At 30.4% G+C, this 51,964-nt stretch overlaps 2 protein-coding genes across 2 annotated transcripts; both read right to left on the reverse strand.

Annotated features, from left to right (window-relative positions):
* Nucleotides 1-18,959: 18,959 nt before the first annotated feature.
* LOC136088901 (uncharacterized) lies at nucleotides 18,960-22,234 on the reverse strand. Its single transcript, XM_065814018.1, has 3 exons — nucleotides 21,877-22,234; nucleotides 20,117-21,747; nucleotides 18,960-19,884 (listed from the first exon to the last, which is right to left on the reverse strand). The coding sequence occupies exons 1-2, from the start codon at nucleotides 22,115-22,117 to the stop codon at nucleotides 21,107-21,109; spliced, it is 882 nt and encodes a 293-aa protein (XP_065670090.1). The 5' UTR covers nucleotides 22,118-22,234; the 3' UTR covers nucleotides 18,960-19,884; nucleotides 20,117-21,106.
* A 10,316-nt stretch (nucleotides 22,235-32,550) lies between these two features.
* LOC101235901 (oligosaccharyltransferase complex subunit ostc) lies at nucleotides 32,551-41,109 on the reverse strand. The gene is made up of 4 exons (XM_065814019.1): nucleotides 40,876-41,109; nucleotides 40,623-40,696; nucleotides 32,723-32,940; nucleotides 32,551-32,640 (listed from the first exon to the last, which is right to left on the reverse strand). The coding sequence occupies exons 1-4, from the start codon at nucleotides 41,012-41,014 to the stop codon at nucleotides 32,616-32,618; spliced, it is 456 nt and encodes a 151-aa protein (XP_065670091.1). The 5' UTR covers nucleotides 41,015-41,109; the 3' UTR covers nucleotides 32,551-32,615.
* Between the last annotated feature and the right edge of the window lie 10,855 nt (nucleotides 41,110-51,964).

Genomic DNA, 51,964 nt, shown 5'->3' on the forward strand with positions numbered 1-51,964 from the left:
ATCCCGCAACATTTTGACAGAAGCAGTTTACCGGGGACAGCTGGTTGACACGATTTTTACCGACTTTGCCAAATCCATCTAAACAGTGCCACACAGCGACTTCTTCACAAGATTCATGTCTGTGGCATTTGAGGCCAGTTATTAAACTGGATCACTGATGGGCTAGCTAATAGACAAAAATGAGCATTAATTGAAGAATAAACGTAAGAGTGAAAATGAGTAACAGGTAGCGTCCCTCAAAGATTAGTCTTTGCACTACTGCTAATGTGTTCATCGTCAGATTTACCAGGCTGCATTTGTAACCATATCAAACGATGTATATACGCCGATGATGACAAGATCATAGGAGTAAAATATGTCAGTCCTCTGATTATGAAAAACTGCAAGCGGACATCAACAGTTCTGTAAATTGGTCACACAACTGGCTTGTGAACTTTAACGTTGAGAAATGCAAAGTAATGCGAGTCGTTTGTCGCAAAAATTAATTATCAATACCAAAGCAACATTGGAGTACTAACATCCTAAAATCTCATAGTAAAAGTACAAGTAGAAACAACAGCAAGGGTTGGCAATTATTAGATTGGTTTGTCTTGGTTGTCTCAAAAATCATTTCGGTGTAGGAGATCTCCAGCTATGGCAAAAGCTGTATTAGCTGTACATTAATCTGCATCTTTATATTCTGTGGTCATCTCAAATCAGAATTTGGTCTATTATTCAAACGGGTTTAACTACGCACAACATCTTTAACTAAACATTTTAGTTACAATCCAAGGCTAAAAATACTCGGTAGGCGTCGTATTGTATACTGTCTTAATACGCATCTAATGTGTATGTCTAATGCGTATTCGACACGATAAAATGGCTAACATACATACCACAACGATACGTAATTAACGAGTTTCTAATGCGCATTTACAACTAAATTTGCCGACTGGAGAGAAAGGGTGTAGTTGTAGAATATAAAATTCAAACTATTGTAAATAATGAGCATTTTTGTATTGCAGCATAAGGTCACTACAAACTCTGCGTTCTTTGAGTAAAGTTAAGCTGAGTATCAAAGTTGCATTTGAAACTCTTGTAAACACGTATAAAACAAGATACCCAGAAAATATTCAATACGATATTTTCCTGGTATTTCATGCGCATTTAAAACTTTCCAGAATACGCGTTATTTACGAATATATCTTTTTATCGTGTCGAACGCGCATTAACAATAGAATCAGATGCGTATAAAGACATGTATACAATACGACGCCTACTGTGTATCAAACTCGCATTTGAAACTCTTGTAAACACGTATAAAACACGATAACCAGAGAATATTCAATACAATTTTATTAACTAATATAAATTCATAACATAATGATAATGACTAGCAGTAAGCAACCCGTAATACGGGTTATGAGTTATTAAATCATTAATAACAATAAAAACACATTAATAACTTGATATATTATCTAAAAAATTAAATACAAATTTATCTATAAATATTTTAACTTTAATTCCCTATCAGCAACGTCATTGCTTATAGTTAACGACATAAAGATCGCATTAACATCAGTTGAGTTCTTTTTTTAAATCTGTCACAATACAGGTACCAGAAAAGGAAAGTCAAGTAAAGCCTGCAAATACCTAAAAAAAAGAAATAAAAAAAATTACTACTTTTAATAACAAAAGTACTATTTGCATTTTATTGTTAGTAGAATTAGGATAATAATAACAGAAATAATATATATTCTGTGTCTACAGAATAATTAAAAAAGATTATAAAAAGGCTAGACAACACAATGTAGTAACACTGGCAAATAACACCACAACTTAATAAGATATTTTATTAACTTAAATACTTGGACTAAAAAGATTTTATTTATTACAATATTTGAACAATCAAGGGATAATTATAGTTAAACAATTTGAGTAACTATATCATAAAATAGTAAGCAACTCGTTAAATTTCTTATAAATGATCATTATCATTTGTGGAATTAAGAAATATGTAAGAGCTCAGTAATTACATAAGTTTTATTAAATCTCCCTCTCATCTAAGAGAGAGAGGGAGAGGAAGAAAGTGTTTCCAAAGCAGCATGTTAACAAAAGTAAAAAAGCACGGAATAAATAGTAGTAACTGGTTTTATTATGTTACCAGTAAACAAAATTATTTTTACCTTGATTAAAAGCTAATTTCCAGCATTTCTTAATTAAGCTCCAGCTTCTCTCTAACTGTTGACTAATGATTAATAGAGTAAATTTCACATCATACTAAATTTACAAAATTAAAACCATGTTTCAACAGTAAGCTAACTAATTAAGAGATGACAAAGGGAAGACAAACTAAAAATAAAATAAAAAATGAAAAAAAGAACATAATTATGATAAAAATTATTTAAAAAATAAAATTATTTAAATTTAAGAGTGTTAATTGTTACTATAAAGTTATAGTTAAACTCATACTTTGGTTTGTTCTAAAGCGTTTAAAGTAAAATCAAATTAACAGACATTAACACTGCTTGACACTGAATTCTGTCAAGTAAGTTTTCATTTCTTACATTTTAACAATGATTAATTTCCTCCAGCCTAGATCTATTTTTTTCATTTGACAACTATTTTCAAGTTGCCTATTAGCATTTACATTAATAACTTCATTGAGCCTAATACTATCTATTTCAATTTCACTATTATCAGTAAATATATTGCCAGTAATTTTACTACAACTGAATAAATGAACATAAAAGAATCTTCTAATTGTGATCTTTTCTAATCAAAGACTTTATTTAATCTTAAGGTTTATTGAAATCCATATCTTTTTATATGTTTATATACATAAGTTGCTTATCAAAAATATTAAACAATGTTTATTTATATCAATTGTTTTTAATTTAACAAAGAATCTAGACTACAATGCACAAAATTATTTTTACCTTAATGCACAAAAATAATAAATGCACAATCTTGTATAAAAAATTGAAGCAATCTCAGTCAGTATATTTTACTCTAAAGTAATTATATATATGTATATGTATATATAAATATATATACATATATATATATATATATATACATATATATATATATATATATACATATATATATATATATATATACATATATATATATATATATATATATATATATATATATATATATATATATATATATATATATATATATATATATATGTATATATGTATATATAAATATATATATATATATATAATTGTTGCATTTGGGAGTAAAATTGATTATTATGCCAACAAATACGTCACTTTTAATTACTTTTGACTTTCGTCCTCCCAACGGAGTGCTGCTACATCAACTGACAAATAGCCTGACTCGCAACAATGTGTTGCTACATCAACTATCTTATAGCTGGATTCGCAAGGGAGTGCTGCTACATGAGGGCTTGGTTGGGGCAGGCAGTCAACCAAGTAATAAAAAAAAATTCCAGTCTTGCATTTTAATTTTTACTTTTAGTCAATAAAATATGCAAAAACTTTCTGACAACCAGTTAGGGGTTATATATATATATATATATATATATATATATATATATATATATATATATATATATATATATATATATATATATATATATATATATATATATATATATTCACATACCTATAAAAAGTGGTATAACACTTTACACAATGAAATATGGAAAAACACCATCATTTTTTTTCAACTACTTTTAAAATGAATTTATTTTTTTATATTCTGTTATTTTTTTCTAAGAAAGAATATTTATATAGATACAGAGAAATATAAAATATACTGAAATATAGGCAGACTTATGTTTATAAACTTTCGTGTCAACAAATTACAGTTAGTTTTCCAAGTTAAATACATAAAATATATATCTAATATAATATATATCAAATATAAAACAAATCCAATATAAAATAAAACAAAATAGTAAACTTACTCAAATCAGTATCAGTTATACCATGTGAAATAACTAAAAGTTATTTCACATGGTATAACTGATACTGATTTAAATAACTAGTTCTTTTCAATTGCTCTAAAAAATAACTTTCAGCTCTTTCCGATTGCACTTAAAAATAAAACAAAACTTGTTAGTTGCCTAGTTTATAAGAATCTGAAAACAGATAAGTAAAAAACTAAGAACAAACAAACATTTATTTATTAGAACTACTATATTTAAAAAAAATAAAATAAACCAAGAACAATGCCAACTCTCCTTAAAGGCTTAAAAAAAAATTTTTCAGCTCAAAGTCACTTGCAAAACTTGCTTGTAAAACCATATGAATAAGAACCACATTTAGAAAACAATTCATTCTAGATATAAACAAAATGTATATGCGGCAAAATGATTTTTCTTGAGTGGCTATTAGTGAATGATTAAAAGCAGTGAGTTTCAATAATAAAACCACTTATAATTTTTAACAATAGACACCAACATAAAGATAAGCCAAATGTAACAACATTAGTAACATAAATAACAACTTTACTCAAAACCTTGCTCAACACGTTTGCCAAGTCACACACTTTGAAAACAACATAATATAAACATATATACTAACTATAAAACACAATATATTTATTTAACTTTATATAACATATATAAACACCTCATATAACATTTATATACACAATAGATACATTTTATACTATTTTAAAAACACATTTATAAAACAATTATATAACACATATTACGACATACATATATTTATCAAAAACTTTTTAACTTTAACATAATATAAACATAAATGCAAACTATAAACATATATAACTTGAATTGCACGAACAAAAAATTTAAAAATAACATGAAAAAATCTAAAAAGATTCATATATATATATTCATATATAAAGACATATATCGTAATATAATATTTTTTTTTTTTTTTTTTTTTAAACATCTTCGCTTCCAACAAGGCTGCAAGCAGCCACTAATTAAAGTTGGAAGTTACTGTAAGAGAAAAGATGAAGATTGTAGAGCAAGATAACGATTGACGGACGATTTAAAAGATTGCAAATTATACGAATCAGGAAAGCAAGATGAAGGAAGCGAATTCCAAAGAACTGATGTTCGAGGAAAAAAACTAGAAGAATAAGCGTTTTTGGAGCACTTAGGAACAGTCACAGAAAAAGGATGACACTTAATTGAATGACGAGTAACACGAGAATGAATTTTAGTAGATGGCACAAGAGACGCTAGCTCTTTAGAGCAGTGCCCATTATAGTATTTGTAGAAAAGAGAAAGAGAAGCAACATTACGACGATGTGATAATGGTTGAAGGTTGGCTGCAAGAGCAGGTCCAACTATGTTTACAATGCGTTTTTGCACCTTGTCTAAAAGAGAAAGGGCATCATTAGAAGATCCGCCCCAGATATGGCAACAGTATTCCATACAAGGCCGGATTTGAGATTTATAGAGATAGAGAATAGAATCCAGAGTAAGAAAGTGGCGAGCTCGATAAAGAGATGCAACCTTAGCAGATGCTAATTTTGCAACTGATTTGATATATGGTTTCCAAGAAAGATTGGAAGTAAGAGTTAATCCTAGAAGATGAAGAGTAGGTGACTCATCGAGTACATCACCGTTCATAAATATAGGAAGATCTAAATTATTGCGATAACGATTGGCTGAAAAAAATTGAGTTTTATCTGAATTAAAGTTCACCAGCCACTGTGAGCCCCATGCTGTAGCAGAAGTGAGATCCTTTTCAAGTTCAAATGCCCCCTCCAAGCAATCAGAGGGTGTTGGTTTCTTATCACGACAAGAATAAATGGTAGTATCATCAGCAAACAATGCCACCTTAGATGTGAGAATATCTGGAAGATCGTTAATGTAAATTAAAAAGAGTATAGGGCCAAGGATAGAACCTTGAGGAACCCCTGAAGATACAGAATAAGAAGAAGAGTGTTGTCCATCGAGGACAACTTTTATGCTACGGTTGAAAAGGAAGGATTCAATGATCTTAAAGATGTTGCCGGATACACCATAAGAAGAAAGCTTATGGAGAAGACCAGCATGCCAAACTTTATCAAACGCTTTTGAAATGTCAAGAGCAATGGCCTTAACCTCTCCACCTTCATCTAATGCACGATAAAACCTGTCAGTTATTACTGTTAGCAAATCAGCTGTAGAACGAGAAGATCGAAACCCATATTGATGGTCAGAAAGTAAGTTATTAGATTCAAGATGAGAAATTAAGTGTTTGTTAATTAAAGATTCAAAAACCTTGCTTATGATAGGAAGAAGACTTATGGGACGGTAGTTAGACGAATCAGATCGCTCTCCAGAATTTTTGAAGATAGGGATAACAGATGCGGCTTTCCAGCAGGCTGGAAAACAAGACTCTGATAAGCACTTGTTGAATAGTTTTGAGAGTATAGACGACAGCTCCGGAGAACACTTCTGCAAGACAATAACAGGTATGTTGTCTGGGCCACAAGCTGTAGAAGTGTCTAGGCAGGAAATCACTTTAGATACAGATGCTGGAGTGATATGAATGTCAAACAATGGATCAACCTGTTTGTTGGCAATATCAGGTAGAACGCAATTAGTGGAATCAAGAGATGATATTGATGAAAAGTTTTTAGCAAACAGTTCGGCTTTGTCTTTAGGTGAGGTGACAAAGTCTGAACCATACAAGAGAGGTGGAATTATAGATTTGCCCTTATTATTGATATTATTAAAGATTCTCCAGAAGTCACGAGATCCTAATTTTTGAGATGAGATACGAGATTTCATGACCTGAGAATAGCGGGTTTTGGCGTTAGACAAAACCTTTTTACAGTTGTTTCTAGCAGTAATAAACAGACGTCTGTTTTCTGGAGAATTGTTTTGCTGATAAATATGGAAGTAACGGTTTCGATTGGCAATCGCAGCAGCACAGTGTGAAGAAAACCATGGAGGAGAGTGAGGCTTGACCTGGAATCCTCGAGAGGGAATAAAAGATTCCATTCCAGCCTGAATCCACGAAGTTATGTAAGAAGCACATTTGTCGACAGGAAGTTGAAAGATTTCTACCCAAGGGCCATCACGAAGAAAGTCACGGAAAGAATCCCAGTCAGCTTTACTGTAGTTGAAAGAGGTTCGGTAATAGGGGGATTCAGGTGATGAAGAAGAATGAGATATTAGTTTTAGAGAGATCAAACTGTGATCAGAAGAACCTAAGGGTGAATGCGGAGAAACTGAGCACTGACTAGGATCAGAAACAAGACATAAGTCGAGTAGAGAAGGTAAATGATTAGGGTTGTCAGGAAAGCGAGTTGGAAAGTTGACTATTTGAGTTAGGGATTGAGAAAGGCAAAAGTTGTGGGCTTTAATGCCTGCAGAGTCACTGACACTAGAGCCAAGCCATTCAGAGTGGTGAGCATTAAAGTCACCGACAACAACTATATTAGCTGATGGATAAAGAGAGAGGGCTTGGTCAATATGATCAGAAATAACATCAAAAAGAGTGCAGTCTTGAGATGAAGGAGAGCGATATAGAACAAAGAGAAAGGCAATAGAGTGAAGTGGTGCTAAACGAAAGCACATGAAAGAATAGTCTGTGGATTCAAACCTAGTTTCACGACAAACAGGTGAATTCTTACGAATGTAAATGCCCAGGCCAAGCATGTGACTATTGGAGTCTTTACGAATCAGAGGAAGATAACCATCAACACTAAGATCACAAGATGAGACAGCTGAACTTAAATTAGTCTCACAAAGAGCAAGTAGGTCTGGTGAACTTTGCAAGAGATAAGACTCAACAGAAGAAAAGTTACTTCGAAGACCACGAATATTAGTGAATGATAGGTTTTGAGAACTTGGTGATGACGATTGTTTTTTGTATTTTATAGTTTTTGGTACTTTATTCATTTTTAAATTTGTTAAATAATTTGACTCATAGACAGTATTCAGAACACCGTTTAATAGCCCAAGCAATTGCCTCATTACTACTAATAAACCCTAAGCCGTAACAAAGGGCTCCAAATGTGGCCTCCGCAATGCACACCTAAAGTACAAACAGGGACACCATCCATGCGCAACATGGCACTGTTAGTACTTTGATATTTTTCAGCTGTTGATGGAATCAGCCTCTCTGAGAGCTACCACAGAGTTCGGGAAACCTGACTACCAGCCGGCCTCAGAACCATAAAACTGAGTTTTAGAGCTGTACCCTCATAAGGAGATAATAGAATGAGTTGCTTAGTCATAAAAACAGTAACACAAGCAAACCCATGCATTGAGTCAAGAAGATCCAGCATTCAACATCCTAAACTGGAAACAATGTATTAAAAATACATCTGCGCCAGCCTAATAGATGAAGAAGGGGTGCGAGGCTGGTCAACAGATAGAATCTGTTTACCCCTTAAGTCAAATTATAAATATCAAATTATAATCATACTTAATTTAAATCAAATACTTATTGAATAAAGAACAAAAATCAGGTAGAAGAACTGCAATACTTATAACAAAATTTAACGCTTAGCAACAATAAAATGCCAGCGTTGGCTCGAAATTCTAATTTATTTTTCTAAATTTTCTAAAACAGAACAAAAAAAAAGCAATAGCATAACAGAAATGTCAATAAAATAATAATCAACATAATAAAATAAGCAAGGTATGAAATGATAGGATTTAACGTATATTTAAATTATATTAATTTAGGACTTCATAAAACTAAATAAATAAATTTAAAAGTAATAATAAATATTTTTGTGATAAAGTTTTAGTCTTTTAGTACAAAAAAGTGCATATGAAATAGTTAGGCCTTATCCATACCGTTAATTTTTTCTAAAATATAAAATATAAGCTCAATAAAAACAAAACTGCTAAAATAAAACCAAGAATAAAAGAAGCTAAAAGAAACAAAATATAAAAGATTTAAAAAATAAGTAGGGGTGATCCTTTTTATCTAATAAAAATGTAATATATAATTTTCTACAGTTTTCTATACTTACCTCTTTTATAATATGATCTTAATATTTCTATAATGATTTATCTAATATTTCTAAACTTCTAAATAATAGTTAAATTCCAAAAATTCTTCTTTCATAACAGTCTGCCACAGAAGTGCACCTTTCACACCCATTTTTTGATGTGTGACCTGAGCAACATCTAACAAATGCACGTGCTGGAGCATCACAAATAAAACTACATAAATTAAATTTATAATGCTTTTCATTAATAACTAATCAATTAAATGTTAGGGTATTAACTTCAGTTACAAAATCTTGTAATAAATCATGAACACTTGACGGTTTTGCATTTCCACTATAAATAGCCACCAGAAAAGGACAAGATATTATATTTACTATTGAACAAAGTATTGACCACAACTACAAATTATTTGAGCGCTGAATAGGAAGTCCATCGATATTGACATCAATAGTTATGAAGTTAGTATCTACTTCAACATTATTAATAGCAAATATATCATCTATTCCTTTCTTCAATCCCTATGTAAATGTAACTACCATCACACTTGCTCAATACATCAATGGAACTTGGAGTTTTAATCAATATGCAGGCATCTTTTAATATGTCACATTCAAATTTTCCTGACTGTTTTAGAATTAGTACTATATCATTTATAGCATCTCTTGTTTAATTGTGCTTAACTGCAACTTGTGCAAGTTCTTCACAAATGATATATACTAGTTTGGGTTCAAAATCAATATCAGTCTCACTGAATTCAAAATCACTAGAAAAATCACAAACATTTGATTCATCATCTTGACTGCCATTCTCGCCTTCTTATAAGTACTCACTGATACAGACAGATAGTTCTTTAAAATCATCTCGACTTTCGTTTTCCGGTAACGAAATAGCTACAGATGATTCATTCAATGAACTTGACAGCAAATCAGTCTGATAATCTATAAATAATGAAAAAAAAAATTCTATATACAATCTATATCTGACAAAAATAAGTAAATAATACACTGATAATCAGTAAAAACTGTACTAGAGATATGTGATACTGCTTTAGCAGAACGATATCTATATAACTTTTCATGTATTCCTGACGATTCCTTTTCATTCCAGACGAGCTTTTTACTAAATTTCACAAGAGCAATCTTTTTAATTTAAATTTTGCTTTCGCGATTTCAGTTTAACCATGCGCTTTTAAGCAAAGATTTTCGTTTTTCCATTATATCTTTGATCAAAATCGGGTACGATATCTTATCCGATTTTTATATTATATCTCATAAGTATTTTTGCATTCATTGCAATCATTAAACGCAGCATATAATTTAGGAAAAATTATCTTGTTTAAAGCCTCAACTAATCAAAGGTTATTCAGCAAACTGTTGGAATAAATTAGCGTATGATGTAATTGATGCACCTAGAGTAAACTCTTTCAAAAAGTATGTTTATGATGCTATATGTTTGTATTTATTTCAGCTGCAGCATAGAATAGCCCAAGGACGTGGTGGCCCAGTACGAGGGTACGAGGACTTGTACTGGGCCCTGATTCTGGCTCAGGAAACTGGGCCCCCAAAAAGAAATTGGGCCCCCAAAGAGAAAAAATTTATTTTGGTTCTATAAGTTTCTATAAGGGCATTTTTTTACAACTTTTTATTTAATTTAACTTGCTTTAACGTCGGTTTGTTTGTTTGTTTGGTGACCGCGCAAAACTAACACTAGGTCAGCGGTAATAATAAAAGAAATACGCTAAACTTTAGTTTAGCGTAAATAAAAAGTTCGTTAAGAAAAGTAATTGAAACAAACAAAAAACAAACTTTGTTTAGCGTAAATAAATAAAATCGCTGTGAAATAATAATAATAATAAAAAACGTTGTTGACCTGAAATTGATAGATTTTATACTGTAAAAAGGTAAGTAATGCTATAATCTTTACTTATAAATAGTAATTAAAAATAACAAAGTTTTTAAAGTAAATATCTTATAAACGTAGAAATATAAAGAAGATAGCTAAATATAAAAAAGAAAGCTGGAAACTGAAATTAATCGATTAGCTTGTCTTGCTCGAGAAAGAGAACGGAAATTTCGAGCTAGAGCAAATGAATCAGCTGAACAACGAGCATCTCGGCTAAAAAAACGAAGAGAACGATATGTTGACGCAAGGATGGCTGAAACAGAAGAAGGTTAGACAGTATTGCTAAACGAAAAGGATACCGAAAACAAGCATTGCAGTGACGAGCGATTAGATGATGTTCTCCTCTTTATCTGATGAAATTAACCATCCCATGAACAGAAAAAAGAGAAAATTGTTATTGAAAAGTTCAAAACAATAAATATATAAAATGCATGAATTCATTTGCTTTGCATTGACAAATATGGTTAATATATGTTTGATAAATAAAATTGTGTGCCTAATGAATTTTTGCTATTATTTTTATTCACTACTACTGAATATGCTCCAGTCCACTCCCTATCAGTCCATGGAATTTATAAATAGTGCTACTATTTATAAATTCCATGGACCGATAACACAGGTCAACAAAAAAAAAAAATTTTTCTGGTGCCGAGCAAACAATTTGTTTTTTGTATAGCATTTCTCATTTTCATTTCAAATATGTAACTCTTTTTTTACCATCAGGTCAAGTTGTAAAGATATTTAGGTTCAAATCTTAAGTATTTAGGGTAAAGTCCCTAATATTGTCGAAAAAAAAGTTATTCAAAAGTATGTCAACCTGGGTCTCAAAAGAAGCGTATTTTCATAGAGATTTTAGAAAACATAAATATTTTTCCTTAAAATTTATTGACAAAAAAATTATGTGAAAAAATGCTAAAGACTCTTAATAAAAAAGTCAACAGAATGTTATTCACCAAAAATACACAAAATACTTATTTTTATTACAAATGAATAACATTTTTAAAATCTCTATGAAAATACGCTTCTTTTGAGACCCAGGTTGACATACTTTTGAATAACTTTTTTTTCGACAATATTAGGGACTTTACCCTAAATACTTAAGATTTGAACCTAAATATCTTTACAACTTGACCTGATGGTAAAAAAAGAGTTGTATATTTGAAATCAAAATGAGAAATGCTATACAAAAAACAAATTGTTTGCTCGGCACCAGAACAAAAAAAATTTTTTTGTTGACCTGTGTAATAGTTATAACTCAAAGAAACCAATGCCCTGGTTTCTATCATAGGACATTTTTTTAACTTTATATTTATTTATGTTTCAGCTGAAATAAAGGGAAAAAAAAAAAAGAGGCAACATGAAAATACAAATCTGGTAAATTGAAAGCAGCTGGTAATGATCCAAAACAATTAAAGTTAACGGCAGGTCTCGCGTCAATGCAAGTGCAACAAATACAGAGAAAAATCTGGGACATCTTTTACAGCAACAGAGAATGTAGAATTAACATCAACATCCATTGTGAATATCGCAAGTAAGCCTATTATTGAAACAGAGCCAATCACAGAGATTAGTGACCAATCATCTGTACAAGAAACAGACAATAATCAAGATGTCATAATTGCAGCAGATAAAGGAGTAGAACTACAATATTCAGAAACATTCAGAAACTGAAACATTACTAAAATTAAGTAAGTGACTGTAGAAATAGGTAATTATGAAGTGCCTGTAACTGCAGCGATGGACCTAACTCTAGCAGAAAAGATTATCAGAAGCAACCAGACAACGTTGTAAATGTCAATGAAAATGATCCAGCTAAATTTCTAGAACTAAAAATTGCAAAGATGATTGATAAAATGCAATTTATTGTGTTAGGGCCAAATCAGCCAACAAAACATTCAAGGTTATCTAAGTATTACACTGAATCAGTTAAAGTTAATGACATTAAAGTTGTGCAAAAAAGGTCATGGCTAACCTACTCTATATCACTAGACAAAGTTTTTTGCATTGTTTGCAAAGCAGTCCAAATAATGCAAAAAACTTCTAATTTTTTATGTTTCTTTCTAATTATACACAAAACAAGCTAATTCATACTATGACACAGATGGTCAAAAAGGATATTTCAGAAGAGGTAAATAATTCAGTACTCTTTTCACTATCAGCTGATGGCACCACTGATATTACACTCTGAGCAAACTTTTATTGTATTACGTTATTTTACGCTTGCTGCAGAAGAAGCCGTTGTAAAGGAGCATCTGATTTCAATGGTTGAAACTGAGACAACTGGTGAAGGAATAAGTGAAAAAATCAAAGATGAACTCAAATTAAAGATATTTAAAAGTGTGTGGGTATGTCTTTTGATGGTGCAAGCAATATACAAGAAATAAACAAATGAGTTGCAACACACTTGATGCAGTGTTCTCCCACGGCAATAAATATTTAATGTGGATCTCATGGAACAAATCTGGTTATGAAAGCTTGTGCAAAATCTTCTGTTGTTTCTGTTAACCTTTTTGGAACAGAAAACAAGCCTGGTGATGTACAGAAATGAAAGACTTTTCTATACAGAAACTCAAGGAAACGAAATAATATATTTAAAAAGTGCGAATCTCTTCTTGAGGATGTGGATCAGTCTCTTGAACTGGCTGATACCCACAGTGTTCGTTTCAGTTCCTTACAAAATGCTACAGACCGACTGCTGACACTATACCCTGCAGTAATCGATTGCCTTAAAAAAATTTCAAATGACATATTCGAAGTGAAGCACAAGGTCTTTTATCCCGATTTCAGTCATATAAGCAATTGTGACTTATATCTCTTCAAAGAAATTTTTACTATCTTGGGTCCCCTAAATAAAATTCTTCAAGGAGAAACACTTGATTTTTCCATTGCTATAATGTCTGTCGATGTATCACTGAAAAAGCTTCAAGTACTAAGGGACAGTACTAGCCAAATTGTTATTTTATCTACTGTTAAAATTTCAACTGAAGCTCAGCTTGAACAGCAAGCATTTGTTGAGAAAAGGACTCGCAAAAAGAAACGATTGAACTTCGATGAAACAGAAGATGAACGGCTTACACAGGCTAAAGATCAGTGGCTAGCAGAAGTGTTTTATAACGAAATGGATTCAGCAACTGCAATTTTTGTTGACAAATTTTCTTCACAGCGGAAATTTTTAGAAAGCATAGACATTTTTTATTTAAGAATATGATTGAAGATATTATTCATAATTTTCATAACTCTAATTCACAAGAAAAAATTCAATCAGTGCTTAAAAAGTTCAAAATGGTATCAGTTTAAATAAATTCGCTACTGAAATGGTTGATTTTGTGGAGATAACAAGAAAGGCTGCTGAGAAGGATAACAAAAATTTGCCTTCTTTCTAAAATTTTATGCTGAAGATTATGTTAGATGCTGTATTTGCAGTTGTTAGATGCTCAGTTGCAGTTCTATACCAGATATTCAGTACAATTCCAACAAATTCAGCAGAGTGTGAGAGAGTTTTCAGCTAACTGAAACTTGTCAAAACTCGTCAAGCATATCGGTTGACATTAGAGCATGTTGGGGATTGTATTCTCTTGTCAATGGAACATGAGAAAATGTGGAATTTGACGCATTCAGACATAATAAAAAATTATGCTGATACAAATGAGTTACGCAATATTTTGTATCCATTAAAAACTATTTTTAGTATAATTATAATTTTCCTTGATCGCGTATTTGTCTCTCGTTAAAAGTACTTCACCGGGCCCTTCTTCTGGAAATTCGTACCTGCTTTTCAGGTGCCACCACGCCCCTGGAATAGCCTGGTGCTGCTTTCCTTCATCAATACTAAACGTTTTTTGTATAAGTTTTAGTGAATATCTTTAATGTTGCGATTTGATATTTCATTCAACAATTTAAAATTGACACTGTGAAAATTATTTTCTTCAGGTTCTAATTTATCTGGTTGAGAGATCAGGAACTGGAAAAATTAAAAGCTTGTATAATAAAAGACAACTTTATGGAAGTTTAATTACTATTAAGATGTTTTGCATCTTAATAGTTAGAAGGAGTCTTAATTTTTCACTGGAAAAACTTTAGGTTTTCTGAACCAAATATAATCAAAGGCCTATTTTTTTTTTTTTCTAAACCAAATATAATTTTTTTTTCTGAACCAAATATAATCAAAAGCCTATTTTTTTTATTTATTTTTTTTCAGTTTATATTTTTATTTATTTATTTTTTATTTATTTTTATTTAAGTTTACAATGTTAGTCGTGTTACATAATTCATAAGCCGTAATACATAAACATAAGTCGTAATACAATTACGCAAATAATACAATTCAGCGTACTAACAATATAAATCGTTTTTCCATATAAAAGTAAAACATTAGACATTAAATACGTTCAGTTTATAAACATCTAGAACCTTCATATAATCAAAAAAATATTTTGAATGTGAAAAGCGATCCGCATAATTAACTACGCGGATTGCATGTTTCTGACGGCGATAAAGATGTTGTAATTTACTTTTATCCGTACTTCCCCAGGCGATGATTGCATAATTTATATAATTGTGTATAAATGAATAATAGAGTTGGGTTAGGTTTTTTTTGTTTAGATAATTTCGGGCTTTGTATAAAATGCCAATGTTTTTAGAAATTTTTGTGCTTATGTGATCAATATGTTTTCTCCAAGTAATATTCTCATCAAGATAAACACCTTTCCATTTTGTTTTGTTAATATTTAAAGTTAATTTATTAGCTTTGAACCAATTAGAAATGAGATTGAGTTCTTTGTTTGTAGTTGAAAAGAGTTCATAAACACCAGTATGGGATAAGAAAAGATTAGTATCATCAGCGAACATTATACTTTTCAATTTGGAAGTACTGTTTAAGTCGTTTACATAGATTAAAAATAGTAGTGGTCCGAGAATAGAACCTTGTGGAACACCACAAGTTATGCTCAGTGGTTCACTTTGCTGACCATCATTACTATACACAAATTGTTTTCGATTTGTTAAATAGCTTTTAAACCATTTTAAAATTTTATTGCTTAAACCATAATGTTTAATTTTTTTGATTAAAATTCGGTGATCGACCGTATCAAAAGCTTTTGATAGGTCAATAAAAACACCTAGTGTATATTGAGATTTTTCAAAAGATTCAGAGATGTTATGTATAAATTGAATAATGGCATGTTCAGTTGAACTTCCTTTTCTGAAACCATACTGATTGTCATGAAATAAGTTGTTGTAATTAAAATAATTGTATACTCTGTTGAAGATAATTCTTTCTAAAATTTTAGAAAATATAGAAAGAACAGAGATAGGACGATAGTTACTGATATTGGATCTGTCGCCTTCTTTATGGATAGGGATAACCCTGGTAAGTTTTAAACGTTCAGGAAAAATACCTTGATGAATTGATGCTCTGAAAATTTTAAAAAGAACATTTTTTAATTGTTCGTAGCAATCTATAACAATGTTCCCGTTTATTTCATCTGCACCAGGTGCTTTATTTTTTTTTAAGGATTTGAAAGCTTTTTCAAACTCATCAAATGATAGTTCGGCAGATAATTCTTCAGAGCAAATATCTTTGTCAATAGGTAACAAAAAATCACAAAACGAGGTTTGGGTATTTGGTATTTTTCTTGACAGAGTTGATCCAATTTCAGTGAAATATTTATTGAATTCATGAGCTATTATTTGTGGTTCATACAAGCTATTGTTATCGGCTTTCAGCATTTGTGGCAAAGAGCTTAAGCATGTTTTTTGTTTTCCAGTAATTTCTTATCAATACTTTCCAAGTGCTTTTTGAGTCATTTTTAACTTTATTAATTAATTTTGAATAGTAAGTTTTTTTTAAATTTTTTCGAAAAGATTTTTGTAATCTTTGTAAATTTTTTCACTAGCTGGTGTTTTTGTTTTCAGATATTTAATGTATAGCTTTTGTTTTGTTTTGGATGATTTTTTGAATCCTTTTGTAATCCAGGGATTATTAAAGTGTTTTGTTATTAATGTAACTGTAACAATTGGGAAATTAGATTTGTAAATAGAGGGGAATGTTTCAAAGAACTTTTCATAAAGGTTGTTTGCGTTTTCATTAGAATTTAAGTGTTTCCAATGTAATAATGAGAGCTGATTTTTGAAAGACTCAATATTTGATGGTTTAAAAAAACGTTTTTTTATAATTTTGTTTAATTTTTGTTGTGGTTGGTCAGTGTTTATGGTTTGCCCAATTTTATATCACTGTTGAACAAGTCTGTGGAAATAATATTATCCAGCAAGGTTCCTGAAATTTTTGTTACTCTAGTTGGACGATTTATTAAAGGAATTGCTCCAGATTCAAAAATTGCATCATAAAAATTTCTAACTTTGTTATCGTCATTGTAGTCAAAACAATTCATATTAAAATCACCAATTAGAAAGTTTTTTTTCTTTTCGTAGTTACCTTTCGCAATAACTTTTTGCTGTAAAACATGCTCAAGTTTTCGCTCACGCCATCTGGCGGTCGATAACAACAGCTAATTAAAATGTTTTTTGTTCGTTCATTAATAATCTCAATTGTTAATATTTCTCCATTGCCGTCAGAAACGCAAAGATCATTTCTACAGCAATGCCTAATATTTTCATGAACGTAAATTAGAACTCCACCACCACGCTTATTTATTTGCCTTTCAAGAGAAATCATTTCAAAATGAGAAAGATAAAAATTAGAATTTTTATTAGTGTCGTTTGAGGTAGCCCAAGTTTCAGTTAAGCAAATAATATTAAAAAAGTATTTAGTTTCCTCAAGTAAATTTTGGAACTTTTCAAAATTACAATTAATGCTTCCGATATTTACGTGTAGAATTCTAATTTGAACGTTGCTTTCCTTGTTAACAAGGAAAAGCTGCTTAACTTGTCTTAGAATTCCTTTTAATTCACTTGAATAATAGTAAGAACATTCGATTTTTGTATCATGAAAATAATTAATATCTGGGTAATATTTCGTGTAATGAAAAAAATTTCGTTTCAAAAAAATTAAAGGCAAGAGTTTCAAAGTCACTTTTTAAAGCCATGATTAGTTATAACATAGTCTATAGAAATAAACCCTGGTCTGGCAATCTATTGTTTTCCGCTATTGTTATTTTTCTCCACTTAAAAAAATAAAAACATTAGTCACGTGATTAATGTAGATGCAAGAAAATTTTTTAAATGGCGAATTCTGAAGCGACTCAAGAGAATCTTAATTTAGTTAATCTTGATAATTTAGATGAAGATCTCTTAGATAAAATATTTGAAGTGGATATCAATAAAGCATTTGAAAAGGTGTACAATTCTTTCTTGTTATATAAATTTAATCGCAAAGTTTTTCAAAGAAAACAAACATCCAATATAATTGGTGTTGATTTTGCTGAGATTTTTTTATCAAAGTTTTATTCAAGCATTGTTCTATCTGCCCATAATTATATTTTAAATTTAGATAAACGTTTAGGTGCTTTACTAGTCCTTCATATTGGAAACCATATTTTGAGTTTTTGTAAAAAACAGCAAAACACTGCTCATGAAGAAAACATAACAAAACCAATAAGTGCACAAGAGCTAGATGGATTGCAGTATTTAGCTGGTTATGTTGTACACAAATTTATAAAAAAAACAAGAAACAATAAATACTATAATTCAAAAATTAATCAGGACACAATGGAAATACTTAAAAAATTTACAACAGATGCATTCATTGATCAAAAATTAATTTGTACCCAGAATAGAGGGGGTTTAACTGTTGTAACAAAAGAATGTCAAAATATTTTTATTTTAACTGAAGGTTTGTTTCGGAGAGAAACTAGCCAAAGCAACTTTAAAAGAATTGATGTTGCTAAAATGGTTAGCTCATTGATGGAAGACAGAAAAATTATAAGTTTGTATAGTAACATTGTTGAAACATTTGAAAATGAAAACTCTGTTTCTTATAGTGATCTGGCTAATAACATTTTAGAAAATATGCTTAAGCTTTATCTTCGCATATGCTCATTTTCATTAACTAAAGATATTGTTCAGTTGCACAAAGAGAAGAAAAAAGTAAAATCTTTGCGCAAAACAATCAAAAAAACATCTCAGAAACTTTGTTTACAAGAATAAAGAGTATTTAACACGCAAAGTAAAGCAAGTTTTATAACAAAAAAAAAAGTTTTATGTATTTTTATTAAGAAAATCTCTTTATTTATTATAAATAAATTTATTTAATGTCCAAACACTACCTAAGAAGTCTTATAATAAAAAGTTTGTGTCAATTTAATGTTCTTCAGAATTTTTCATACATGCAAAACAACTTATTTATCTTAACGTTTCTTAAGTGGAGTTTCATCAACAATTGTCCAAGATGGTACGCGTTTTGTTTTATGAGCACCTTTTGTGTTACCAGTAACAGGCACAACTGAGCGCTGCATTCTCAATGTATTTGACTGATAACCAAACTGATGTATGGTAGGATTATCATTTCTTCTTCCTAAACTACGATGTCTTCCAAATGTTCCTCTAAAACATCTTGATTGAAACGCTCACTAAGAACATAAGGCATTCCAGTATTTAATAAGTATTTTGTTACCTCAATAAGAGAATATGAAGTAATTCTAAGGCCTTCGTATGTTTGGGAAGACAAAAACATTCTCTCTCTTTCATCATTTGAGAAGTCACCAACACGTTTAGAAACATTTTCTTTCCAAAGTTTTAAATAATTTAGAAAATTTTCTTTTAACCATGTAAATCGCTCATCGTTAACATTTTTATATGGTTCTAAAAATGGCTTACGCTTTGTTAAACATTCTGAATGGTTTCGTATATTCATACAATCAAAAAATTTATCAGCAAACTTGCACAACTCTGCAGTTTTATGCATATAAGCAGGGTAATAACTTTCAATGACATTAGACACTGTTTCACTTAATACTTGGGTAGCTAATCGAACATTCATTACAGAAAATGGTGTCAAGTTAAAATGATCAGACATAAGTTTTGAAATAAGTTTTAAACTACGCTCAAGTTCATCGTTATATAGTTTTTTAAAATGATACCAAATAATATCATTTCCATTCCACATATGGCGTGTAAAAGTTCCACTTAAGCTTAATAAAGAAAAAAATAAAATCATTGTAAGTCTTCCAAATGATATTAATGATTCAGTATAAATATTTTAATAAATTTTTTTAAAAATTTTTACATTCTAATATGCAATTAATTCATGTATGCATCTATAAAAAAAAGTTTTAAAATATACTAACATAAACATACTTACAAAAAAAATATTAACACAAGGACATATTTACACAAACATTTAAAAAATAGGGAAAATTTTACCTGAATGGTAAAGGCAATTTCTCAAAGTTTTTATAAGGTGAGGTGCATCAGCAAAAAACCAAATAAATCTATCATTTGCAAATAGATTTATTGTACGATATGTTACTTCATTATCAACCAACCCATCCATCATTTTATGCATTCAATAAAACTTTCGGTTGGTAGATGCCCCATCTGAAACTGCTGCAATGACATAAAGATCACATGTTAACTCAAGAATTGAAACAGCTTTCCAAAAGGTCATCATAAGCTGATTTGATGTAACACCTTTTGTAGCAAAATATGCTAGACTAAATTTTAAATCAGATGCTATGCCTCTTAGATAATAAATAAGAGCATGAGTTGCAAGTGCACTTGAATTTGGAAAAGTACTGTAGTTGATATTTGGATCGCCAAGGTCTACATATCCAATAAGTTCATTTGTAAATTTGTCAAAAACTAAGTCCTCTTGAATCTTGATTTCATCAAAAGAAAGACAAACAAATCTCTGGTAACCAATTAGATTAGAAGTTTTATGCAGAAGTTCATCTATGACTGAAGTATTAAAACCCACACAAGGTTTTATGGCATTTTTGTAATCTCTAAGTGTTCTGAGACTTGGAAATTTTAATATTTTGGCAGATCACAATTCATCGTAAGCAGATGCAGACTTCATTGCTAATGATAAACAAAACCTAATTATCATTGGATGATATCTCATCTTTGAAGTTGGATTAGAAAAAAAATTGTGTTGTTGCTTCCATAACATTTTCATAAATGGGGATACTTCATTATTATCTAATCTCATAATTTCAAATACTTCATCACTAATGTTAGATGGCACAGTTATTGATTTTGATACAATTTCATTTTTTATTTTTTCTATTGTTTTTGTTAATTCCTTGCATTCGAGTCTTTTTTCTTTTAAGGCTAATATAATTTTGTTTGGATGAGCGCTTTTTAAAGGAGCATTCTTTTTTGCAGGAACAGTTGAGGTTTTGTTTTTTTGTGCTAACTGTTTGTAAAACTTTTTTTCAAAGTTAGAACATTTGAATTTAGAATACAAATATTATTTTCTGACAATAAAGAACAAAGGATGTCACAATTTTTAGGTCTTAAATAATGCTTGTGGACTGAGAGTCCTGCTTGCAAGCCAGTTGAACTAATTTCAGTTGAAACATAATGACATATAAGTTCACTTGAGGTAATATTTGTCAATCCAAGGCATACTTTAAAATTCTCTATTTCAGTTATTAAGTCAGAGATAAAGACATTTTTTACACTTCCTAAATATTGTTTTATAAAATAATGGTCACTCTGAAGGACCCAACCAAGGACAACGCAACTATAAACTAAAGATTCATCAACAATGATTTCATAAGTAGGAACCAAGAAAGGCTTTGTAAATTTTTTGAATGATGTTGTTTTCTCATGATGAGTTACCATCCAATTATCTGTTAATTTGAGTTTATTTGCTCTATTTTTAAATTCCAAGAAACTTTTGTAGCATTTTGAGTTTAAAATTTTATCACTTGCCCTGTCTTGTACAATGTGTTGATGTTTACGTCCTGGATGTTGTGATTTCTCGTGAGATTTTTTCGGTAAGTTTTTAGTTGGTATTGCAAGTAGCTTTAAAGTTTTTCTTTTGTTCTCTAAAACATAAAAAACCAAAGGTTTTGTTAATTGTGGATTTTTTTCTGTATGATAGGTAATGAAGATATTTGTATTAATTTTTAGACTTGTATTAATTGTGACAATTTTTTATTTATTTAAATGCTTACTTGTTAATTCAATATCATCTGTAGAAAAATGTCTTTCGCAAATGTAAATTTTTCCTACAGCTACTCGATCTTTCAACTCTTTATCTGCAACACGATATTTAAACAAAACATTAACTATTTCTTTTCTCCAGTTTGAATGAAATTCATCATTTCTCATCGGAATTTGAAATATGCTAATTCCTTTATATTTACGAGAACGAGAAACTCCGCATCCAGGGAAAGCACAGTTCTTTCCTGGCATAATAATAGAGTTTTTAAAAAACTTTCTTTTGATACCATAAATAAATAGTAGTAAACACAACAAGGTCGAAGGTTTCAAGATTTTATTCTAAAATGTAAAAAGTTTTGTTTGTTTTGCATCTACATTGATCACGTGATGCAAATTTACGGAATTTTAAGTTCAAACAAAGACATTGCCAGACCAGGGTTTAATTCTATAGACTATGGTTATAACAAGTAAATTAAAAAGGAGTTCTTTTTAAGAACGAACACATTTACTTCCGAAATTCTCTAGAAAAAATTTTATCACATTTTATAGCTGCATACTTACCTTCGAGTCGTAGCTTTTTGACTTGATCCCACAACTTTTTTCGGTTTTCGATCGTTTCTTTAGCGAAACCCTCAGTAACATAAATCCCCGTTCCTCGCAAATTTTTTGTAGCATTAAGTATTTTTGTTTTGTCTTGAAAATTTAACAACTTTAGGACAATAGTTCTTGGTTTCTTATCTTCTTTAGGTGGGCCTATTCTATGAGCTCTTTCTACAACAATATCATTTTTAATTTTTAGTTGGTTTTTGAACATTTCCTTTACTACATTTTCGCACTCAGCCCAATTTTCATTTGGTTTTTCATATATCCCGTCTATTCTTAAATTATTCCTTCGAGACAGGTTCTCCAGATCTAATGCCTTTTTATTTAAATTGTTTATTTCTTTTTCATAACGCTTCGTGATCTGATTTAATTTTTCCGCGATGCTTATTTTTTGAAAGTTAAGACTTTCTTTAAAATCGGGTAGGTCTTTTTCTATGCTCAAGACTTTCGATTTGTTAGTGTCTACTTCTTTTTCAATTTTATCTAATCGATTTGTGAGTATTTTTAAATTTGCACTAATTATACCAGTAAAAATTTTTTCTTGATTTTTTAACAGGCGCTCCGTTTCTTTTAAAATACTCTTTTTTTGTTCTTCGAGTTTATTTGTAATTAATTTCGCTATATTTTTCAATGTAATTGACATTATTTCTTGTTTTACTTTATTATGATCAAGTTCTTTTTCTTTTACTAAATTCAAATCAGAAACAATTCTGTTCAAATTTACCAAAAAAACAAAACAAAACAAATTGCCAGAAAAAAAACAATCAGAAAACGAAAACTTTCAACAGTTGAATTTATTGAACAACTTTACAACCCGAAAACAACAACCAAAAAACAACAACTTTAAAAACAACTTCAACACTTGAATATATTAAATTATGAATATATTGACTATGTTCTTTATTCTTTTTTCTTTGGTGATTGCTTTGATAACCACACCAGTCCAAAATTGGTAGAAACTACTTTGAAGCCCTCCAGAAAAACCCTTTGGAGGGATGATTTTGGTATTATTCCTGATCACAAAAATGTAAAATTTGAAATCATCTGTAACCGTCCATGGAAGAAAATTTGATTTGAAGAATTTCTCTGTTTTAAGATAATTTAAAACAATGGTTTAATATCTCATTTGCATTTTTGCAGCATTTTAGGATAAAACAGCAATCAAATACTTAAATAAATACTTAAATAACAATTTTTTTTGCAATAATTTTAGCTTTCCTGGAATTTAAAATATTTAAAAGTAAACAAAATTTTTTTCGGGAAATAGCAAATTCTCTGATACTTTACCTTTAGAATTAGACCTTTATTGAGCAAAATTTTGTTAAAAGTCTCAAAAAAATGCCAAACTCAAAGAAAACTCATGGAGACTGTAGAAAAACAGTTTGTATCTTTTGCTTGAGAAAATGTACAAGAGAGTTGAACAATCAATTGATCAATACAATTGAAACTGTGCTCCAAATGAAACTTGACATATCAGACTCTAGAGTTCCAAAAGGGATTTGTGACACATGCAGGATTGCTCTTGGAAAGAAGAAAAATGGTGAGAATGTTTCACTTCCTCTTATGTTTCAATTTGAAACTATAAAAGTTAGACCTTCAACTCGGGAACAGGACTGTGACTGCCTGATTTATTAAATAGGACATTTGAAGTCTTATGAAACACCCACTGGAGACTTCCTCTGAACATTCACAGTCTTCTTCAAACCAAAAAAGATGTTCAGAGTGCTTGTCAATTCTTAGAAAAGGAATGTCACATAACTGTTCTGACTTCTCATTTCGTGAAAACATGAGAAAACTAGCAATGAGGGATTCTCTTGTCAGTGAGCAAATTGCAATTTGCTCACTGTTACTTCAGTTGTTACTGTCAAAGAAGCATCTCCACATGGAACTGTCAAATTTGCACAAAGCAGAGGTGGCCGCCCTTTGTGTCTCACAAAAGGTACATAAATTTATGCTAAAATTACTATTGTGTTATGTACAAGCTTTAAGACTAAGCATTCTTATCCTTAGTTTACTATTTTAAGAAATCACAGACACGTTATCAAAAAGCCCCTTGTAAAAAGAGATATGTTTGTTAGTTATCTCTTATAATAAAATAAAAGATTAGTTAGTGTTTAATGTACCCTTAAATTTGAGACAGGGCAATGTTTGAATAAGTACAAAATTTATTTTGTTGCATGATAAAGTACACCAAACTTAACTTACAGCTGAATTTAGTTGAATCAAACATATCAAATAATTATCCAGGTTTAGTGTAGTGTCAAATCAGTAAATGCATATTTTCTTACACATTTAGACTAGCACCTAGCCAAAGATCAAAATTTGTTAATTAGATAGTCAAATGCTTTTTACTACTTATGTTTGTTTATCCATCATAATATCATTATACTTTAAGTGTCTATTTTACTTGTAGCAAACAAATACAACTATATATAGATGTTTTCAACTTTATTTTAGGACCATCAAGTGCCAAAAAACTTTTTGGAGACACCCCACTACTGACAGCAGAAGATCTGGTGAATGTCCAAGTCAACACTGGTTTGTCCAATTCCTCAATGAATAAATTGGTGTCTACCATAAACCAAGTCACCAAAAGTCACGTTGTGGAACCCAACTTTAAAACAAAGTTTATTGAGATTGGAAAGAAGCTGTCTGCTCATTTCACTCAAACTGACATTGAAGTCTGCAATGACAAATCACAGAGAAGGAAGCAATTGGTTGTACACTGCAAAAACCTAGGAGAACTTCTGAATGATGTCCTGCTTCAAAGACAAGTCTATACACAGCACATTGTGAAGCCTGGTCTAGATGGTGGTGGTGGCTTCTTTAAGGTCAGTCTGGACATTTAAGAGATGGAGCAAGTGTTAGAGTCTAGGTCTCCACCTTGCAAGAAAACCCTGACATCACAAGTAGCTAAAGAAAGTCGAGTGAAGCGTCAACTTCTTGTTGCTGTAGCAAAAGAAGTTCCAGAAAACTACAACAATGTGAGAAAAATTTTGAATCTTACTCATCCTGAGGGTGCCCATTTCCTCATCTCATGTGATTTGAAGTTAACCAATATTATCTGTGGTTTGCAGTCCCATTCAAGCTCTCACCCATGCACTTTGTGTGAAGTTGACTCAAAGGATTTGTCTGCATGTGGAAGTCCTTGAACATTTGGTTCATTGAGAAAATCTTTCAAAGCATTCCAGGACAATGGTCAGGACTACAAAAGAGCCAAAGATTTTAAGAATGTTGTCCATGAGCCTCTTTTAAGCTTGCCTGATAATGTCCTAGTCTTGGACTTTATTCCACCAATGGAACTCCATCTCTTACTTGGAGTAGTCAACCATCTGTTCAGAGCATTGAAGGAAGAGTGGTTGAAAGCTGATGAGTGGCCCAAGGCTCTTCACATCAAGCCTCAGCCTTTCCATGGTGGTCAGTTTGCAGGAAATGACTGTAGAAAACTCCTCAAAAATGTAGATATCCTTCAAAGGCTTGCAGAAGAAGACTGTGCGTTCAACATTTTTGGCATTGTTGATGCACTGAGAAAATTTGATGCAGTGGTGTCTGCCTGCTTCGGAATGACCCTGGAACTTGACTATTATGAAAAACTATCATCATTCCAAGCCTCCTATCTGGCTCTTGACAGAGTAAGTGTTACTCCAAAAGTCCATGCAGTGTTTTACCACATCAAACACTTCATAGAAAAGAATTAAGACTCCCTTGGAAAATATAGTGAGCAGGCCACTGAAACTCTTCACCACAGCTTCAAGTCTCATTGGAGTAGATACAAGAGGCCAGTTGACCATCCAGAATATGGAAAGTGGCTGCAAACTTGTCTCGTGGACTACAACAGCAAGAATATCTAAATTGGGAGTAAAAACTACTTTTTTTATTCTGCCAGTAAACTAAGATTTTTTTTTTTTAGGAATGAGTAATTTAAAACTTTCTTCCTTCTTAGAACACACAGAATACTTCTTTTTATTCCTATCAATATTATGGACATGATTGTGGTTTCATGTGTGGTTAAGAATGCTTTGCAATGTAGAATTTAAAAACTAATATTTACTAAAGAATACATCACTTTATGAAAATGTCACAAAGTTTTTTAGCTCTTTACCTTATGTTTTAATCTAGTTATGTACACATATGATAATATTTATGTTTAAATATAAACTTTCAAATTTGAATGCTCTAGAAAGTCAAAATAAACAGAATGCTCTCATTTTCTCTCTATAGTGTAGAATGTAATTTTCAAATCAAATTTTCTTCCAAGGACGGTTACAGATGATTTCAAATTTTACTTTTTTGTGATCAGGAATATTACAAAAATCATCCCTCAAAAGGGTTTTTCTGGAGGGCTTCAAAGTAGTTTCTACCAATTTTGGACAGGTGTGAAACCACGGATTAAAAGAAAAGTAAATCGATGCTCAATTAAGCCGCCATCTTTGCTCGCCGTAAACCGTACTATTTTCCAACCTATATGCATAAAAATTCGAATTTTCAATGCAATGTCAGTATATGTCGCAGAAATTGAAGGAACTTTAAGTAAATTAAAATTGATAAAAAAATAATAATAATATTGTAGCACCACCATAAAACAAAAGCGTCTATTAGACACATGTAAAAAATGAACTGGATACATCTCTATCATATAATGACATAATCATAATAACAGTTTTAGCTTGCATAAAAAGCAAGAAAAGAATATTTTCAATATTAATTTCAAAGAGTCTGTTTATTAATTTTAATTAGTGAATATTAAATGTGTTGCATAAGTGTTATTTAATCCTGATGTGTTTCATGAAAATATGAATGTAAAATAATAGTATTAAAAAAAAACACTTTTTTATTCACACAAAGATATTAAAGTACTTTTTAAACACGTTAATGAACAATTAGAAAAAGTTATTAAGTGGTTTTTAAGTAAATTATTGTTTCTCTGAATACTGACAAAACTAAATTTATACTATTTCATAAATCAAATCAAATTGATAAAATCCCATTAAAATTGCCAAATCTTATTATAAACAAAACTATTACAAAAAGGAATTCTTTTTAGGCGAGGAGTTGGATGAAAATTTACGATGGAACTTTTATAGAAACAGTCTAGAAAAAAAGTTTCAGAAACTATTGGAATGTTATATAAAGCTCGACCATTTCTTAATTTTAAATCACAAAAAGGTTTATACTTTGCTTTTATTCATAATTACTTAACATACTGTAACATCGTTTGGGCAAGTACTAATCATACAAAACTAAAAACGCTTTATAGTAAACAAAAACATGCATGTCGAATTTTATTTGGTGCTAATAAAGAAGAACCTTGCGAACCCCATCCTGAGTTTACTTGGAGCATTAAATATATATAAAATCAATTAACATCAAATTTTAGACTTTATGTGTGGAACGTGTTAGGATTGTCTCCAAAAATATTTGAATCCTATTTTAGTGAAATCTGTCATAAATACACAACAAGAGTCTTGAAAAACAACTTCGTTGTTCTAAAATATAGTTTGAAATTGAGCTCATATATCCTGGACCATATCTATTCTCAGACAAAGCTAATAAAAAGATAACCACTCTAGATCAATTTAAAAAGGAATCTAAACAATATATCTTATTTACGGATTACACTATGCTTAATTTGAAATGTTTCTTTTAAATAAAGTTAAACTCAAATATAAAATTAAGATAAATTAAAAAAGTTTATTATCGAAATCCATATAACAAAGTTTATTAACGATATTACCTCTCTCTCAGAATGGTATGTGTATGTAATATTTATTTGTTTTTGTTTTTTGCTACAGTAGAAAATGTAAGCAGTTTAACAATTACTATTTGCTACTTTATGTATTAAAACTTATATAAAACAATACGATATATTATCTTCTAGTTTATTTATTTACGTCTTTACAATAAAATATTTGTAAATGACGATTTTATAAAAATGGTGCTTGGTGATAAAACATGATGTCTTCTTCTTGCTCCAGCTATTTATTTTGTTGTATATGTATGTATATGAAAACTGTATTTATAGTAAAAGGCAAAATAAACTATATATATATATATATATATATATATATATATATATATATATATATATATATATATATATATATATATATATATATATATATATATACTACCACAGCAAACAGTTCAGGAGTCTGGAGTCATAGCATGCCATGACATGAGCAATCAGCTGGCAGGTGACAGCACACAGGCAGAATTTCGTTGACAAGTGCCATTTTGCAGCGGACAAAACAAGTGCAACTTTTTTGATTTGTTTCATTTTCTTAAGTCTGGTCCGTGTCAACATCACGGAAGTTTTTTAATAATTAAAGGAAGAATCCAGAAGTTTCCAGAAGCACGCAGAAGCTTCCAGAAGTTTCCAGAAGAAGCATCTGGAAACATCCAGAAATATCCAGAAACATTCAGAAGCATTCAGACGCATTCAAAAGCTTCCAGAAGCATCGAAAAGAAGCATCTAGAATCTTCCAGAACAGGTTCACACAAGTTTATTTTTCTATATAAGAGACATGTAAATCGACATGTAATTCAGTCAATATATGGAAGTCAATCAGTCAGTATTATCAAGACAGTTTATCGAAGTGAGTTTTATCAAAGTGTTTTATCGAAGAACATCAATACAAGAAGTGAAATACAACAAGTGTTTCATTACATCAATATAATCCACATCCAACCAAGACGTTGTGTTCCACTGAGCATTATTGTATCATCACAAGGTAAATGTAACACGGTAAGCCTTGAGAAGCGCGATTATTTATTTTTATTACTTTTATGACTTCAAGTGCAAAAATGGCTCCCGACAGTCTTGGATTGGAACTAAGAAAGAAAATTATTGGCAATTACGTAAGCGGAATGTCACAAAAAAGTATTTGTGATAAATATCGCGTGAAAAAATGGACCGTATCAAGACTATGTTCCAAATATCGTTCTACGGGGAAGTTGGCAGCAGATAACAAAGGTAGAAGACCGCGTTCAACCACTTCTAACGAGGATTCTATGATCGTCAGATCCGTCAAGAAGGATCCCTTGATATCATCAGTCGAGATACAAAAGCAATTAGAGCTGCCTGTATCGGACCGAACAATCAGACGACGTACTGTTGAAGCCGGATTCTTTTCTCGACGTCCTGCAAAGAAACCGCTGATTTCACTAAAAAACCAGAAGAAAAGACTCCTGTTTGCTACATCCCATATTGACTGGAATGTGCAGAAATGGCGAACTGTCCTGTTCAGTGATGAATCGAAGTTCAACATCATTGGGAGCGATGGCATTTGCCGTGTACGTCGACCGGCCGGAAAACGCCTCAATCATGGTGGAGGCAATGTAATGGTCTGGGGGCGTTTTTCTGCTAACGGTCTAGGTCCAATACATCGAAACGATGGAATAACGGACCGTTTCATGTATAAAAATATCCTGAAAGATGTTATGTTATCTTATGCTGAATGGAATATGCCAATAAAATGGGTTTTTCAGTAAGACAACGATCCGAAACACAATGCAAAAGTAGTTAAGCAGTGATTTCAAGACAACCACCTATCGGTGATGGATTGGCCGCCTCAATCTCCGGATCTCAACCCTATTGAGAACCTGTGGGAGATCGTCAACCGCAGAATTAATCGTGAACGTGTTCGTAATAAGGATCAATTGTTTGAACAAATCCGAAGGGCCTGGGCAGCGATTCCACAAAGTTTTATTGATCACCTGATCAAATCTATGCCTCGAAGATGCAAGGCTGTGATCGACAACAAAGGATTCGTCACGAAATATTGATAGCGAAATACAGCTTGGTCAACATTTTGTCGAGTTGCACTTGTTTTGTCCAGAAGGAAATCAACTTTTTTTAATACTTTTGATTAATTTATTAATTTTCGTGTACAAATAATGACCTTTGTGAAAAACTTAAAATAAAACTTGAAGAACTTTGTCTCTAAACAGTTACATAGTTATTTCTCTAAATTGAAAAAATGCAGCACTTTTATATAAAGAAACTAAATTAGCATTATTTGGTTGCACTCGTTTTGTCCGATACTGTACATATATATATATATATATATATATATATATATATATATATATATATATATATATATATATATATATATATATATTTATGTAAATTATGTTAGTGTATTTTACAATGAGAGTGCTCAATGTTCTTAAAGAACAGAGCAATAATAAATTACCCAAAGTACCCAACAGGCATCATCTCTCACTAATACTAACATGCTAACACTTATAAGAATCATAAAATCATACTAATTTGTAGATTTTTTTTATCTATAACTATTTTTGTCTCTTGAGTTTCTTGTATTTTTTTTTTTTACAAGTACTTTGTTTGTCTTCTAGTTTATTTGTTTCAGTTTTATAAATGATAAGTTTAAATGCACTTGAAAGAATTTTAAAATAATTGTTGTGAGTGTGAGAAATAATGCACGTATTCAAAATGCATGGTTTTATTTATTGAAAAATTTTATCATTATTATTTTATTTGTGCTACACCAAGCTATGTTAGTTATAATATGTTAGTATAGATGTTATGTTAGATGAGAAAACAACGAATGCTACACCAAGCTATGTTAGTGTAGATGTTATGTTAGATGAGAAAACAACGAATGCTACACCAAGCTATGTTAGTGTAGATATTAGTATAGATGTTATGTTAGATGTGAAAACAACAATTTATTCTAAGCATATTTGATTAAGGTAAGATTTTGCCTTATATTATGTCTAGAATTATATTAACCTTATATTATGTCTAGATTTTAGAAATTTTATTTTAGATTAAGGTGGTACTAAAGCATTAAAATTGTGAAAAGTCGATTTTTAGGTTTTCAGTTAAATATATGTAAAATTTCATTCTGGTTTTAAATATATATTACTTTTTTGTGGCTTTGCATTTTTTTCATGAGATTTATGATTTTATTCGCTCAGTAATGCCTAGCAAGATTTGGTTTTGCCCTAATGGCTGGTAATATATATATTTTTTAAACAGAGAGTTCTATTGAGTCTTTGCAAGTTTCAGAAAAACATCTGATTAGAAAAGCAAACTGCTTATTTTGTTGATGACTATAAATCGATTGGCATAGTTTATTGTTTTAAAACGCTTTTTTTTTAACACTATTAAAATTTTCAATATACCCGATTACGCAATATCAATGAAATTGCTACTTTAATGAAATTTTCAGAACATATTTATAGTTGTACTAAAATTATGTTCCAATGTAAATTAGTTTATGAAATATCGTCAGATGTCCACCATCTGACACCTGGAGCTGGTTGAATGCGGTGAACTAAATCCATTCAATTTGATTCTAGACTTGAATCCAGTTGAATAATTATTAGCATTAGACGAAACGCATTATTTAACTATTAACATTAGAAGAAACGTTTAAAAATATACACGTATTAATAGTGCTATAATGCATCAAACAATACTTAAAAAAATTCTAAAATTATCAATGTTTAAATTACGCGAACTGCACAAGAGGAAACTGTCGTGCGTACGATAAACAGTTAAAATATTTTAAAACAAAAAAATCTCCATTTGAATATAGGGTGAGATATTAGAATGCTGAGATTTATACTTTTTCAAATGATTTTTTGAAAAAAACTAAAATAGTCCCACATCAGGTTATCCACATCTAATTGTCGTTTTTTATTGATAATGATTAGTCTAATAAGATAGCTGACAGGAATTCTGGTTGGAACATTGACCATAATTAAATATGATATTTAAGTAATATCTATTTTCATTATAAAAATTTATTTTGATTTAATAAATTGATGAGTAACTGAAATGATTTAATTAGACAATAATATCCCCAAATATATAATTACAGCTAAATGTAACACAATTGCTTATTTAATATATAGAGATAAAAACGCTGACTAGTTATTTATTCCTGTGTAACAACGGTAAATAATAAATAAAAGTCTTTTTATTAACCAAAACCATAGCAAAACATTTTATCGATGAAAAGAGTAGAATTAACATAACTGCGTAACTGAGAAGAGTAGAATTAACATAACTACATAACTGAGAAGAAAAAAATAAAAAAAACTTTACATGCCAAAAGGAATTAATTTAAATATAAAATAGTTACAAATTTAATTAATTGCATAAACAAATCTTTTAGCTAGATGAAGTCAGGTACCCGCTAAAACATAAAAAAATAAGAATTACAGAAAATAATAAAAATCAAGAACAAAATAAAAAGTTTCATTTAAAGTAAAACTTACGGTAATTTCATACGCATGAATAATCTACACATAAAAAATGGCACAACAACACACAAAAATCCAAAGAACAAAAGTAACAATCTGTTTAGTTTTGGCAAAGAAGGTCCATTAGCTTTATCTAAAATAACATATCCTAAACCTCCAGCAGTAAATAAGAAGCTAGCAGCTAAACCTTCCATAATGTATTGTCCATTTACTCTGTATGGCATAAAAGCAACCTATGAAACAATTTTACAACAATATATGCTCCAATATAAAATGTATCAGAATATGAACTATAAGTGTACTGTTACATAAAAAAATGGTAATTTTTTAAACTTCATTATAATTGTAATTTAAACTCAATATAGATATTTATATTCATATACATTAGGGGTATAAAATAAAAAATAGTTTTTAGATTTTTAACTTTAGCTTATTATCTAGTGATAAGCTTTTTTATTTAATAAAAAAAATGGCAATTTTCAGGGTACATCCATTAAAAAAACTTACGTACCAAATAAATTATAGTTCATAAGATTGCAAAAAAAAAAAAAAAAGTGATGCCGGTAACATTGGGTTTGTTGAGCGTTTGTTCTACCGAGTATCAATTTTAAACTTTTATTTTTATATAAAACGTTGTCTTTTTTTAATATCTAATTAAATAATAATTTATATAAAGCATTACAGTTTCAAGTAGAAAATTCTACTGCAACCAAAAAAAAAGAGATTCATGGAAAAAGAATGTGATTCACTGAGAAAAGTAAAAGATTACGTAGGAATAAATCTCAAGAATCATAATTTATATAAAGCATTACAGTTTCAAGTAGAAAATTCTACTGCAACCAAAAAAAAATGTTAATTTATGTTAACTTATGTGGCAGTAATGACTTTGATCGTAAATGTTTAAAAAAAACGTTGTCTTTTTTTAATATCTAATTAAATAATAATTTATATAAAGCATTACAATTTCAAGTAGAAAATTCTACTGCAACCAAAAAAAAAGAGATTCATGGAAAAAGAATGTGATTCACTGAGAAAAGTAAAAGATTACGTAGGAATAAATCTCAAGGATCATAATTTATATAAAGCATTACAGTTTCAAGTAGAAAATTCTACTGCAACCAAAAAAAAATGTTAATTTATGTTAACTTATGTGGCAGTAATGACTTTGATCGTAAATGTTTTAAAAAAACGTTGTCTTTTTTTAATATCTAATTAAATAATAATTTATATAAAGCATTACAGTTTCAAGTAGAAAATTCTACTGCAACCAAAAAAAAAGAGATTCATGGAAAAAGAATGTGATTCACTGAGAAAAGTAAAAGATTACGTAGGAATAAATCTCAAGAATCATTATGAAGAATATTTAAAATGCCAACAAATTGGCAAATAATAAACCAATAAAAATATGAAAGGTCAAATAAAGAAAATTTCAAACGAATGTTTAGAAATTCGAGCTAATTTGAATTTTCAAACAATAAACAATAGATCAGTGTCAAGGATAATAAAAAAATTGATTAAAAAGAAACAAATAGAAATCAAAAAACCAAATACTTATAGTTTTGATGGTTTATTAGATATAATGAAAGAAAATGGACTTTCGTTGCATTCTGAAGATAAAAACTTTTATTTAAATCAATTAGAGACATCTGGTAGAGTGGTACATATGACAAGGAACATGAAAGTAGTAAGTCAGTAAGTGACAGTACCAGTGATTATAAACCTTCAAAAAATATCAATGAGGACAGCCAAAACTGTTAAATTAATAAGTCGAGTTAAGCTGAGTACATGAAAAGTTGCCACAGTGTGTCAACAGCTTCAGATGGCTGTCAATCTTCCTGCACCAACTCAACCAGCAGTCCATATGTCAGTCATCAAAGAAGAAAAAAAGTTACGAGAAAAATTAAGAAAAGAACTAAAGGTTGAGGATTGGTGTTTTGATGGGAAAAAGATAACTGGTGTGGACCATCAAGTAGTTGTGATAAAGAACAATAAAGGAAAAATTAGGCTAAAGCCAATGAAGAATGGATAGTCAGAGACAATTTATGAGGATCTAGAGTGGTGTGATAAAGAGATGAAGAGACATTTTGAAAGGGTTGGCTTTGAGAAACCTCTTTATGTTGGTTGTCAACACTATATATTAGATCAAATATTAAAGTTATGCCTGTATGATTTTTTTTGGAGTTAATACCAATTCAACTCATCTGAACCAATACGTAGTAAATATGACTATTTAATATTAAACTTTGAAAATAGCGCAGTTTTTGATGCATCTCATTAAGGTAGTAAAATACTTTTGACATGAAAAGATATTTCTGAAGGTTGATTTTAAAAGTTTACCAAATATTAGCCAAGCTAAATGGAACTCCCGGGCAACTTATTTACTACTCGCTGACATACTAATTCTTTCAGACAGGCAATGACTTGAGATAAAGTTAAGCTTGTTTCTGGAAAATGGGAAGATATCTGGTTTTCAAACCAAATGTTTAACTCCAAATGTTTAAATGAAAATGGTAAAAAATTAGAGAAAGCCAATTAAATCATTCAAAGGCTATCAATACAATCACAAAGCTTTGGTGTGATATTCCTCCGACTATAAATACGCAGAGATCCAACATTTGTGCCAAATGCGCAGTAAAAGTTTGAGAGGATTTCAAAAGTCTTTGGAAATCTGAAGTAACTTTGTATTTGAAATATTTATTAACAAATCACGATTAAAGCAATGCAAACCTTTTTAGTTAATATTGTTTTATCTATACTGTTTTTTAAACACTTTGATATTTTGTTAATGTTATCAATATAGCTTTATTCACATGATATAAACCTTTATTGTTTACTTGAATATAACTTACTATTTTAAGACAAAGCAGAAAATAATTACCAGTAAAGAATCTCTAGGCGTGTTTGTTATGTGAATAACAGTTTTTGGCTAGGCTTTCTAGAGGGTCAGTGTGTGAGTTTTTTTCTTGAAACATAATAATGTAACTGAATTCTGGTAATTATATACAAAAGCTCATCAGAAAATGACACTACAATTTCTTTTTCTTTCTATTAATTAGCGATCTTTAATGCTCCAAGTTAAAAAATCATGATTTAAAATTAATTCTATTAAAAAAATGCAAATTTGGGTAGTAAAAGTCATCAATTAAAATATTGCCAATTTGAAAACATTAAAACCTTTTTAAAATCTATTGTTTTTCAGCCATTATTATCACTATTGTTTTTTATTATTATATAATTAATAGGATTAAAGAATTCTAGTACTAACAGGGCCTATTCTAGGAAAAAATTTGGGCAGCGGTATCCCTCTGTCCCAGAGAAATTTAGCAGAAAATCTGTGTTTTTTTGCAAGAAAAACAACAACAATATTTGCCATACAAAACCTAAAAAAATGAAAGGTCCTCAAATTTTAATTTGGGCAGCACCCAAATATGGTTGACACTGTCAAAAACGGTTGAGAATAGCCTCTGACTAATTAATTAATAAAAAAGATCTTTTTCTATTATTTTTTTTACTAGAAAAATATGTTCACATAAATAAGAATTTATGTGAACATATTATCTAAATTCTTAACTTTTGTTAATTTAATTATATCATTAACAGATTTTCCATTATCAGTGTTGAAAATTCACAATTGTAAATAAATACATTTTTAAATTAATAATAATAAATATATTTTTAAAAACTATATACAATAGTGGTCGGCACCATATTTCCAAAGGAGCCCACTTGCAAAATTCTTGTTTTAGTTGCGGCCCACAGCAATAAATAAATTATATATAAAATAGGTTATATTACCTATATAACAGAATATAGTATAGAATTAGATTATAGAACTAATAATTGTATCAATACAAAATACATACTTAAGAAAAAAAAACACATAAAACACAATTAAAAATTTGGTGAGTATTTTGTTGTTGCAGCTAGCACAAGGTCATTCAAATGAGTGTCAGTCAGTCTTGTTCTGTAAACATTTTTTATTATTTTCATGGCTGAGAATGTTTGTTCGCATTGGTAACTAGTGCCATACATACAGATAAGTCTATTTGCATGTTTTTTAAGAACTGGAAAACGTTCCTTCATGACAGCATGCCAGAAAATAATTAATTTTTCACCAAAAGTGCCATCTTCATCTTTTTTTGGTGCCTTTCTTCGCAACTCGTCGTCACATTGAAAGTTAATTAGTTCATCCTCTGCTTTTAAAATATCAGCTTCTTCAAAGTCCTTTAGAATACTAATATCATTCATATCAAAGTCAAATGGATAACACAAAAAAACCATATGCTTTTTTAAGTCTTCAAATTCATTAAATCTGTTTTCAAATTGATCATATAGAGCAGTCACTATTAATGAAGATGACGATAACATTTCCTTGATGGTTGACATTCATTTAAAGTAGGAAAATAAGTACAACTACCAGATGCAAATTGAGCTTTGTACAAATTAAGTTTTGTCTTCATCACAGTGATGTGGTTGATCAAATCACAAACCAGCACACGGCGGCCTTGTAATCTCTTATTCAGAACATTGAATTGTGCTTTGATGTCGCAAAGGAAAGCCAGTTTACACTTAAACTCTTCAATAGACATTGTAATGAATGAAAATTTTTGAGCTACAATGAACTGCAGTACACTTGGCAAACACTCACAAAATTTGTTAAGAATATTTCCTCTTGATAGCCACCTAACCTGCAAAAAATAGACAAACATTTATTTTTGATTGTAATGGTAAATTATTTATTTTTTGTCTATATACCTCTGAATGAAGAAGAAGATCACCATGTTCATCTTCATTTTGTTCCATTAGCGCACAAAATTGACGCCATTTGAGTGCATTGGAACGTATATGATTGATTGTTTTTACTACAGCTGTCATTACATCATCAATTGTCGCAACTTTAGCGCACAGTGCTTCCTGGTGTATCACACAGCAATATGACATAAATTTGTTAGGAAACTCACCACTATTTCTCAGCAAAGTAACAACTCCTCGAATTCTTCCAATCATAGCAGGAGCGCCATCTGTGAAAACTGAAGATATTTTTTTAAGAGGCACTTTCCTATTTTTTAATATTTTGAACAATTTGTCATAAATGTCTTGTCCAGTTGTAGTTGTTTCCAGTGGTTCAATTCCAAGCAGTTCTTCAAATAAACAACAATTCGTAGTGATAAAACGTGCATAAACACAGAGTTGTGCTTTACCAACAAGGTCAGTAGACTCATTGAGAGCGTTACTCACAAATTCAGCTTCTGACAGATTGTTTGACAATTGTTCATAAACATTAACAACCATTTTCTCAATTTTTCGAGTAACTGTACGCGCGGACAAGTGCATACTTTGAAATTTGTCATGAATTTTTTTATCATTTGGGAAAAGAAATTTTGATGCATTCTTTGATTATTTCAATCATGCATTCTTTGATTATTTCACCATCAGTAAATGGTTTCAGGTTTTTTGCTAATATCCATGACACCATATTAGAGGCACGAGTTTCACAATCAACACTGCTAGACATTTGTTGAAACAAATTTTTCTGTTTTTCTAAACAGCTTTTCAAGTCGTATTTTATTTTTCTGGTTGTTGAATCAAGAGGATATTTAGTATTGTACAATTCATGTTTTGATACGAAATGACGTTCAAGCTTGGTTCCTTTAAGTTCACTAACAGTCTCATTACATATTAAACATAGAGCATTGTTACTTGGTCCCTCAGTGAAGAAATAAATCAGCTCCCATTTTTCATTCCACTGACGTGCATATTTACGCTTCGCTTCATGTTTACCTGGCATATCTTTGCAAGTTAATGTGTGTATTTATCAGAGTTGCAACTTCTGAGTAAAGCATCCAAACTCGATAACTGGTTATACTCGAGTAATTTTTGGTTATTCAATTTCCAAATATTGCGTCTTAAAAAACCGGTTATTTAAAACATTAAAGATTTGCCGACTATTTCTTTTATAATACTTATTTCGTAAAAAATCTAAACAATGTAGTATTTTTATTCAAGAAAAGTACAAAAAACATTCTAAAGACGATAACTTTTACCACTGGTATATTTGATATGAAATTAATTAAATTGTTGTTTGAGTTACTTCATCTGAACAAATTCGAATGTTCTAATTATTTTTGACATGCTTTTTGAATGTTTTTATTTTTGTAGAGTAATTTTTTAGCATGATTTAACTTTTAGTATAAGGATCTTATTTGAAGTCTTAAAGTGCTACAGTGTTAGAGTGCATTAAAATTATTTTTTTACTATGTATAAAATGACAAGATCTGGTGTTAGGGAGTATTTTATAAGGAGGCTTTATAATTTTTACAGCCTGGAAAACAACTAAAAGGCCCACAACTACACTACTTTGTATAATATGCAGTTAGGTGGCTTGGGATCCACAAATTATGTAGCAAAGGCCCACAATTTGCCGATCTGATATACAAATAATAATTAAACAAGCAACTTCAAAAATAAAAATTCACCAAGTTCTTGTTGGCTTGCTTCCTGGCTAAGAAAAAAATTAGATCAAATACAGAAAGACAGAAACTAGAATGTCAGGTTGAGCTTTGGCAATGATAACATTAATAAAGACTAGCCAAGTCATTGGAAATCAGAGCAAAAAACAGATTTTAATTCCAATAATGAATGGCTCTACTTTCGATAAAAGAAGCTTGGCTGCACTAGCTGCCAAAAAGTAGGAACATTTGGCATAAAAGCTATGAAGGTATGAAAATATCTAAAGAATAGATCAATAACAAAGTATCATATTATGGAAAAGATAGAAAGCAACTGCAAACAGAGTTTGGTGCAAAAGAAAACTTATATCACAAAAAATTGACTGGACATCAAGCTTCATTAAAGATGGATATTTAAATACATGATGGGTGTTTTTCCAGTTTTTTTCAATTCTTGCTGTATTAAAAAGAAGGGATGGTTGATCCTACAATGAACAAAAATAATAAATGCAATTATAGATGTTTAAAAAAAAAATTATAGCTACAGAGCTATAGCTTTTTAATAAATCTAGGATTGATTTGTAAAGTTCTCCAGGAATTATTAAAGTTTAATTTGGACTTGCAACAGCACAACATGAATCTATACTAGACAAATCCAAAATAAAAGACATTTGTATGAAGAACTTGACAAAAGAAAACAAAATTTTACAAATGTGTTTCAGCTGCTGTGCAGAATCTCCAGTAGAATGAAATTTACATCAAGAAAAATTGCAAAAATAATTCTGCTATTGATGTGAATGCTTTTTATATACACTAAGACACTATTGAGAAAGGAAAATAAATTCCTATTTTATCTCTTAAAAATAGGTACTAAATAAGATGCTTCAATTAAATTTATTCTAAATACAAAAAAACTATATTTTTTCTTGTGATGTTTGTTATTACAACATTGTTTGTTGCTAAAAATAACTGTATTGCACTCATACATACATACATTAATATATATATATATATATATATATATATATATATATATATATATATATATATATATATATATATATATATATATATATATATATATATATATATATATAGTGCTGGCTGGTGACATGTGTGAAGTGTGCAAAGCACACAGGCAGCAAATTTTAAGATCAACAGTAAAAGAAAAATTGCCAAAAAAATACGGTGTGCTAATAAAATTTGATCATTATTAAGGGCGGCAATTCTTTTTTTGCACACACTAAAAAATGCTCACGAGCAGGCTCTGCATATATATACATACATATACACTTATACATATAAATGTATGCATGTATGTATGTATGTATGTATGTATGTATGTATGTATGTATGTACGTATGTATGTGCGCGTGTGTGTTGAATATATGTGTGCGTGTACATGCACACATATATTCAACATAATAAATTCTCATTTAATAATAAAAATTTTTTAAAAAACTTACAGGTTTGCTATTACCATGTTCATCTGTTGTTGAACCAATACTGGGAGGTTCATTTATAACATCATATATAATACCTTTAAAACAAAAATATGCAAATAAAATAATATTTTACTAAATATTATTTATATAGCGCTTATAAAAATAGCTTATAAAACAAATTTTTTTATAACAACTTAAATATATAGTAACCACAGTGAAAAGTTTTTAAAGAGTGATCAGCTTCATAAAATGTTAGAAACAAAACAGTTTTTACCTCCTGTTACCATAAAGTAAGACAGTAAGACAAAAGCAAAAACAACCATTGCAGATGGAGCCTTTAACCATGATGGCTTCTTAAGTTTAAGATTTGGTACTTCTAAAAATTCAAATGGTACACTATAAAAGGCTTCCATGATTATTCCTATTCAATTCATAGGACGTAATGAACAAAAGTAAGATGGCAGATAATTGACGTGTCTGAGAAATCGAAATAAACACATCACAGAAAATACAGTACAAATTACGCGCATCTTATTAAGCTGAGTTTCCACTTTAAAAAACGGCTTTAAAAAACTTGGAAGTTACGAAAAAATATTCTAAACAGTTTTGTTTAACAGATTGTTCATATGGTAATTGAAATGGACAGGAAAAAACAGTTCTTTCATAGCGTAAATGAACAGGTTCTTAAAGAAAATAGTTACAAGGGAAGAAAAAGTATTTGATGGGAAAGTGATAAAAGTTGAATACTTGGAAATGCTCAAACTAGCGGATATTTATAGTACTTCAAGTAGAAGAAATGTTCAAAAACGCTAAAAAAACTGGAATGTAGTTAAGTGGAATAAAGTTTTGATTATGGCCTATCAATAAAGTTGTCTTCTCTCATTTATTATGTATTTATACCAACTCCAAACAATGAAACCAGGTCGGTACATAGTCTAACGGTGTTTAAAAAAAAACTTAAATGGTACGGGAAATCTTGCTTTTGAAAAATTTATGCTTATTGTATTTGATTTGATTTCTTTTATATATAATTAAAACTTATAATTTATAATTTTATGTGTGTATGTTTACAATTGTTTATTATTTTTTCTAATATAGTTTAATGAGCTGATTATTAGTTTATTGTTTTTAAAAGACTATTGTAATTAATCAACAGTAAATAAAGTTTTTTAAATTTTAATGGGTGATGCGGAAGTTATCGGACAAAATAAAAACGTCAATAACTTATTTATAAATAAAAAAACAAACTACTAATATATATTTTTTAAATAAAGCATTTATCTTTTAATAAAAATATATTATTTTTTATATGAAAAAACACCACCATCTGCAATTGGTCTCAATTTTGCTCTGACGCCTTTCATATGCGACTGTAAAAAGTTTAAATCAATTTCTTGTAGTTTTAGTTTAATGCGATCAATCAAAACTTGCTCTGTTGAAGCTTGCCAATCTCCCTCGTGAACCTTCTGTGCCAAATGTCCCCAAAAATTTTCAATTGGTCGTGCTTGAGGCACATTTGGGGGATTGATTCTTTATCAATGTAATAGACATATTGGTCCATCCAATTTAGAGAATCTTTAGAATAATGAGAACTTGCTAAATCTGGCCAAAATAAATAGTTAAAGTCTCCATGATACTTGTGAATAAATGGAAGAAGTCGTTTTCCTAAACATTCATTAATATAGATTGATGAATTGATCGCTACAGCCTTGGAAGTGCGAAACAATGGCTCGGACATACCATGGTCAGATATGGCTATCCACATTAATAATATTTTTGGAAATTTCTCTTTTCCTATAAAACGAACACTTTCTGGGCATGTCTTTTTTTTGTTTGTGTAGTATCCAGAATTTCCAGGCATGTTGTCCCCTGCAAAACAAAAGTATTTTTCGTCATCGATGACTAGAAGCGATTTTGTGTTATAGAGTTGGTTAACTAGTTTCCTGCTTCTTTTCTTTGCCTTTATTTGTTGTTCTATAGTGTATTTTGGAGTCTTTTCACGTTTTCTATATTTAATATTCATTTTTTTTAACTGACGACCAATTGTCGATTGATTTACACCGAATTTAATACCTATTTTTTTCTGACTGACCCTTTTTCGTTTGTTGACAAGTCTTGTTATTTCGGCTTTCTTTTCTCTAGTCTAGGATGTCGGACGACCCGGGTGCTTTTTATCGGAAAACGGTTGAACAGTTTTAAGTCTTTTTTAGGTTATCATATATTGTACTTCGAGCAAATCCTTCCTTTTTCAAATGATTTACGATTTATTTATTTTTTTATATTAGGTTTATTAACAAAAAACATTTTTAGTCGCTTTCGAAAAGATTCTCGTTCATCTGCATTTAACCTCATTGTAAACAATTGTGTTTCAAATAATAAAGTTTATATTTTATAGAACGTTTATGCCTACGCATAAAACCACAAAATTTAATTATTATGCTCAAATAATGAAATTAGGATTTGTCCGATAACTTCCGCATCACTCGTTAAATGCATGTTTATAGAATATCGTCTGGCCATAACCAACTTCTTTAACCTTACAGAATAAATTTTTTTAGCAACAACATTTCAGTTAATGCTCAGGAACTTAGATAAACAAGACAGAGAATTTATCTTGATCTTCTGTCCTACAAATAACAGAACAGATCGACTGTCGCATTTTTTTAGACTAAAAAATTTTGGATTTACGTTATCATGCTTATGTTAAATGAGGTTGTTAAATCTCATTTTTTCCAAACCTTTGGAAAAAATTGCAGTGATTGGAGACTGGGCCAAGAACACCCCCAAAATATTATACCCCGCAAACATATTAGCGTGGTAATATATTAATAAAAAACATTATTTTTTAATTCTTAAACTAAATTTAAAGTCATTGACAAGTTTTTACATTTCATCTTTAGGCGTTGCAAAGTTCTGACCATGTCAAGTTTAAAACATCCTTGTTTTGAGTGGGTTGGAAACTTTGCATGGTCATAACTTTCAAACATTAATAGATAATTAAGTAAAATTTTAAAAACTCTCGATGAATTCAAAGTTAGAGTAAGATGGTAAATTAAAATATTTTCAAACTTATTTCCCTCACATAAGAGTTAGAAGAGTATACATTTTGGGTTATTTTTGTTACCACGCTTCTATCACCGCAAATTCGCCAACTAATTTTCGAAAATCCGTTTTCTTTAACCATTTTTTACTTTAGTCTGTCATCTACAATATAACACAAGATCAACGTGTCAGTGGGCCTCTTTCTGACTGAAAACCCCTTGTTATTTACACGTGATAAAATCTGAAGAAACACACTTTGTTACGAGTAAAACGTTCGTCCGAAAGAAGCACAGCAACCAGCAACTACCAACTACCACAGAGGGGGAGGGGGTGTAAACTCTTCTACCACGTGGTAGGAAAAAGTGTAATTTCGCGCGCTTACTCAAAACTTGATTTTGGTTGGTGTGCCCCTTTCGTTCGCAACGCCTCATATCTGAAACATTAATAGGTCCTGAATCCGCCACTGCCTTAAATGTCAAACTTTTATCGACGACTTTAATTACCCATGAAATTAAAAAGCTTATATTGTATAAAACAGTTGGGTTTATATGCGGGCTTCTACAGGATATTTTTTGCGATCACTTTGTTTCTATATGAAAGAATATATTATCACGCAATTTAGAACTTTAATTCAAGTATGTTAGTAATTAATTATTTTTTTTAATAACTAACAAATTAAAGTAAAACCGAGTCAAACCGCACACTGATCAATAAAAATTAAATAACTTTATTTTTTTTTTTATGTTTTTTATTAGATAGATAATAAAAATCTACATAAGGTAATATAAATATATGTTAAAAAGATAATAATGAAGTTATTGAAAATATTAAATGTAAAGAAAAAAGAATCGTGCGGTTTTTGGCGACATTCTGACAAAACGGTACACTTGAGAAAACATTGAATTTTTTAAATTTTAACTTTTTTTTTATAATTTCTTTTAATACAACTTACATTTAAGAAACTATACTAAAGTTTTTATATTTTTTGCAACAAAAAAATTTAGCTCCAACTACATATTTCTTTGGTAAACATGTTTCTTTGCACAACCCATCCCGATACATCGAATTCTCGCATTGCAACATTTCTGTGTGTAACTGTACTCGATACTTTTTACATTTTGCAACTTTTAATCGTTTGGCTGCTGGCACTTGTTCTTTATTATTGTTTTGCTAAAGTTGCTCAGCATTGTTATGCTCAGGAATTTGACTTCTTGGTATAGAGAGTCTACACTTTGGGTTAAGTTTAGCAACCTTCACGGTTTCCTTTGTTGCTTTTTCTTCATCTTTTTGTTTGAGAAACTTGATCGCATTTTCTTCGGTAATACATTTTCCACCAAGTTTTGACATGTTGCACTGCTTCGGTTTCTTAACATGCGATTGATTTAAACTTTATTTCGATACTGTTTTTGCAACGCTCAACACATACTTGATACCTATAAAAGCTCGAAGCTGGTGTAGTTTAGAAAGATGGTAATCGGTGAGTAGTTGGAGTAGGTGCTGCAGCGGCTGTTGAAGATGATGAAGCTGTGTCTGAGCAAGTTGGTGTAGGCTGCTAAAGTTGATGAAGGTAGATTGAACGTTTGTTTGATTGCTAACGCCTTATGATTTATGTTGTTTTTATTAAGTGGAAATAAGTCATTGTACTGGAAACCAGTTTTTGCATGCAAGCATGTAAAAAATTTACCACTCTCGTACAGCTAGTGAACGGAAACTTTTGGCTTCGGCCGAAACCGAAACCGAAATTTCTGTTTCAACAATTTTTTTACTTTTCCTGTTTCGGCCGAACTTTTTTCCATTTCGGTTCAAACCGCAACCGAAATGAACCGAAACTTTTAAAAGATTTTTTTTAAGTTTTAATATAGAGTGGGATCATGCCGGTTTCCTAATTGTAATCGTTTGTTAGTAAATCAATTTTTAATTATAACAATTGTAAAAATTTTAATTAAAATCACGTTACATTATAGTTTTAAGTTACTCTTCTCAAATCATTCTTAAAATGAATTAACATTTAAGTAAAGCAACCCAAGCCAATAGTTTCATCAAAATTTTCTCAGTGCTAAATTTTACAATTGAAAATAATCGATAAAAAAATGGTTTATGGAATCATTTTACCGTGACAGTTAGTGATTTCAAATACGGAGCTTGCAATTTGAAAATATCCCGTGGATCGCACAATCCAAAACTTCAATCACTTAGCGGACTTTCATCACATTTAAGAAGTGGTTTACTTTAAAAAATATCCTTACTGAAAAAGCAACACAACTACCGGCAGTCCTATAAATTTCAAAAATTGATTCAAAGTTTAAAGAAGGACTGAAGTTTTTTGTGCTACAGTGGCGCAGTGGTCAGAGCGCTTGCCTTAAAAGCAAGAGATCCAGGCTCGAAACGAGCTTCGGATATATTTTTGCGTCACGGTAATGAAGGAGGCGTGAACTTCCTGGTTAAATGCACTTTCGCGGTGCTCTGTGACAAAACCGTCTTCTTTAAGCACCTAAATAACAAAAAAAAAAAAAAAAAGTTTATAGATTTATATTAGAAAATAACACTAAAAGCAAAGTTTGGTTAGGCAAAAGTAGCAAAGAGATTCCTTAGACCTCCACCAACATCTGCCAAAGTTAAAAGGTTGTTTATAACTGCTGGAGAAATTCTTTTAAATGAAAGAAACAGACTTTTGCCAGAAAACATGAAAAAAAAAATGTATTTCGCAGAGAAAATACTTCAATTATTATCTTTAATTATTGATAATTATTGACATATTATAGCTTTTATCAAACTATGTTACATGGTGATTGCTTAGATATATGTAAAATAGTTTGTTTTTTTTGCTTTAATTCGGTGATCATAAAAGGTTCAGGGATTTTAAACATTCGTTTTCAAATTTCGGCCGAAATTTCGGTTTCGGTTTTGGCCGAAATTTCGGTTTCGGTTTCGGCTACGGCTTTACTGAACCGAAATTTCGGTACTTTCGGTTTCGGCTTAAATTTCGGTTTCGGTCGATCACTACGTACAGCAGTTTGAGCAACGGTGGAAAATTTTGTTTATCTAAATTCTAACATTTTGAGTCTTTGTAATACTTTGTAAGAATTTTTTCCAAGCTTGTTTGGTATGACAACAGACACCGCTAAATTTAATAATTGTAGAATAATTGCTTTAATGGTTGTAAAATATGCGAAGAATGCTCAGGTAGACAAATCAAGATTATATTTTGTTTTTTGCACGGCGATACCACTTCCAAAGTTATGTGAGTTGTATGCCTATCTAATACTAAAATGTAAATACCACCAATTTTCTCAGTTTCGGGTATAAATACTTCTTTTAGTCATTCAATAAACGTAACGTGCTCCATCCAACCTGATTTTGAAATTGAATATTTGGTGCCAACTAGACCTTTTGCCTAGTCAGGACGAAAATTTCTTTTGGTTTTGTATATCACAAATGGATGTGCAAAACGCCCATCAGCGTTGCAACAATTGTTTACAGTATAATACATTTTTTCATTGTTGCCAGTAAGTTTAAATGCACGTCCTGTACCTTTTAGACACTCTACGGTTGCTTTGCCTTGATCACCCGAAAAACCTGTTTCATCATTCAAACCATGCTTTTGAGTCGATTAGACGTGATTTTTTTTTCGTAATCTTTTTCCGTTTATTCCATTTATTTTATTATCTTCATATACTTTCTTCTACTGCAATTCGCTTCATATTAAAAGCTTATTTACTATCCTTTACTTTTCTACTTTAAATTATAATAGATATATTATTTTATCTACATCCGATTCGGCGTATTTTAATTTATTCAATATAGTTTGTTTGTTTATTGTTTGTTTTAATTAAATACACATATTTATATATTATTATATACAACTTTATAAATTATTGTGAAAAAATATATTTATAAGCAAATATTTATGCTTCAGTTCGCTTATATTTTTATAGAGTTTTGACAGGTTTTAAAATCTTTTCAAGTTATTTTTATTTTATTATTTTCTTTTCTAGTAGTTTTAAACTTACCTTCAGGTAAGTTATCAGGTGCGTTGCACCTGATTTTTTAATCTGTTTGTTTATTCATATTTTGAACGTTAGTTTTTCAGATCTTTATATATCTTATTCTATTTTGCGCTTTTGACAATTTTAAAACATACTTAATATACTATATAATAAATTCGTGATTATATATAATTCCGGAAAATTAGTTACATTTTTTTTTTAGAAAATTTTTTTATTATTATTATAAATAAATTGTTATAACACGGAAAAAATAATATTATTACGTAAAAAAATAAAAAAAAATAATAAAAGGTTTTCAAAAAAAGTTTATTGAAACTTAAAGGATATAAACTATATTAAAGAGTATTTATCGAGTTAAAAGCAAATCATATATACATACACCTTAAAATCGCTTCCACTGGTAATTGCTAAAAATGGTAACACAAAAACAGCTTAATGACGCTCTGGAAAACGCTGATAAAATTGCCAAAGAAGAGCTTAAACAAGCTCTTCGTGTAATTAAATCACTTACTGCCAGAATTGATGAACTTACTAATAGAATTGATTTGCAGGATATTGAAATAAAGTCCCTGAAAGATAGCAAAAGTAGTGAAAAGCCTTTGTTATCTAAATTAGTTGAACAAGTCAGCAAACCCGGTACATTAACAAACGTAGCTGTAGTGAGCGCGCTCAATAAGCATAATAAGGACGTGACTAATAGAGAGAAGAGAATTGTTGTGTTTGGTCTACCTGAATCTGTAAAAACTCAACCAAGCGATATAACTAAAGATGACACCGCGGAATTCAAAAAGGTTATGGCATCCTTAAATAAATCAGTCAATATAGTTAGAGTTAAACGTTTCAAAAAAAAAAAGAACTTTAATTCTGGTAAACCTGGTCCTTTTAAAATTGAAGTTGATTCGGTATCTATCAGAAACGACGTTATAGCATTGGCAAAACAATTAGCATCGGGCAATTTTAAAGATATATTTATACGCCCTGACCGCACAGCAGCAGAACAAAGTGAATTCAATAAACTAAACTCAGAAAGAAAAGCAGCTAAAATCTGACCTTGACAAGCTCGGAAAACTTGACAAGCCCTTTAGATTTGTCATCCGCAGCGATAAAATGCGATGCATTGATGTCTCACAGGAAGTTGAAATCAATGGACGTAAAAAAGCATCCTTTCATCAAATGGAGAGATGCACAAGCAGCCAGAATTGCAAAAACACAATGAATCAAAGTGTTTATCTGCGAATATTTATTTAAATGCATTAAATACAAAAATAAAATCTGCTAAACCTAACCCTAAAAATACATTTTAAAAATGTTTTTGTACTAACGCAACTTCCCTTAATCCGGATAAAATGAACGAATTATCTGCACTTTGTGACATAAACATGTATGATTTAATTTTTATTTCTGAGACATGGTTTACTGAAATATCTGCTTCTCAATTGAACAACTACTCACTAGTAAAGAAAAATCAAACTAGTCACGGTGGAGGTGTTGCTATCTACATCTGATAACTGATCATAACTGATCGTCATCTAAGAGAGATCTTAAACAAGAGCAACTCCGAGCAAATATGGTGTGAAATTTAAATCGGTAACAAAATTGTTCTTATTGGTTGTGTCTATAGACCACCTTTATCGAATATAAATGATATAAATAAAACAATTATATTGGCAAAGCAAGCTGTTGATAGAAAAGCGTATAGTTGTATGTTACTAGCAGGTGATTTCAACTTTCCGGATATCAAATGGCACGATGATGACAGGATCGAATAACTAAGTGGTCAAAATAGTGCGGCAAGTGTTTTTCTTGATACTTTGGCTAATCATAACCTAGAACAATTAGTTGATTTCTCAACATTCGAAGCATCTAATGGTAAAGCAAAAAAACATATTGGATTTAATTATTACAGACTTATCAACAAAAGTAATCAACTTATCTAGCTCTCTGCCGTTAGGTAATTCATCACAAGGTCATCGCATATTGAGTTGGGATTATGTCGTCCTTTCTAAAAATGAGACTATTTTTTCTCAAACAAAAAGTAGGACTTCAATAAAGGTGACTATATAAATTTCGGTAAAAAGATTATGGAAACTAACTGGAAGCAATTATTTAAAAATAAAAACACTAATGAGTGCTATGAACTTTTCTGCAATAAATATAATTAACTCAGCAAGCAATTTATTCCGTTAAAAAAGTCCAAACCACCCGTAATGCGCCGTGGATGAATAAAGAGGTACTGGCTATGATAAAGCAAAAAAAACAACTTGGCAATTACTTATCTGCGACTAACTGGCGATCAGCTGATTCGTAAATATAGGAAACTAAGAAGCCAAGTGCAGAAAGCATGTAAACGTCGTGTTCGAGTATTTGAAGCACAACAAGCATCAGATAAAAGTAATCCAAAAAGGGTGAACGCTTATGCTAAGGGGCAACAGAATGTTTATGTATCTATTAGTGCTATATCTGATGCAAAAGGTGAAACGTTAACAGAAGGAATACATATCGCAAACAGACTTAACGAGCACTTCAAATCAATTTTTGTTGATGATAGTAAAAGTAGTCAGTTACCTATTTTTGAGAGAAGGCATTATCAAGAAGACTTAGGCGATATAATTATTAATTTTAAAGCGACGCTAGCTTATTTGAAAGGTTTGAACCCGAATAAATCTATTTGTGCTGATAACATTAGTCCAAAGGTACTTAAAGAATGCGCAGCTCAAATGACTTACCCTCTTACTTTACTTTACAATAAAGCACTGTCCGAAGGTTCAAGACCTACAGCTTGGAAACAGTCACACGTCACACCATTGTTTAAAAAAGGAAGTCGTCTTGATCTATCACATCAATTCCATGTAAAGTAATGGAAAAGATTATCAGGGAACAGATAACTAAATATCTTGAAAAAACGAGCTGCATCTCACATAATCAACATGGATTTATGTTCAAAAAAGGATGCACGTCTAACTTATTGGAGAGTGTCGACTACATCACGAAAGCGTTAAGTAAAAGAAATTTTGTCGATATTGCATTTTTGGACTTCGCGAAAGCGTTTGATAAAGTTTGTCACCGTAGACTACTTCATAAATTGAAAGCATATGGGATTAATGGCAATGTTCTAAAATGGATTGAGTCATTTTTGATTAGTAGAAAACAGCGAACTGTTTTAGGTGAACACTCTAGCGACTGGACTGATGTTCTGAGCGGAGTTCCTCAAGGGCCTGTACTTGGTCCAATATTATTTATCATTTATATAAACGACTTAACGATAAGTTAAAATCAGTTCATAAAATCTATGCTTACGACACTAAACTGTTACAAGAAATAAGACCTGAGTTTCACGATGCTGATCGCCTGATCCTACAAAATGATTTAAACATTGTCACAGAATGGTCAAAGGAATGGCTGATGGCAACGGATATTGAGAGGTACCTGGGTATCTTCATATCTAATGATCTAAAATGGAATCAACACATACAGGTTGCAACACCTAAAGCGAATATGATACTTGGCCTATTAAAAAAAACATTTAGATCAAGAGATATGAAAGTTTGGAGTAAATTATAAACTACGTATGTTAGGCCGCACCTGGAATTCGCTATTCTGGTATGGTGTCCTTACTTAAAAGGTGACATCAAAGAAATCGAAAAAATTCAACACAAAGCAACAAAAGTACCTCATGATTTAATAGGATTACCTTACGCTGAAAGGCGTTGTCGGCTAAATTTTATTACTTTGGAAACTCGCAGGAGACGTGGCGACTTAATCCAACAGTTTAAGCTAGAAAACGGTTTTGAGAGTATCAATTGGTATAATCCACCAATTCGCAGATCATCTTCCAACGTACTAATGCGTGAATTCACATATAATAATGCTCGTCACAATTTTTTTACAAATCATATTGTCAATGATTGGAATAACTTGCCGTCAGCATGCAAAAAGGTTCCGTCAGTTAACGCATTTAAGAATAAATTGACAAGTATTTTTTTTCTCCAGCTGCAAACAGTACATCTTTTACTGAAGATGAGTTGCACGTTTATTAATTAATTCGTGCTTTAACAGCTACAAATATTGGCTTTTTAGATACTATTTGTCATAGATGTAAACTTTAATTAAAAGAAAGCAATCTTTTTTCCCTTTTTCCCAATTTTGATATCAACTTACTTGCTATAAATAACAATTACTTTTTTTTTTTACTTAAAGTTTATATTTCACAAACCATAAATTTTTGTATAATTTGTTGGTTTTGTTTGTTTGTTTTTTAATTATTTGTCATTTTATCTACGAGGACTTATTTAAATATATTACTTTTACTATCAC

The sequence above is a fragment of the Hydra vulgaris genome, chromosome 12, assembly GCF_038396675.1.
Source record: "Hydra vulgaris chromosome 12, alternate assembly HydraT2T_AEP".
Classification (NCBI taxonomy): Eukaryota; Metazoa; Cnidaria; class Hydrozoa; order Anthoathecata; family Hydridae; genus Hydra; species Hydra vulgaris.

What these genes read in the sequence shown, in the direction of transcription:
- LOC136088901 (XM_065814018.1), bottom strand. Translation starts at nt 22,117, where the DNA reads ATGCCAGGAAAGAACTGTGCTTTCCCTGGATGCGGAGTTTCTCGTTCT. An exon ending in AGATGATATTGAATTAACAA is followed by an intron (nt 21,748 to 21,876) that starts GTAAGCATTTAA and finishes TTTATGTTTTAG; the next exon opens with AGAACAAAAGAAAAACTTTA.
- LOC101235901 (XM_065814019.1), bottom strand. Translation starts at nt 41,014, where the DNA reads ATGGAAGCCTTTTATAGTGTACCATTTGAATTTTTAGAAGTACCAAAT. An exon ending in TTACTTTATGGTAACAGGAG is followed by an intron (nt 40,697 to 40,875) that starts GTAAAAACTGTT and finishes TTTGTTTTAAAG; the next exon opens with GTATTATATATGATGTTATA. An exon ending in TTCATGCGTATGAAATTACC is followed by an intron (nt 32,641 to 32,722) that starts GTAAGTTTTACT and finishes TTTATGTTTTAG; the next exon opens with CGGGTACCTGACTTCATCTA.